We start from the raw sequence: 72,089 nt of genomic DNA on the forward strand, positions 1-72,089 counted from the left end.
TTAATTTGTCGTAAACACATTCTTATCTCCTTTCAAATTTAGTCAGTAATACTTAAGAATAATTCATGCTTGGCGATAATCTTATAAATATTTTATTATAATGGATGTGCCAGTTGAAATTGGGCGGCCTAACAAATTGGAGAGACTTCATTGACGATTCTTCAACGTGTGAACTGTGAGTTTATCTTATAATATAATAACTACATGTACATACTATAATAACTAACTGTATGTATAACACTATCTTATAAGATTTATATCCCTTATAATGGCCCGAAACATCATGCTAAAAGAATGGAGGAGAGGATATAATGCTCCAAGCCAACTAAAAATCCCCCCCCCCCCACAATCAGCTTAACCCCATCGGGAATCTCTGGGAAGAAATGAAGAGAAGCAACTTCAACTGGCTGAAGTTGTCAAAAAAGTATAGGAAAATCTTGGTTCGTTGAAACTATAGTACAATTATTTAATCTTAAATTGTCCTGTAATAGCAGTATAAAAATGATGCATGTACTTATGATTGATGCAGTGTGTTATAATTGATCACTACCTATCACCATCTTCATATGTAGGGTTATGCTGAAAGGTGTCGTTATAACAAAAATAACATTTGTCAGAAATTGAGCATAAGAATATCATACTCGGATGAACTATGCATGTATATCAAGAATAGACAGACAAGAATGACAAAATGGCTGAAATTCATTGAAAAGTAATACATACTACCCAATTATCGGTAATTAATATTTTAAAAATCTGCAGAAATCTTCACAAAACAATTCAAGAAAGTTTTGGTGATAAGATGTTCTTTAGAAGTCATTTGGAGCAAAAAACAACTTTTTGGGCTGTGCCAAGGTTTGGTGGTTTATTCCATCATCAGGCCTTGTTTATTAAAAAACCAAATTAACCCAATTATAGAGTAACTTAGTATTTGTGTTAATTTGGTTTTTTATTTGGCCCTGATGATGGTGGAATGAACCACCGAAAGCTCGGCATAGCCCAAAAAGTTGTTTTTGCTTCATATGACTTCTAAAGAACATCTTATCACGCAAAATTAACTTGCTGCAGGTCGATAAACATCCAAAACAATTCAAGAAAGTTGAAATTTGAGCCACTTCTTTGAACAAGCAATGTTTATAACAAAGTTTTTTCTTTACTTCTGAATAACATTGCCCTAGTTAATATGAGTTTGAGTTGAGGTGTAAGTTGTATTCAAATTTTTTTAAAACTTGTTTTTAGAAACAATTTTGTAACAATATTTGTAAAATCACAATTTTAGCACATTGAACAAAACTTCTTACAATAATTTTTGTTTAAAAGAATTAAACTTCTCACTCTTCCACTTCTATAACGTAATTTATAGGCTTTTGTAAAACTGCATGAAGTTAAAAATAAAGGTACAAACATCAAAGAACAAAATCGGTAATACTTTGTGTGTTTGTAATCAGAAAAATGAATTCCTATTGTGGATTAATGAATTAAAAGTTCTTTTGGGATACAGCAGTGGCCAAGTAGTTAGGGTGTTGTTCGACTTGTATTTGTCATGTTAATTATGGTGTATTAATGTTTTTGGGTTCGATTCCTGGTTTACATTCACTCATCTAAAACATAATTATTCATGGTTTAACGGTTAAATAGACAAATTGATAGTTAAGTGTTTCTGGTTATTAGCCTATCATACATAAAGATAAGGTTCATCTTCCCACCTATAAATCCACTGACGGTAAAGAAATGGTCTTCCAGGTCAGACATGCGTCTAAGAAATTAGTTCGGTGATAAAGTGTTTCAGTAAGGGGTGTCGCAGTCCTCAACGGTTTAGACATTGGCACGGCGATCCCACTGTAAGATAAAGGTCTAAGATTCGAATCCAGTGGCCCTGCATTCAAACCCAACATACTTACCAATTCCCCCCCTCAAAAACCGGCACACCGAGGATTGATGACCTCTGCTGGGGGAAAAAGAATCAACTTACTATGACATGTTAAGTTTAATTCTTAAATTATCTTTATAGTTTAAAACTTTGCATAATTAAAATACACACCACAAAAGAATTGAATAATAGTAAAGTATTCCTACTGCTGGGGGACCTTGGTAGCCAAGAGGTTAGGGACTGATTTATATTTCCAAGCTAGTGGTTCTGGATTTGATCCCATGATTTTGTAATTGATTGTAATATAAAATATGTATTGTAAAGTAGTTTGACCCCTCGTCCGCAACACCCAACAGATAGTTGAACATTAAGCCCACCTGTCAGACAGGAATTACTTTACTTACTTATTTAGTTAAAAGATTGGAACCTAAAAAATTGCTGTTTTACGAAGGATTGTATGGTTTTCTCAAGTAATAGGCACACATAAATATATACCACAAAATATATAGTTCTTGAGCAATTTATGATTTTTAGAACTAAAAGGGGTCAATATTTTCTTGTTTTGATCATTGTTAATTGCTTTATTAATTGTTTCTTAATGTTTATGATTCTTTATTCTGAGGTGCCTTCTACAACATAAAACACACAACTTGAACTCCTACATAGAGGATTAATATTTACTTTATGTATATTATAGCACATATCTCTTTCGTAACTCTGTGGCAAGAGATATTGCCCTCAAAGAGGTAGAGCAGCCTTAATTAAACTAGTTTAAGGGGTGGTGTCCCTGGATTACAGTCTGCTTTATTTCTCAGCAATCAATCTTCTCTTCATACAGGGGAGGATCGTTGGCACACTGGTTTGTTGGTCTTGCAGGTCCCTGCAAGCTCTCCTTTTGGTGATAAAACTCCTTCGACTTGTTGCCTGATCTCATAGTGAACTGTCTAATTAATTGTAAGTTTAAACAGTTAACTTCTTGACTAACTATTCACAGATTTGCTCTTACTTCTATCCAGCTTCTCTACTGACTCTCAACTACCTTTCCCAGTGCAGGCCACAACCTTATGTTGAAAACCTTGGATGGTGTGGCCTTATTAAAGGCTATGAACCCTGGGTGGGGGGGATGTCGGTGGCCGCAACGGTTTAGGCATTGACACGGCGCTCATCACTGTAAGGTAAAGGTCCCAGGTTCAAATCCAGTGGCCGTGCATTCGAACCCGATATTCTTCAAAAACACCAGCACCCCGAGGGTTGATATAACCCCTGCTGTTGTGAACCCTCGTTAAAAAAAACCTGTGCGCTTGCTGACGAGGCTGTAATGACCTCAGATGACAAGGCCTCTGAGAGATGTGACAATATACAAATTCAAACAATGTTTGTAGGCCCTAACAGCATATTAGGTTCAAGCAACTCCTTTAAAATAACATTTCAAAGCATTTCATCTGATAGGCTTTGGCTTAGAGTCATCTTCAGTAAGGTAAAATGCATTTAACAGACCATACAGCAAGTATAGGATTTTATTGGAAATTAACCCAACTACAAGTTATCACCCCCACAAACAATCTAAAGGGAAAGCTCAGTTTTCTTGTGAAAAGTTTATTATTATTATTTCATTTATTTTTTTTCTTTTGTTTCTGTTCACATAATAGATAATAAAAACAGGATTAAGTTTTATAAATTGAACCATTGTAATTAAGCTTTGCCTTTCTTCTGGCACTCGGTAAGAGGTATCATCACTGATGTGGTCAGAATTCAACAGAAATAATAAATAAAACCAAAATTTATTCATAATAACTTTATTTTCCTTTTTGTTGATTAATAAAGCATGGAGTTTATTAAAAATACATTCATAAAAAGCTCATTATACCTAGTGATAATATACAATTGGGAATAAGGCAATATTTTCAAAGGCAGTAAAGCGTAAATTCTGAATGAAATCACTAATGACCATCTAATAAAGCTAACAAACAATAACAATGTACAAAAAGTAAGACAAATTTGCTACAACAAGTGTTACATTTCAGATTAAGGCAGCGAAAGCAGACATCTTTTGCATCATCACATTTGTGTGTCTCCATGAAATTAATGAGCAATTGTGGTGGACTAAAATTATGTACATTGTAAAAAATATAATTGAACATAGAATAGTGTTTAAAACGATTTGTAACTAGGAACGACCAAAGATCTTATTTTTATACACCTTACACTAAACATTTTTTTTTTTTTAATTTCAAGGTGTAAAATCAACATTAAAATAATATTCTAACTCATTTTTAAAAAATAATAAGTAAACATATTATTAAAAAGCAAATAGTTATGATCAAATGAAAATAAAACTTCTAGTTGAATAGTAGGTTAATTTAATTTAATTTTTTAATTTTTTTTTATTTGCCCCCCTAGGTGAGATCATATATTTTCCAACTTTATTATTTATCTCTAGGCAGTGACCATAATTTTCTTTATTCAAAGTTTGTATTACAAATGTCCAAGTGCGATGAAAGCAGCTAATTTTTATTACATTAAACTAAAAAATTTATTATCATCAGTCACAATTTTTAGCTTGAATTACAAAAAGCCAGACTAATTTTGGTTTATAAATTTGGTGAAAACTAGTTTACAGGAATAAACAGAGAAAAAACTTGTGAGAAAAAATAACAAGAAATAATAATTTAGTAGATTTAAAACACCACTTAAAAATTGAGTATTGCGGGGAAAAAAGTACTTTTTCACACTGAAAAAATTAGGTTTTAATAATTACCCTACAATCATTTGGTTTTAATAATTATGCACTGCACAATGAAAAAAAAAACAAATATATATTTACTGAAAAAATCAAAAGGTAGTACGCATGGGAGGAGGGGGCTCTGAACACATCCTGTGTTCTATTATTTTACAGCTGCTGAAATTAACAATAAACTGCAAGAGTATTATACAGTAACATAAATCGAAGATATAAATAAATTTGATTTTTAAGCAGATGATGAGATTTCTTGATCACATTGGGATATGCGTTCTTTGTTCTGACGAACCATCTCAGCTCGCTTCTCCTGCAACATGGTAACACAGAAGTTAGGCACGAGAATTTTTCTTAGTGGAATATGACTTGGCTATATTTCATACATAGGGAAACAAAATACACTAAATCTCATAAAACAAAATATTTTTTAACAGTAAATCCTCCTGACAAACTGGTTTTAGAAAGTATGGGGTCATAAAATAAGTTTGTAGGATTTTTTAATGGTAAATTCAATGAATATTGCAGGTACTCGTAAACAAATTGAATCAACAATATGAACTAATATGTTCCTAACTTCTATGTAATTTTGAAAGTCTGTCCTCCCAAAACTTCTGTTTGTTTAATGATGAGCTCGTTTTTTCAATCATCAAGTGAATAATTTTTTTCCATTATTAGAATTTTTCAGAGCCCAGAATAAGTGAAAATCAGAAGGAGCAGTGTGAATTCACTGGGTAGGGTTAGTTGCTCATCCCAGCCAAGCCCCAACCTCCTGATGTGACTGCAAGGGGCTAGTAGTATCCTGATGGCAATTATCTCCTTATAACTATCCAATGCTGGTCTTTTTAGCCAATCACTGACTTTAATCAATCCGAATGTACAGTTTATACGAGAATTAACTGTTTGGTTGGGCAGAAGAAGCAGCCCCTTCCAATTCCACCTAGTTAACAATCGCTGTTTTCTCCAGGATTTTCCTCTATGGATAACATAGTAAAGGACCCACGTTTTTAAGACTAGGCATGCACATGCAATTTTTAGATAACGAATCTAACAGTTTCACAACTAAAAGTTGTATGTGTGCACCTAAATCCATTGCCTCTAAAAACAGGGGGTGTAATACAACTATTGAAAAATGCTACAGACTTACATTTCACTCAACACATAAACAAATGTAATAATTGCTTTATTACCAACAATGCTCACTTTACAGCATAGCTTAGCAAATTATAACAAAATGAATGAAGTTGGTTAATTCATTAGTGAAATTTGCTGTACGTAAAAGCAATTTATGAATAGCACCATGCATAATAATCACTATGATACTCACTCATTGAAGGTAGTGTCAACTTGTATTTATACTCAATACAAAATAATAATAATAATAATATAGGAATAAAATAATAAAATAAAAGTCAAAGGACAAAAATTGAATGGAAAATTATAGAGAAATTGATAACTTAAGAAATGTTTAAGCTAATTAAGATATTTTACTAAATGAAGTTATTAAATCAATAAAAAATCCTGATAATTGAAAAAGAAAACAAATAGGATGTACATACATTTTTCCTCACAACTTCCAACTTTTTCTCAATTTCTTTCTCCCTTTTGCTCTCTGCAGATTCAAGTTTGCATTGCAACTCTTTAATCCTTTCGCCATTCTGTTTTTCGATTGATTCGAGGGTGCTCTTGATTTCATTGAGTTTCAAATCATTCTGACAATAAAAACAAAATAAAAAAGTGCGCAAGCTGGCCAAAATAAAATTGAACTACAAAGATGCTTTGATTACGAGCAAGTTAATTGTCGTGTTTATGGAAAAATGTATCGTGTGTACATACATATTTTATCATGTGTGTACTGAGTTTTGTAATAGTTTAGAAATGAATACAACATAACTTAAAAAATGGTAAATATTAAAAAATGGTAAATATTTTTTCTCAGATTGTCTTGAGAAAAAATATATAAGCATTGATTAATTTAATTTTTCATTTTATTTCACTATTTATTACATTTAATTATGTAAATACCGTATACATTAAATTATTACTTAAATTATTAAATTGAATTATTACACTACACCGAAAAATGGTGTGCCAAAGTGGATTTAATCTTTTTCCTGTACAGTGTTGATTTTATGTAAAAAAATAACATAAAATATTAAGTGATAGTGTGCTCCTGACACTAATTTCGTGGAACTAAAGCTGTTGTGTTTTGTAGTTCATGATAAAATAATAATTCATTTAAGAAAAATCAGCAAGAATATTTCTATAAATTCTACTCACGAGTTGGCGAAGTTTTTCTCTTTGTTCAATTTCCAGCCTTACTTTCCTTTCATTTGCCGATTCCATTTTGTTTTGAAGTTGAGCTTCCAGAGCTGTGATTTTTTCTTGCCAGGACGTACGAACTTTTTTAACTTGTTCTTCCTATTTTAAGCAATAAAAAAAATATATCTACATAGTTTTTATTTTGGTGTCCATAGCAGATGGTATCCAAAGCTCTATTTATAGAAATTCCTTTTGCTTTTTGTTTGAACTTACATGCTCTTTCAATCGATGTAGCATTTTCTTGAGGTTCTCATCACGTTGAGTTGCAGCCGTCTTTAACTTCTGCTCTACAGCAGTTCGGACTTCCTGAGTCTGTTGCTCCAAAAGTTGCCTACTCTTCTCAACTCCTTCCAACTATTTACAAACACGCAGTGCATATTCAACAAGTGTGAATTTAGTCATTTAAAAAATATAACTAACAAAAGGAAAGGCTAAATAACAATTATACATACAAAGATAATGTACATATTAATGTATTTTACAAGAAACTTTTTTAAATATGTAAACATAACTTGTGATCAATTTCTAACATTTACTTCTGTATACAAACCATATACATTTATATAATTTGTTCTATTACTTACATGGTCCTTGAGTTTAGCTTTGATGTCGGTCAAATACGCCTCACGCTTTTCCGTGTGGAGTTCCATCTTCTGCTCTAGAGCTTCTTTGGTCTGATTAATGAAGACAGAATTTTGTTCGTCTTTCTTTTTGGAAGCCTCTTCTATCTTGGAAAGTTTGGCAGCAAATTTGGCCATTTTATTTGCCTCCAGTGACTGTAATTCAGATTTGGCTGTATCAACGCACTCTTCATTATCCATGAATTACAAGAATTAGCAAAATAAATATGAATACTAAGAATTAAAAATATATAAACATTCAAATTAAAGAACTAATTTTTTATGTAGATATATAAACAAATATTGATATGAAAAAAAAGTGGGGAAAAACATAAGGTAATTTAATCAGATGTTACTGTTTGAAAACTTACCATCCTCCTTTCTTCTGCAGCCTTCAGTTTTTCTTCAATTTCTTCTGCAGATGTTGCTGCACTTTTAGGGGAAGAAGGCCGCTTGGGTGGCGTGCCAGCTGGGTCGGCAATAATTACATCGAACTTCAAACCACCCTTGGACTCTTCCTTACATCTAATTTCAGTTGCTGTAATGATTTCAGTAGTATTATAGAAATACAAAAACCATCATAAAAGTATTCTAGTATTATCGTATTTTTGGAATAAAAAGAAAAGTTGCTAAATAAGTAGTGGGCATGCACATAAAATTATTATAAACATAAATGTATAACTAATGTTAACATTTAAAAATATTTAAATAGTTTGGACGGATTTAGGTCTGGAAACTCTTTAAAAAAGCAAATAAAACAACATTGTGCAGATAATGTCACAATAATAATAATATAACTTCCGCTAGATGTGAAGCTAATTAAGCTTAAACCACAATGCAAATTATATGAGCATGATGATGAGCTATGGTGAGGGAAAATTTTTTCAAAATTTTTGGTAGCATTTATTTTGAAAATATATTAAGTGTATTATACAAAAAGAAAATTAGTAAAAAGAAATTTGTTGGACACACATAAAATATTCAACAACAAAATGAAATATCAAAAGCTTTTATTTTTGTACTGATTAACTGACAGGACATCATAAATTTAGGATATCTCATTTTACTGATATAATATTGGTTTTAACCATGAATTATAAATTATCTTTTAAAGAATATTTTAGCAAAACACTGTTTGAAGAATCGTAATATAATATAATGAACAACAAATTTATTTATTGTGAGATTTCTAAAGGGGGGTAGTCAAAACATGTGTAACAGATCAAAACAGCGAGGATAGGTACACCAATATAATCGGAAACCATAAAACTTAAAATATACACTCTCAACACGACACGCAAGGATGGCACAATTACACAGAAGACAAACACTTTGAGCCCTGAAGATGATCTCAATAAAAGATCGAAACGTTGGCACGATAAAGAAAATGTTTTTCTGAAACCTACATCACACCCGACCGCATCTCACGATATCTGAATAACTTAAAATATACATATACTGAAATTTGGAGGAAAAAAAGCTGTTCTGCAAATCACAAAACTATGAAAGTTGGCTACTTCCATGAAAGATATCTTGGCAATACGTATATATTATATACGTAATGTGTGTTTAACTAATTAGTGTAATTATATCAAAAAGTATGACTGTACACAATCTGATTTTTAGCTATGACCTAAGAAAATCACCTTGATTATGTTTCTGCTTCATAGGTTAAATTACAAATTGTGTTATGTCCATTTATTTTCCTTTGTGCACACATAATTTTTAATTTTCAAGTTTTAATTGTTTATGATTTTATTATTCTGATTGGTGGATATAAATAAATTATAAAAAGTTTGTTTTTACTATCTTCTTATTATAAAGTTACAAAACAAGACAGCAGACATCCTTGGTGAAACAAGAGCCTCGGAACAAGCCATAGGCCTAAATCCATTTTGTGGCAAAGTTATACCCACATTACAAAATATCTGCAATCTTGTGTTACACTAAATAACACATGAGGCAAGCAAAAAGACAATGCAACAACAAAAACCTAATGGAAGAAGAAAATCCTACTAAACAAAAAGTAACTAAAAACTCTAACAGCCATATTTATGGGACATGCTCTAGTAAAATACCACTTAAAAATGAGACTATTAACTATTGATCAATGTTGATTATATCTAGAAGAGACAAAACAACTGAACATACCTGTCCTCTAATAGACCTAGGAAAAAACATTCTTGAGCAGTGTAGACCTTCGTGAGAAGATTTCTATACGTCATTAAAGGAATGAAAATCTTACAGGAAAACCATTAGCAAAACTTGGGCCCAATAGACAAAAAGAATCATATGTTGTGCAAAAGAGGTCAATCTTTAGGATTCCAAAAGGGAAAAAGAAACTTTTTTTAGTTTAATCCAATCAATCAAATGAACCAAATTCTGCTTAAACAAACTTTTGACATTTTTTTAAGCTACAACACAATGCAAAAAAAAAACATTATTTTAGAAGATGCAATCATGTTTAAAAATTGTGCAATAATTCCTTAAAGTTAAAAATAAATTTACATCAAATTAACAAATAAAGAGGCTGTAAATTGGGTGGTGTACAAGCCAATGAGTAGAACGCATTTTTTTTTTTTTTAATTCATGCCATTCATATCCAAATCATCACTTGTCAACAGCATTTTGATTTTTTCAGTTCCCCCCCCCCAATAAAAAATTCACGTCAATTATGTAATATATTTTAGTTAAATTATGACTAGCCTGAAGTCCCCTTAAAGCCAGTGTTAAAATTTATATTTTAAAAAAGTTTATATTTATTTAACGATATTTAATTTTTTAAATCACAACAGCGGTGTTGATCTTTCTCTTTTAATCACTCAACCAAATTCATTGGCTACAGTCTTTAAAAAATTTGAGATAAATGACTTTTTCATAGAAAAAATACGACAAATAATTGAAAATGGCAGCATTTTTGAGGCCCTCATAAAAATACAATTATAAATAAATGTAATATTGCACGGATTATATCAATAAGCCGATGTTACGACCAAATATTTTCCCCCTAGAGATACTGGTTGAACAAGGGTGACCAACGTTAGATTTAGCGATGTTCGCGAGCGTCTGCATGAAAAAAAAAATTCAGGATATTTTAGGCAGTGTAGGGGAGCGTACAAAGGTTTAGTGCAGGCAGGAAACCAAGATTTAAATGTGATTAAGATTTGTTTCTAACTAAGATTTGTTTCTAACTTCAAAAATATTCAAAAACGTGCATTAAACGCCTAGAGGTACGAATCTAGAACGCGTTATTCTTAAGGTAAAAATCAAACGATTGAAAATAGTACGACATTAGTAATTGAACAGGCAGCCTGTATGAAGCAAAAGGTTAATCCAAATATAGCCGGGGAAAAGAGATTTCCACAAATTTAAGGGGGCGAATCAAAGGGTGGATTGATTGAAGAAAAGGGGTGAGTCAGAGAGCGGCGCGGCGCCAGTTCGACTAGACTTCGCCAATACGACCCCACGAGTACACTTCGGTTTCGGAAATTTCCTATGCTCAGTAGAAATTTACTTTTTCATACAATTTTTAGCCTTTCCAATCACTCGATATTCGATTTTAACTGATTTAAATGTTCAAAATTTAAGAAACGAAAGAATTCAGGTGCTTCACAAAACACGATAGTTCAAATTTGAAATTACTACAAAACGTCTTGCTGTATGTCACAGTGCAAATTAAAAAATTTGCGGCAAAACTAATTGTTAAGTACAATTAGAATAATTTACTTTTGGAAAACCCATTAGAAAAATATATTAAACAGTACCTTCTCTAAGCAAATTTACTCTCATAACTCTTGAGATATCTCAACAACAAACAAATTTTTTCAGACAGTATCTTTATGTATAATTTCAATTGTTCTTTTTCGCTAGGGTCTTGGTTGAGAAGAAAAGAAATAATGACTATTGTCAATTATGGCCGCTAAACATGTATGGTTTATGTATAATGCGAACGTCCGAAACGCCGATCAAAATTACGGCCGAACCGCTTCTACGGATTTTCATTCTTGATGGCTTAAACGAAGCTTAAAAGCCCTGACTTCAAATTTATTCGGAAAATTGTCAAAAGTATAAACTATTAATCCTTAGAACGAGAAATAAGTAAAACGTTAAGTATATAAGGTGGGGACTAGCGCCGCAATGAAAACTTAATTCATCCGTTGAGTGTCCCACCTAACAGTCACTGTTGCAGTATGTGTCAGTTGCTGACACAAGGAAAGAAATTTTAGGAGTTGGACCTTACTAAAATACAAACAGATTCACAGATTCATATCCGATTTGTTGCCACATGAGGGTGAGGTTCCGTCATACGGTCATTTCTATTTTATAGACTCCTCTAAAGCGTTGTACACGGTGCTCATTCCTGTAATGTAATTATTCGGGAATGTAAATCGGGAAAAAATAAAAGAAAAAGTGATTATCTCGCCCAGGTATTGACATTTTGTTGATAACTATGAAGTATGAGATATCACCATACAAAATTCCCTTGTAAACAAATAACTAGTTGAGTTTTTAAACTTTTAATTTGAAGAAAAAAGTTTCAAAATTAAGGCGATTTGTGAAAAAATAGATAACGATTGGAAAAAATAATTTTTCTATAGCCATTTAAATAAATTTATTAAAAACTGCTCCACGGCATTTTCTTAATAAATATCGCACTGTATTTGTCATGTGATGAAGAACGACTAATCAATTGTTTTAAATAAGTGAATTTTCTATTCTTACCTGTTACTTCAATAAAATTTTAAAAAAATCCTCTTAAAAAAATCCGCCTCATTTTTCCTTGAAACGATTGTACTTGGTCATATTATTAAACTATAATCGTCAATCGGCCTCCGATACATTGATTAGTTTTACTGCCTTGACCGCGGATTCCGTGCTAGCCTTCGGTGCATTTTTGTGTCGACTGTGAATATTTTATTGCTCCATCTTGAATGATTTACAAATCGATAAAGTTTTCAACGAAATTCAGCCAAATGTGCAGTCAAAAAAGTTTAGGACGAAATCGATTAGCCGTCCCCGACTCTAAGCCGTAGTGCAAAAGCGGGTCAGCGAACTCTATATGTATTGAGGCTTAATCCCGAAAGAAAATATTATTTGTGAAGCAACTGTCATAAAATGTCCATCAAAAACATCTTTCCGATTAAACTGATGCTGAAAGAACTTAAGCGTGAAGGAGATTAATCTATTAAGGAGATTAATTTAAATGCAATTTCACATGTTGAAAAAAATTCAACTTTTCTATTATTAATCATTAACAAATTTGCTAAAATAAGAAATATTAGTAACAATAGTCACTGGTGTAATGTTCATGACTGAAAGTAAGTAAACTTCAATGCAAGCTCTACGTCTCCTAAGAGACACCTATGTTAACTTGTATAAATCCTGAGGACCACTCTATATTTTTCGCTTCTTATATTTTTTTAACTTCGTTTGATGACGTCACGTTTGACATTCGAGATTTAGTGATAAAGCCGAAAAAATTGTATTTTCACATGGAAGTTATGGTACCGTCTTCCAGAATCCACAGCATCTGAGTCAGCAAACTTCACTTCCATATAAATAGGGCTCAGGCGCTAGGGCCGACAGTCTTCCGTTAGTCTTCTATTAAGTCTTACTCTTAGTCTTATCCTAGACGCAGTGTTATGCTAGTTGTTGGCCGGTATACTTGTTGTATAAAATTGTATTCGTTATTATAAATAAAGTTTTTTTTTTTTGACTTTTATTATAACGGATTACATAACTTGGATAAACCAATAATTCAACACGTAACTTTTAAAAACGTATTAAACACTTCATTTTTTTTAATTAAATTAAATTTTAAAGAAAAATACACTTTAAACAATACAAACAGTTTTGTCTTTTTCAACATATATTTTTACATTAAATAAATCTAATTATTAATAATTAGAATTACATATTTTACAGTCGGCTCTTGTTAATTCGAAACTTGATAATTCGAATTTCTTGATAACAGGAACCCCTCAGCAAGTCACTTCGATAAATCGAAAAAATTCGGTGCATTTTGGTACACTCGGTAATAGGAATTATTTTCGTAACTGGGGGAGAAAAACATGCTATTAATGGTAATGGAGCCACTTCCCATCTTTATAATTTGCACTTTTTCGTTGTTCTATTCCTCTCAATTGTATTGTTTACTTCCTTACGGCCTAAAGTTTCTTCGAATTTTCTCTGTTTATGTTCTGCGGTCAGTTTCTTGTTAACGTGTTGTCAGCACTGAGCACTTTGAACAATGAAACAAGCTATTTCACGATTTTTTTAAATTATGCGTAACAACGTTCAATTTTATAGTTGATCTTTTTCCGCTTTTTCATAATTTTTCCTATGTTTTATATGTGTACAATTTATGTTATAACTGATTATTAAGAAATCGTGAGATGTAGGTTTCAGAAAAACATTTTCCTTATCGTGCCAACGACCTTTATTGAGATCATCTTAAGGGCTCAAAGGGGTTTGTTTTCTGTGCAATTGTGCCATTCTTGCGTGTCGTGTTGAGAGTGCCCATTAAGTTATAAAAAAATGCACATCAACTCTTGACAATTTCTTTTCTTTCCTCTTCCAATACCTTGATAATTCAAATTATTTTTGTAGTCTCTTGGATTTCGAATTATCAAGAGTCGACTTCGACTGTATTTAGTTTAAACTGAACGACCAAAGGCGGACCTTCCACGAAAACACCGTTTGACTCTCTGAGCTTTCGGGCGATCAAACGTTCAAAGATTTAAAGTTATAATAACAGGTTATTATGTAAATTCTTACTTTCTACTTAAGCCCTTTTAATAAATATCCATAACAAATTCTTAGTCGCATGGGCAATCACCATTTCGGGGATGAAATTCCGCTACTAAATCCAACTAAATGAATTATTATCAAAATTAGTCTTAAACATTAATTAACTTTGCCTATTAAAATAAAGTTACTGGGACTAAATCGTTAAAAAAATAAACATGCGTTTTACTATCAGCATAAATTTTTAAATCTTGGTTTAACCTAACGTGGTTTTGTTGTCAAATTGTGAACAATACAAACAAAATGTATAACAAAAATTATAATATCCAGGTATGTCTTGTGAAGGGGTTATAGGCAAAACGCATTAATGGAAAAATAGGAAATTAACAAATATCTTTAACCTTGTGGTGCAACTTTCATGAGCTTGAGTATCTAAGAATTGCCATTCTGGATAATGAAAAAATCGCAACTGTTTGTTCAACCTTAAAATTCTAGATTTCTATGCCATAAAAAATTTAAAGCTTGTTTTCTCTAAACCTTTTTTATTATTAAAGATTTGCTTTAAAAAAGTTACATATCAAAAATTAAACAACAAACAATTTAAAACCGGCATATGCGATAGCCAAAAAATTACATGAGGCTATCAATATCGAGTTAATGTGCGTTTGAATTTTGAAAGATCTTTCAGGGAGGTTTTATTACAGTCGAACGTGCTTTTATCTGAAAAAAGTCTGCAAGCAAGAGAATTGCAATTTCCCTGATGGTATCCGAGTAAAAATTACCCCCTGGAAATATCGCTGTGGGAAATTTTATTGACTGTTAGACGCTAAATATTTTATGAAAAAAGAAAACAAAATGAATAAATTCGTGAGGGCTTTTAGTTAAAAAATAAATGTTAAATAAAATGCCTCCGAAACTTACGGTAGTAACATTAATAAACAATAGCTCAACATTTAATGAAAGTATATGGACGTGAAGAGTACAAATTTTTATTTTTCGCTTTAAGCATTATTTATCGTTTGGGCTAATTTAGATTAGGTAGTTTCAAAATTATAAACAAATAAATGATGAAAATTCACGAGAACAAATGTTGAGCCTTTTTTGTTTTTTGTATCTTTCTGAGAGGATTTAGTAACAGTACAAATAGATTTTTTGTATGAAAAGTTATTTAAGATCTAGAATTTTCTATTCATATTTCTATTCTATCTAGATATATTTTTCTTAAAAACTGTTAAATAAATCTCTTCCTAACATGATATGCAAACTAAATTTTAATAGCATAAATGAGCAAATAATAAAAAAAAAATATCCGACAATTTATTTTGACAATATTTCCATCGAGATAATTAAAATTTAAAAACATAATGAAAAGGGAACAAATATATTAGCATTCTCAAGCGGAAGACTATCTTGAGAAACTTTTTTTAATTTACAGAACAAAAAGTATATAATGCTTTTGTCGACTTACGTATAAATTCAGGTGGGGGGGGGGAGAAAAAACTTCAAAACAAAGTTCAAGACGCTCTTTGAGCTCGAAGCCTAAAAAGAGAACTGAATTTTTATTCCCTCAAGGAAAAATAATAACCTAAATCACTTTGATCTTTTTAAAAAGATTGAACAACACACTCGCTCCAACCATTTATCATTTATAATAATTTGCTAATCAAAGCAGTAATGGATTATAACGCAATTAATAATACTACCTCCACGTACTTAAAATCAGCCAGTAAACAAGAACTCTTAAATATTTATTATAAATTACGACTTTCATGCTCAAAAATCAACAAATCATTCTGGTTCAATTTCCACTGTTTGAAATTAAACCTAACACCTAAATTCGTTCTTGCTAAATTAAATATTAAGAACTGTTCAACTCGCTTACAACGTAAGTGACAAAAAACCATATTAAATAATTAATTACATAAATTGTACATCTCAAAGGATACAAAACCTTTCTATCAATATCTTGTACACATTAGGCTTGCCTCATTTTTGTCTCCAGTGGAATGGGACGAATTCGATTATAATACGCGATCAAAAGTTAAATTTATCATTAATAAAAAACGAAGTATAATAGATAAAAACAATTAAAAACATGAAGTATGATACACTTAAAAATAAATACTCATAAAGACCAAAAACCTCCAATTAAATTTTACCCAAGGGTTATAAACTTAACAAACATGGAACAAAATAAAGAAGAAAACAATTTATTAAACAAAGGCTTAAAATTTGTCCCCAAAACAGAATTAAATTAAAATCATTTTTTCATCGGTAGATTGTTGTAACGTAAATACAAATATAAAATATAAATGTGCTGAAATAATTAACCAAAACTTGGTAAATCTAAACGTCAAAAAATTAAATATTCCACGTACAATCAGGTCTATTGGTAAAAAGTTAAAAAGGAAATATTATAGTTATCATAGAACATCAAAATTACGTTTCTAAAGTTGAAGAATTTATAAATAATAAAAGATTCCACCTGAAAATTAAAAACCAGAGTTCAAAGAGCCATATAAAATAGTGATTTTTTTTATTCTCAGATGACCAATATGCAGTTAAAAAACTAAACACCAATGAACCCAAAACCCTCAATGTTGTAACGTACAGTCAAAATTCACAATGAAAACAAAACTATACACACTTACTGTGAGTAGGAACTATTTTTTTTAAAAATAATGAACTACACACTCACTCAACAATTTATGGATTTCTATAAATCACTTTGTATAAAAGAATGTGTAAGTCAAAAACTAGTAAAAATGAAAAACAAAACAAAAAAACATTAAAGTGTAAACTACCATCAGGATCGAAGTTTCATAGGTCATTCAAAAGAAAAATGTATATTTCAGTAATTTGTTCGATACTATAGTTTGGTCTGCCTGTCCTCGCTGTATTGGTCTGTCAGATTCGTTTGGGCCTTCGTCTTCTTCAGTGTTGAGACTACATGATTTCTGTGAAGGTACGGTCTGTCTTTTTAAGGCGTAGCGCTCACACGCAATTTTTAGTTGCAGTTGCACGATTCTGCTCCCATTTAATGCAGTAAACTATGCTGTTGCAAGTTGTGCGCTAACAATGTTCACGGGTTCTTTCTCAACCAGTTCTTCGATTAATTAGTTTTGTGCTCCAGTGATTAGGAGGAAGAAGAAAAAAAAACATTTGGCTTCATCCGATGACGGCAAAGCGCAGGGAAAAGGACATTTCAAAAAAATTTTTGTTTTTTATGTAAAAATAGTAATATTACACAAATGTGTTCTACAATTTGGCGGAGGATTCCTAGGAGAGGAACCCCTTTAGTACACTTAGTTCACCCACTACCTAGCTCCATTTTGGGAACTACGCTAAAAAAAACCCGGTTGCAGACGAATTCATACCCCGGACCTTCCACTAATGGGTGTCGTGTAAACTTTTTATCATTGCGATCACCGCTCCTCTTGTAGGCCAGAAAACCAAAAGCGACGGTTGAAATCGAATCCATGTCCGCGGGATCTACAGTGTGTATTATGATATATCTATAACCAATAGGTTACAGCGGTCCTACTTATCTCGGCATTTCGCTAACATCCTTCAGTGATGGGCCTGGGTGATTTTTCTGCAGCCCTGTCTCTTTTATAAGATGGGGGATTGCGTTATTGTATCGGCGTTATCTTTGATTGTCGGCAGATTTGCCGGATTAAGTCTGGGGTTTGTTTTATTGTTCCAATCTGTCTTGGTCATAAGTTTTTGTACGTCATGCTTCTCTGTTTATTGAAGGTTCGTGATGGTTTTTTGTGAGGCAAGTCGTGTAGTTGGATTTGCTGTTTTTGTCCCTCAGGGATCTTATATGAACTTTGTATCTATCTCATTTACTTTAAGCCCTGTCTGTACGACTGCTATGGCGAATACGCCAATTTTTTTCAAGTCGTTTGGTTTTGTATGTTAGTAATTTTCTGAATGTTTTTGTGGTCGTCAGTGCTATTTAAATGCCTAATTTGTTAGATTCGTTAGTTTGTACGTTTCTTGACCTGTGTATGTGGTGGTCCATTTAATACTTATGTGGTATCCTTTTATTATTTTGTTGTGTTGTATCCGTTGTATTCCATAGTTTTTAGTTCGCTTTCGTATCTGTCTATTTTAGAGCTGCCATTTTCTTACTTGTATGATATCAGTTACTGTTGGTTGTCTATATCTGTTGAATTGCAGTTTATTGGCAGTTTTAGTGATTGGTTCAGAAAGTTTATACTGTTATTGTTTTCTAGTTCGGAATATGTTCGAAGAAAAAAGGCTCAAACATAATAAAATCAAGATACAATTGGCTAAACAACGATGCATATGAGTAACCAAATTATTATTAAACTTTAATGATGAGGATAAATTACTTGCAGAAAAACAAATAATGAATATTCATTAATTTATATAGAATATTCATTGCTGTCTATTAACAAACTACGGAGATAACTGACCCTTCACAATGCTCGCAGTACGTAATAGATTTACTTTGGCTAACAAAAGAAAAATATTCATTTCTTCAAAGATAGTCAATGTATAATAATTATTAATGCCAGCCAATAATAGCTAACTTTCAAATATAATATATTTAAGTAAAAGGAAAAAAACATAAAACTAGAGAGAAAAAGGTCAAAAATTAAGTATCCTCTCGAGTGCGTAACAAAACGACGAAGTTCTTAATTAAACAATAAGAAGGGCACTTTAAGATGGTCAAAAGGAAATATCCGATGAAGAAAGGCATACCCCCAGGGGATGGGAAGGTAGCAGCAAGGTGGTTGGGGTGAACAAGGTGCATATCGACCGATGAAGGGCGCCTGATTGTCTCATGCCTTCAGAAATGCCGTAGTCGTTTACGAGAGTACTTACCGACAAATTTGACTTTCTTCGGCTGTTTCGTTCTTGGCTTATTCTTTCCCTTCTTCACCGGCGCAAGAGGCCATCGCTTCCCTGTAAAAATTGGATGAGAGTAAATCTCATCAATTCGCCGGGTGACGCCCTCAGCCGGATGGGAGGCTACTGACTCTGTTACCATCCCTCATCAGAAGCCGGTATTCCGACTGTCTTTATTTTGAAATATTGAAAATTTTGTAATAAAACGGGTGGGATTTAAAAATCGAAACATGTACTGATCATTCATTAAGAACTAAAGGATTGGAACAAGTTATTAACAGTGTCTTGACCATCATCAGGACCCTTTATGCCGGTATCTTTTTTTCCCATATAATCCTTTTAAAAGACGTTAACTTGAAGTTTTTTACTATTCATAAAAAATGTATTAATCAAAAAATCAAATTTCAGGTTTGATAAATCCGGTACTGACAAGGGATGGTATTTCTCTCAGAGTTTAATTTTATTCAGAAATAAAATCTATTCCAAGGGCCAATTATTAGTCATTACCTGGGTGATAGGGGGCCTTGCATGACCGGCAGAAGCAAGTGAGGATTGAATCGGTGACAAGTCCTACCAGCATAGCGATCCGTCGAGAACTGCCGCTCCCAGTTCGGGGGTGGCATTCGAGCAATCGATACTCCCACCCCCTGGTAGGCCGACACCTCGGAGTTCTCACTCATAGGGGTGCCCCTTGTACCTGTTACCTCATTGGCCATCGGCCACGCGTGCATCCCTCTTCACCGAGCAGTTTACTTCTGAAGCATCATAAAAAGGACGGACAGGGACGGTCAACTTCGGAACAAATTCAGGATCGCTCAGGTCCGATCCCGCCCCACACTTGGAATTGATGAGTGTCGGTTCAATTTTTATTGTGACCACCTCTCCGCAATCGTCAGAAAAAAGTACTGAGACGACGGTGGGAATCGAACCCATGACCGCAGGATGTACTAGCAGAATCTGACAACTTAACTACTTGGTTAACGCGACCCCCTTGTTAGCAAACAAGTGCATCTATTATTATTACTTGAATAATTAAGGCACTAAATATATTGTTAGCTACAAATCTTTTAACGTTGTATCGCCAGTTTTCACATTAGTATTACGCTACACAACCCTGGTGGCTCCAGAAATGCGGGATTCGCCGAATGCCGAGCAAAGGTTCGTCAAATCCCGGCTAGTGGGGATGGATGCTCGGATATTCTCCAAGCAAAATTTGTCGGTGCTCGCCATGCTCGGCCAATTGTTGGTTTCCTTGTCCGTTTCAAAGTGCACAAATATTCGTGAAGTAGCTCAAAACTCAAAACATTCACACATTCGAGAATCAACTGTACTGTACGGATATCAACACTGCTGTTTATTTTTCATTAATAAACGATTCCTAACTGGTATAGATGTAATAATGAAAAAACATTCGGTTAGCTATGGATTTCCCCAGCATAACAGACTTGTGGTTCCTCGATCTGTATCAAGCTGAACCAATAATTTGGAACGCTTCTCTTCTTTATCATAAAAATTGGAACGATGAGATGAAACGGATCGAAAGAAAGATGGGGCAACTCCGTGGCTTTGCGTTTAGTACTACCCAAAACAGTAACCGCAGCAGCTGCAATGACAGTTTCACTGTTGTCCATCACGATTGGTAGTACGTTGAGGATTCGCACGGCACTTTTCGCTGTTTCCGCACAAACTGGCTGGTTGTAAGAACCCCGCATGTGTGGATAACGTAATTACGCTATTTGGCAAATGCCAAGTCGAGCATCTCGAGACTAGGCAAATGTTCGGCAGCAATCGGCATTCGGCAAATACCGCATGTCTGGAGCCACCTTAATACTATCACAGAATTATATGCTTCAGTAATCGGTTGTGTTTGTAGTTGCTATACTGGATGTCATTTTTTGTTAATTAAATGTATTATTAATGCACACACTATTGAGAAGCGATGTTCAAACTTCTTAGTTAAATTGTGTGCAAGTATAAATACTTGATATACGTAATTCAATATGCAAGTAGTTAATCCTTTCCACCTTGAAAAGTCTACAGATTTTTTTTTTAAATTTTTAAAACTTCAATTTGTACAACTTTAAGCTTATTACGACTAGATGTAGAAGTATTTAACCATACAGAAGATACATAGGAAACTACAGGCCTAATATACAATTCACAAATGAGTTTTTTGTATTTTGTACTTAAGTGGGATCTTTTATCGAGGGTAGTAAAAAGGTTGATTGCTGCTAAAGCGGCTGTACACTTTTTCTCGCCATTGGAGCCAAAAATGTAGTTTATTGTACTATATATACCCTGGTCGACATCAGGGTGAGCAACACCACCCTTACATTATGATATAGTGGTCTAAGCCTAAAAAACAAAATAGCTGTTATTTCGCCAAATTCTCGACTTAATGAAGTGTTTGAAACATTTTTCACGTTTCTACGATAGCGTTAGTTCTTTAGATCTGGTAACAATTTGATAAGAGGTATGTACAAACGCAGTGTCATCTGCAAACCATGCTAATACCCCGAATAGGATTAGTGACGTTAATAATGTTAAAAAGTGTAGGGCACAGCACGGAGCCCTTCTTAAAGAGCATTTCGAAACATCCGCTCCAATTCTCCTTAAGAGTGACTGAACTAGTACTTGGACATAAAATGTTCTCTTTATAAAGTTGATATACCTAGTAAAACCCAATAGGTCAAGTTTATATATTTTCTTTGGTGTTTGATCAGCCATCTCAGTTTAAATATACTTTCCTAAAGGTAGATTGGGGATGAGGCCATGAAGACAGAAACAACATTTATTTTCTTGTCGAGCTTTCGGCAGAATATATCGCCTTCATCAGGACTCTATATTAACAAATTAACATAAGTAAATTTACAATTATACAATTTTTAAATTTTCCTTAATTACTAACTCGAAAAAAATCGTTATATTATATGAACAGGTACATGTGTGTAGATAACGGATAGCCGGTAGAGCCCACCTTCGATAAACGAAGGTAATAAATATTCCTAAAGCGACAATATTGCCAACTGGCTCAATCTTCAATCTATAAAAAATTCCGTAACATTTTGGTTTCAAATATCACAAATTATACAATTAAAAGAAACTATAAATTAATTTGAAACAATTCTAAAATAAATTAATTATCACATATAACATTCAGGTACATATTATACTATTAAAGCTATTGGTTAAGGATAGAACTATACATTACACTTAGGTTTGAAATATCTGTTCTAAGGTTACACGAATTACCATCTTTATGAATGTATAGCATCTCTTTAATCAATCTTCTACCTAAAAATTTTTCTTTATCCATAATAGAAACATTGTTAAAATCAAACGTGTGATTATATTTTTGACTGTGTTGGGAAAGGGCAGTCCCTTGTTTATTTTAATTATACCGAGGACTTTCTTGGGGCTCGTTGTGGACCAGTTTAATGCTTACCATCCAAATTTGGTCTTCACATGTGAAACAGAATGTGATGGAAAATTACCATACCTTGATGTTTTGTTGCTCAGGGATAATAACACTATACTTACAAATTGTAACTTATTGTTAACAGGTACTACAATTTCATTACTTACATTCTTATATGTTAAAATGCGATCATTAATTAATTTATTTACAAGAGAGGTAGGATATTGATTTTTACCTAAAATATCTTTAACTAATGCTTTACATTCATAGTGGAATTGAGGGGAGCTAAGTTTAAAAATTCTATCTGTTAGGTTGTATATTACGTTTATTTTTAATTTAAAAGAGTGGAGGGAGTTATAATTTAGGATCCTGTCTGATGATGATTGTTTTTTATACCATTTTGTAAGTATAGTGTTATTATCCCTGAGCAACAAAACATCAAGGTATGGTAATTTTCCATCACATTCTGTTTCACATGTGAAGACCAAATTTGGATGGTAAGCATTAAACTGGTCCACAACGAGCCCCAAGAAAGTCCTCGGTATAATTAAAATAAACAAGGGACTGCCCTTTCCCAACACAGTCAAAAATATAATCACACGTTTGATTTTAACAATGTTTCTATTATGGATAAAGAAAAATTTTTAGGTAGAAGATTGATTAAAGAGATGCTATACATTCATAAAGATGGTATTTCGTGTAACCTTAGAACAGATATTTCAAACCTAAGTGTAATATATAGTTCTATCCTTAACCAATAGCTTTGAGAAACTGCAATCATATTTCCCCCATCCCCAAATTCTTTACAACAACATATCTCCTTTTAAAATGGAAAAGGAAACCGTTCTGAGGTGTCGGAAGAGTTATTGAAAGGGAGTTGCCGTGGTAACAAGCCCCTTGCCAAACAAGTGTACTGTAAGTTAGAATACCACGATCTTTGCCTTGAACAATGGGAAATGCGTTATTTACAATCTAGAAAATCTATAATGGTGTTAGATTTGTTTTTTAAGTGTAACATCGTTTCTAAGGAGAAAACTACTATGTAGTCTTAGAGAAACTAGTAGATCAGTTTCTACATTTGGATCATTGTTTCTTATCTTTTCTTCTACAAATTAGGATCGTTAAATATCAGAGAAAATGGAGGCCACTCATTTCCTCAAGTAGCAACGTAAAAAGAAACTCGACGGATCTTTAATATCAATGACTTATTAGTTTTTTCAACAACTGTATTGGGACTTTAACTGTGCAAAAGTTGTACCGGGGAAAAATAGAGAGCTTAATCTGGTCTATTTAAAATCTTGATCGTCCTGGAATTTCGTGTTTACGTGATATTTCGATTGAAATAGCAAAGCGTTATTTGCCTCTTGAGCCTTCGTTGCCACTGCTGGAACAATACAATCTTAAAGAACACATCTGAATCTAGAACTTTACATTTATTTGATTTTATCGCCGAGTCCACAATTAATATAATGTAAGATACATATACACAATGGACAAGCTTCGCGTACATTAATAATGTACCTACTACATTTGCATTGTACGTGCGAGTGATTGAGCAATAGATATACAGACAGATTTGGCCACTCTATAGATGAAGACAGGAGAGATTGGGCGATCGTGTGAACGAGAGCTTGAGTACGTGAGTGTGTGCTAGAACGGAGGATTAATGAAAGTGGGTGAGTGTTTGAGGGAGTGGAAAAGTTAGAGGGTGTGAGTGAGGTGTGCGTTGTAAAAGCATTTCAGGACGCCTCTTAAAAATCCATAAACACAATCCGGATTCTTTATTACCGAAGAACAAAATCTGTCGAGAAAGTGTGAGTTTTGTGATAGAATGGATAAGTAGGTGAGATAGTGGGTGAGTGTGTGAGATAGTGGATGAGTGTGAGATAGTGGGAAGTGCGTATGCGAGTAGGGAAGTGAGAGCAGTTGTGTGTGTAATGTTGAAAATATTTCAGTATGCCTCCACCGTGACAAATCCATAAACAGCGTCCGGATTCTTCATTAGCCAACTAAAAAATTGGAGATGTGCCGATGAAATGAGATTCATAAATCCTGCCGAATTACAAAAAATCCGAACGGTTAATGAGATAATTTAAAAACATGTTTGAACAGCCTACCATTTTTTATATACAGGGTGACTTGCTACTCGTGCTACAAACTTCACCAGTAGATTCTTGACCCTAAAATGAACAAAAAAGTTCATATTGACCATGGTCCGATTCTCAACCATTTCAGAGTAATTTCGCTTTTTATCGATTTTGAAAGATATCACGTCCTGGCGTCGGAAAATCGTGATATCTTTTAATCTAAACATTTCTCTTAAAATCTATAAGCACCGTTGAAATCCCCGTTAATTTTTCAATAAGAAGATGAAGGTGGCAAAACGTTTGGGTCTTTCTTCCTTGACCTTCTAGCTGTTTGTAAACTTCTTAAGCATTACATACTAAATGGGCATTAAATTAAATTAAAAAATTTCAATGGAATTATGATTTTGATTCTCTCTAAAAATTAACGGGGATTTCAACGGTGCTTATAGATTTTAAGAGAAATGTTTAGATTAAAAGATATCACGATTTTCCGACGCCAGGACGTGATATCTTTCAAAATCGATAAAAAGCGAAATTACTCTGAAATGGTTGAGAATCGGACCATGGACAATATGAACTTTTTTGTTCATTTTAGGGTGAAGAATCTACTGGAGAAGTTTGTAGCACGAGTAGCAATTCACCCTGTATATATTAGTCGTTTGGAGGTGGTTTCCCAACGCCTTTGTTGAACCTATAAATGAAAGTATAAAATTTCCCTAATTTTCGTAAAATTTTATAATACTCTGTTGTTCATACAACGATGATGGATCTAATACTTCCCGGTATGCCTAATCCCATCCCTCTCTATTATTCATCCTTATTCATCGTATTTCAAGATATTCTGAAAAGCACTACTTAAAATTCTACATTGAACGTCACTTCATTCATTTAAATAGACCGTCACATTTGGCAAAAAGTTGAAAGAAAACTTCGATTTTACGATATCTAGATTTTGACATTTAAAAAAAGATCCTGAGAAAGATTTAAATTCGAGATTAAATAAAATTGATTTATTTTTTATCACATTGTTTGCACAAAAAAATAGTATGTACAAATGTATTTTATTGAGGGAAAGTGGCGTGGCCTATACGTACTCTTTAGCATATCTCATTATTGTTATATCTCTCTATTGTGCCATACCGAAATACGCGATCTTTTCTTGCTCCAACTTGTTCAAATATTGAGATCCTTGATTGATAATCGATCTATGTGCTTTGAATTCGTGATTTATACTGGAAATATAATCGCTAACGTGTAAATTTACGTTTTGTGTTCGCCGCCACCAATTTGTATTGACAATGTTTGTAATTAGCGTTGCCAATTGTATAAATTGTGGAAAATTACAGGGTTTATTGTTCAGTTCTAAGTGGTATCAACAACAAGACTATTTTGTATGACGGTCAACGCCTCTGGAAATCTGTATAGCATCGTCTTTGTTTGAATAGTTTTTAATGAACAATTGTATACAGGACTTGTCGGACTTATTGACATATTCAATGCATGCCATATGCTCACAGTCTTTCACATCTTATTAAACCAGCAGACCAACATTCTTAAACTTTAGCTTTGAACCGCCGGGTAACTTTAAATTCAGTAAGCGTTATTGGATCATTTCGCCTCGGCCCTCCTAAGTAGATGATCTTTGGGAAACCTGCCTTCATAATTGAGCTTGTTCTTTTGGATTTTCCGATGTGCAAGCGCTGTCGCAATTCCTCCTATTCTAAAATCTCAAAGACGAATTTTTCTTCTGAAAACAACAACATTGTGCTTCTTATCAATCCCTTTTTGAATAAAGGAGATATTTTATTTGTCCTGTGTTAAGGCTTTATATTCTACGTAAGATTTTAAAATAATTATTATATAAGATAACAAATTAGGCGAAAACATTTTTTTAAATTATTATTAGTCCTTTGTTCGATGGAATTTCAGATTGAAACCGCCTGGTTCACATGTGTATAATATTTCTTTCGATGCAGAGAAAAGTGGGAAAAGTCAAAAATTGTGAAAGTGAGTTAATTGCGTGAAAAAATAAACAAACCTTGTATGGATAACCTTATAAATGTTGATAACACAATCTTTGATTACAATAACATTTGTCAGAAAAAATATTTGAAGTTTTTTATTGACGTACAAAAAGATTTGATAATATTCAACATGATCTATGGATAAAACTAACACTTAGTTGGATTTGGCGGCAAAATAACCAGAAATGTAAAAAATGTATATAGTAATTTTAGCTTAGATTAATTATGCCACATAATATCATATTGACCTGTTTTCCCTTGGTACAATATTATTTTTTTTTTTTTAAGAACTCAGTATTGCGGGGTCAGGCTGGACAACCTAATGAACTTATTTGCTTGTTATTTGCTGACGATATTGTCCTATTTGCAGATTGATGAAAATCATTACAAAAATCGACTCGTAGATATGCCACCATTTTCAACTATCTTGGAGTTCCTTTTGGGTGTCTGGGAAAACTTAGGATTGCCAAAAACGCTTTTAGTAGAGTACATGCGCTATGGAAAAAACATCATTATGGGAGTTCCACAGCAAGAACGGTGCCACACTTAACATCTTAAGGACATTCTATTACATACATGGAAAGTGCAATTCCACGCAAACAAAAGTGAAAAAAAGATGTTTTATTCAATTATAGCTATTATTAATGCCGAAATCTGGGCATTGGACCATATGAGGGAACTTGACAAATTGCAAAAAACTCTTCTTTAAGCAGTTGTTTCTCTTGCCTCACAACACACCAGACCACTTCATTCGAGCGGTTTGACTTTTCGTTGATTTAAGAATTGCAGTTGAGGCCTTAGGCAAACTTCATATTTGTCCAATGACATTCTTCGAAGTGATAGGAGTATCCACGAAAAATGGAAAATCATGTTCATTCCCAAGATACAGAAAGATAAACCAATTCATCATATAACCATTTTTAGGATTTCCTCCTTGGCATCTTGTGAGGAGTATTTGATTTACAAAAAAAAAAAAAAAAACGTTGCTTGCCAAACTTTGACTTTCCTGTATGGAAATAAAACTTTCTATTGATGGCAATCCCTACAAAATCTATACCCTCAGATTGGTGCGGGGTTTACGAAGAAAATGTCTTTGAAAATTTGGTCTACATTTTTTGGTTGGTGAAAAAATACACTAGACAGATTTTATTCAAATACGATCTTATTTTCCACAAACTGAACTGATGTTTATTTAATTTTCAAAGGCAATAAACTTTCCTGAATGGGTTTTTAAGATCTTAGATCATAAACCCAACTACAATGTACAGAAAATATCAATTGATAGTAAACAAAAATTGATCCTCAGAAATCATGTAAACCCTTAAAACTTAGAAATTGCCTATTTTACGAAAACGTTCAACCTGTGATATGTTTACAATTTTTAGAATTGCACAATATTGTATCAATTTGTGTGACTAAGACCTTCTCTTCTATTTGTGTATTGAATATGCTTTATATCTACCAATATGTAGTATTGAAAAAATCCATTAATGATAGATTTCTTTCTAAACAGATTTACTTCAACGTTGTTTTCTTTTCATAGCATGTATAAGCAGGAGACTAGACGCGACCACGAGCTCGTTTGGGACACAACTTCTAACCCCTTCCCAAATACTCATTACGGATAATTAAATTATTTATACAGTTTTTATGCAGAGGGAATGAACTGTGACGTTTCGGCTCGATGTATTGACAATTCTTGTATTCGGAGAGGGGGTTTATTCCCCGACAGTGAGGCGACCACTATGAATCACCCAGGTTGTTGGTTTCCATTTTGGGATTATCTGGAACTTTCTCGTTTTAATTTCTTCCTTGGCAAGTCAGATCATAGAACCTTGGAGGTTCCTAAGCAGGAACTAGAGATTTCTTCTGTTTAGAAAATTATTTGGTAACTGTAACGACTTTCAGTATTCGATTAGTACAAGTTGGACTTATTAAAATACTGCAGCAAATATATCTTCCAACGTCTCCTACAGACGGGTTATTTTTCGGAACACAAGTCAGCCCAAAAATAAAATTCTTTTACTATTTAAAAAACCTTTGCTCAACAGAATAGAAAATTTTCAGAGTAGGAGTTGGACTTCTCCGTTTTCTCCAGGATTTCTCCTAAACACTTTTATTGCGAGGCAAAATTTGAATTTTGCAAAGATTAACAATAAAACAAAAAGCAAACCTACATTAATTGCCATTATTGTAATGAGTTTCAATATATTTATCAACTATTGCTGATAATAACCAGCCAGATAATAGGACTAGAGAAAAGTCCGGCAAAGTTAACCCACCCGTACAATTCAATAATTCAGCGTGAGTCATACTCTTCCATGTATTATCACATAATTTGCACAGATTTTAGGGAGCAAAACTTAATCATCCTGGTATTAAAAAATCAACATGGTAAAAATTTAAAATATCTGACGTTACACACTTTACCAAAATATGGTAAAATTCAATCAAAAGCATGTATGAAAATCCTGTAAGTCCAAAAGGTGACAAATAGACACGCGTCAAGGCACGAAAAAATAACGACGACAGGCGGACCGGTTGATGATAAAACGGATCAAAATTTCATGTTCTGGTTATTCATTTAAGAGTGAAAGGAACGATTCATTCAAAACCATATAATATTATGATTTCATATTTATTAACTGCAGTAAAAATTACGTGGCTGACCATAATATAATGGAGAGGCAGACCAAAATAATCGGAAATGATCTAAATAATGCAGGTTCATCGCCCCAAGAAGAAATCTCATAAAAATCAGTTATTTTTCCCGACTTAACTCAATGAGATATTTCAACGTTTTTGGTTTTCAATACATAAAATTGCACCATTACATTCACTAAATAAGGATGTACCGATATAAAATACATAGGATATTATTAAATATTTAGTACCAATAGGTAGACGTCATTCCATTTTTACAATTCTTTATAGTCTTTTGGGAAAAATTCAAATTATTATTATGCATTATCTAAAGACTTACACGCGCAAAACATTCAGGTAACTGAATAGGAGGATTAACTGAGAAAACATGGGCAGGATTAGAGTAAGCAAAGATTTTTACGACAAAGAAAAATAAATAAAAATGAAACAGAACATCGCTCAGTTTGTTATTTGAATTATAAATGAGTAATTATTTGAAATTTGAATAATAGGTATATTTAATTTTGATTTATAAATATTCTACCAAGTTAAGATTATTATCATCCTAGATAAATTCAAAAAATTGTTGACCATCTTCATATAAAAGTTGTGGAATAAGAATTCTCTGCGCGTAATTTCCTAACATCTAAATCGCTTTCGAACAGTTCTTTTAACGTCGTCCTCCGACAAAAGCAAAACGATTTTTGACCTTCAGACAGCGATCGAACCGGCTTATATCGTTGACATAAAAGTTCCAACAATAACAATAAGCTAACTTACACGATTTGTACTGGATTTTTATCTTCAAATCTTAAATAGAAACAGATCAGGGCGATATTTATGTAAAAAGAATTATACTATGGCAAATAATAAAGATGAAAACTAGAAAGTACTGCCTATCTTTTTTTGGAGAAAAAATATGTAGTAGCCTTCCAACGAGATACATAAAATGTTAAATAAACATAGGCAAATTCTAAATTAGTAAACGAAATTGTAAATTTCAGAGGGCTGATCGGTTAAAAGCTTCAAAGACCCTTCAGGTAAAATTTATTAAAATTTAACAAGAAATAATCTATACGCCTGGTTGATTTGGATTACACCATAATCGGTATTTAGTGTATTCTACCTGTTACTGACTGGTTGGAGAGCCGAAAAACTAATTTAAAGTTACAAGCTACGGTTTTTGACAAGACATCCTGACTTGTCAATATTAAAAACCTCATAGTTACATTTCAATAGCAACGTAGCCCCAAATAATTTCAGTCCTTACCGGAGAATGGTGTAAAAAGTGGCGTACTAGGCTGAAATTTACGTAACGAAAAAGAAGATCCAACCCCAATATTAACCTTACTGAACTTATTCCTCGCAGGGGAAATGTCCGTTGCCTGGGCTTAGCCTTGAAACAAAGCTAACATTGCCATTCATGTTCAAACTCTGATGATAAAAGTAAGACACAGAACCAGTTACATCAAATGTTGATTAAAAATACATATATGTATGAGTATATTAGAGAGGGGCAGCGAATGGATTGGTATCCTAACACAAATACCATTTTAATTATGTCATTATTAGATAAAAGAACTCAAGATTCAAGTTGAAGACCCCCCCCCTTTTGAAGCTTTTTAATCTAATAGATTTCTTTCGAGCAAAAGAGAGTTGTGACTTCGATAAACAAAAACCGTCTGATAACGTTTCAAATCCTCTTATTCAATAAACCCAATGTAAATCCATATTGCATGTAATGTTCCTTCGTTGGCTTATTACAAAATTTAAAAACGAATATTCACTACAAACTAAGCTTTATACATATTAAATAACAGTGGTTTTATACATTTTTAATAACTGAATGTTGAAAAGCGAAAAGGATGAGCAGGTTTTGTCTCATCGCAAACCGGCCTGGAAGGATGAAGCAACCGGTGAGAGCTTGAATCTCAGATTTATAAGTTTAGAGAGTTGCTAAGATTTATTGGAAGGGCGAGGGGCAGAAGATTAGACTAGGAACCCACCCCGACCAGCCCTTTACTAAAAAGTGTAATGCAATTCAGGGTAGGACGCCAATATTTTACTTTCCCTCGCCTTTAGGCTTCTAGCGGAAAATTTTCCTAATTTTTCAATTTGGGCAAGGTCAACACGTTTATTATAAAAATAAATCGTTTTCTTTTCAATCCTAATATTTTGGGTGTATATCCTAATTTTGTGGAACTCCATAACAAGTTGATGGGTAGGAAATACATTGTCTTTTCCACAATAGCCGGTTATTTCGTCTGACGCGTTTCGGTCTAATATAGACCATCTTAAGTGTTTAAGTTTAAATATAGATACCTACGGATAAGACTATGGACGTTGCGAGTAGTCCAATATATTCGTTCTTTGACTTCTTGACTAGCCAAGTCCATAGTCGTCCAGAACTTAGAGCTAGGTAACAAACCATTTGATTATAAAAATAAATAAAAAATATCACTTAAGATGGTCTATATTAGACCGAAACGCGTCTGACAATATAAACGCCTATTGTGAAAAAGCCAATTTATTTCGTACCCATCAACCTTTCAATTCTCATTTCCGATCGGATGTTATTTATTTGGTAAAATTAATTGTTGTTTTTATTGTTATTTAAATAAGTCTTCACTTAGATATATTCAAGAGGGAGGTGTAAGGAGAAAGGGCATGGAGGACATGTCCATTCCACCATTTCATTTATGTATTTTGCTTATGTTTTCTTTATGCTATTTATATTCTATCAACGCATATATTTCCTTTGTAATTTAACAGTGGTGTGTGGTCAAATTATCCAGTAAACATAACTTTTTTTTCCCTTCCAAATTACCCATTTGACATAATAACGGGTAATAAAGTAGACCTTTAGATTTATTTTAAGGGCGATGATAAAACCACCTGCTTTATATGGTTTGTCAGTAATAACGCCATTTTAAAAGAAAAAAAATGATGATTGAATATTAGTTTACAAGTTTCGTGATTTCAGTATATTGAAAAGTTTACTTTTATATTTTTAACGTGCATTAATTACCGGTAGCGATGAACCTTGTTAAGGACCTTCGGTTATTGATCTCCTGTAATGCCAGGGATGAATATTAAAACAAAAAACTACATCGTCTGGTTTAAAATATATGATTAGAATAAGCCAAATTTTTTATGTTCTTTCACAAATATAAGTCGTAGTTGATAGGGGCGTTGACCCTAAAATGCCCTCTTCGCTTTCAGTTCAGCCTCCACCCCCACCCACCATTTTCCCTTGCTTCATTCTGACCGTTTATTGCATCTCGGAGCCAAGCCACTCGCCCTTTTCGGTCCTCCCGAGAGAAAACAACATAAACATGTCCGCTTTCAACAATTTAAAAAATTAAGAAAATTTGGCATTACCACAGGAAACGGAACATACTTAGAGCTGTGACCTTGGCACAAATTTGTAGAGCCGAGAAAACCACCCTAGAATTTCATTAAAGGGATAAACTACTGGAATTGTCTAAATGAAGAAAAAAGTAATCAATAGACAAGATAAAACCAATTTTCCTTTATTTATGCCCGCTCTTTGCCTTGAGATGAAATCGGAAAACCACATCAGAACAGAGGGCAGGTGGGAAAATATTCTAACATGGTCCTAGGTTTGGTTCTTTTAAAACATTAAGATTTCAAATTTTGGCATTTAATTTTAAAAAATGCGAAACACCAAAGAAACCTTAAATGAATCATATCAAATTCCCCTCCTAACTTTAAGAATTAGAACGCCTAACTTTTTTAACCACTAAAGATCAAATTACATAAACTTTCAAAATTGTGAATAGATCTTTATATTTGTTAACCTTTTAAATTATTAATTAATGTTTCAAAGATGTATGAAGAGGATGTATTCCTCAAAAGCTCGATGAAGAAACCAATAGCTTATAACAGTCTTATCACCCAGCAAACCAAACGATCTTCTTGTTTGGATTTTTCCTTACTTTTTAAATCTTATCTTAATTAAAACTGACGTTAATAAAAATAATGGTGTTTTTAATTTACATCATTGGATGAAGCCCAACGATGGCGGTATAAATCACCGAAAGCTTGGTGAACCCAAAAAATCTACTTCATCACAAAGACCTTATGAAGCTACCTCAAAAAATTCTAATGGGATTACCATCACTCGATAAAAACTCCAACTTTAAAATCAATTCTTTCTAATTAGCCTCATATCTTATGTTTGTTTAAATAAATAATAATTTAAGTCTGACCTCTAATTATATCCATCTAATTATATAAAATTAAAACTAAATGCAAATTCACAAGTATGAAAATCTTAAGAATGTCTCAATCTAACTCTCCCACCACTGTTTAATTATACCGTAGCCTCATATCTTATGGGTTTTTTTAAAATAAATAATAATTTAAGTCTGACCTCTAATTATATCCATCTAATTATATAAAATTAAAACTAATTGCAAATTCACTAGTACGAAAATCGTAAGAATGTGTCAACCTAACTCTCCCACCACTGTTTCATTATCATATTATTGATAAGCATTTACAGTTACAGAGAACTATTCAACAAAAAATAATCAATTTAAAGCACCGATTAGCTATTTGTCATTTTTTATAGTATTCAACTATTTTCCATCTACAAACTTGCACATTGTTTGGTCAAACTGTTGTCAACTGTAAACAATACAACGTATTATGCAAGGCAATAAAATTGTATTTATTTTTAATGTAAATAAAATATAAATTCCAAATTTTTTTATTTGTGTAAAACATGTACATGTGCAATGTGTTAATGTCCGTTTGGAAATTACAAGAAAACTGTAAAACTGCAGCACTCTTGTGGTTTGTAAAGGAACTACATTTTTTCAGAACATTTTCTGCATGTCTACAGCAATAAGATTGTATTGAAAAGTATATAAAATTGTAGACAATATTATCTTAAGTGATAATATTGTTAATATTATTCTTTACAATTAATTAATTGGTCAAGTGGACCACGAAATTAGTGAATTTAATTATTCTTTCCTTCACTGAAAACGGGGAGCAGTCAACACCCAAAACTCGACAAATTTTTAATGAAAATTGTGTTACTTTTGTTTGCCTTCATCTATCAATGTAATAAATAACACATTAAAAAATATAAGCCGTTAAATTTCTACATATATTAAATCGTCCAAACTTTTATATATTTAACTTAGAATAAATGTTAGTTATTTTTTAAAAAGATAGTTCTTACTCACATTAAGTTGTTTTGCAATCAACAATTTGTTGCAAAACAACTTATTGTGAGAAGGAACTATCTTTATAAAAAGGATTGAACACCGCACTCACTCCATCATTCATCATTTCTATAAATGTTAGTTTTAATAGCGAGCAACTTACGGTCAGAAAATACTGCAGTCGACATCGTAACGTAGAAACTCAATATCAATCTTCCAAAAAAAGCTTATCTAAAACAGAATGTAAAAATATGTTAAATCATTTACAATGATTTTTATAATAATAAATAATATGTGTTTGGTGAGGCCTGAAAAAGGTTGAACCTGTATCTTGGTCATCTCTGATGTGAATAACCAGGACAATCAGATACAATCAAACTACACATTAAACGTATGTAAATATGATTAATGGTCTAATCTTTTACAATCTAACTATATAAAGCCAAGTTGTTTTAAGATGGCTTTTGCTTGTAAATGAATACATTTGAAAAAAATAATTAACTAAAAAAATTTGGTTTATGAAGAAAGTATAATGATTGATGTGTTTGTTACCTTAAAGATACTTCAGCTATGCAGGAGTAGTATCCAAGATACAATACTTACTAATAGACTACAGAAATATATTTCATTGAATTAAATACTTAGGATTTTAAAACATAACGTAACGATGAGATAAGTGCATATTTCAATTTCCAAGTTTTTAGACCTGACAATGTATAAATGATTAAGACCAGAAGGAAAGAATTTCATTTTATAGGAATGTGCCTTTTTAGAGATCTCAAAAAGTTATGTCAACATTTTGATAATTCTAGTTATCCATTTATAAACTCAAATAACTCTAGAATAAATATCTATTATTACTTAGTTGTATATATTTTTTACCTACTTTTATGACCCCTTGTTTTGTTGGTAACAGGAGAATTAGAGCAGTTAGCTCACCCATTTTTGTGGTTCTTAATACAATTTAACATCCCATTTTACCCACCTAGCAAATCAATGGTACATGCAAATAACTGCAGATGTAGTATGATAATCTCTAAGTATCGGAAATTCATGCTAAAAACTAGATAAGAGTCAGCGCAAAATGTGATAAGTACCAAAAAAGTCGACAATTAAATAAATTAAAAAACTTATTTATCGTGACTACAGTGAATTTGATGAAATGTAAGAGCACAATAAAAAAGTTACTACAAAAATTTAACTTGTACAAAAGATTTAAACTTTAAAATAGCAATCCAGAAAAATGTTTTTGGACTTATCAAATTTTACCTGGAGGGTGAAGAATTAGGACTTGCCAGTGTGCTACAAGAGCAGAACAGCAAAGACTATCTGCTGAAAGGCACTGAACAAAACCCCCTCAACTTCTGTTAACTGGTGCCAGGCATTTCTTATCTGACAGTACCAAGATGATAAAACTGCAGTTTGCACAATAGTTTTCAATGGACAAAACAAATTCACACAATCGATAAACCCATTTTCTGAAGATAGTGTGAACCGTTGATGATAAATGGCTCGCTATCAATTTTGTCGGCCGTCATCAAAAGCATTTCGTCATCCCCCATCCTGATGACGGATTTGTCAATGAGGCTGAAAAGTCTGTCTCAACATTAACTGGAAAAGATCAATACACAGGTGACACAGTGATTATTCATTCATGGAACTTCCTGTCCTTATCAGTCATGCAATTTGAAATTGTTCTGTTTATTAAAATGTGAAAAAGAAATTAGTTTTTCACTAAAGCTTTTCAACAGGTGTTTATATTCCAAAATTGCCATTTTCTTAATATTTTGTTTGTGCAAGCAATGGCTTAAATAAATTACCACAGTCGTGTTCAAATAACAGGTTTTTTATAAATAAAATGAACAATTAATATCTAAAGGAAATAACGTTTCAATCACCACAAAAAATAAAATAAATTAGCAGTGAAAATATAATTAAAACAATTCTCTTTCGATACAATGTTGAGTTTAAAAAAATTATTCCAGCTGTGATCCGGGATAGAATTAAATTAACAAGTTACTATTTAATCAAAACAATGTTTAAATCCCCTTAAACATTAATTTATTATTAATGAAAATATATAAAAAATTATCTCCATCTTTGACAAGACAATTTATAATAAAACAGGTTGAGGGAATTTTCATTTATACAAATTGACAATCTTACAGAGCATTACAATTTCATGCCTGCCTTGATTACACACAAAAACCGCTTTTAAAAAATCTTATTTTAAACAAATATGTACAAAGAAAGTTCAAAAATGATTGAAGCATTAATACATTTTTATCTTTATTTTTTAACTCAGTTAACGCTAAACAGAAAACAAGGTTTAAAATATATCAACATTTTAGCTTGCTGTTAATACTATTGATGGTATTACCAAGACGGTTGGTTCTTAAATAGTGTCAAACATCAACAAATTAAAAATAAATGTGAATACAAACAAAATCCATCTTGCAAAACGAAAAAAGGTACTTTGAGGTACTTGGTACTTAGTCATGACTGTTAACATAAATATTTAACTTCAACTAACAAAAATGGTTGATACATTATAATTAAAAGACTAAAAATTTTTTTAATTCCACTTCCTTTCTTACTACAGTAGTCGTAATACTAACTACAACTGTTACAAATATGTATTAATGTATAGTAATAGTAGTACATACAACAAATACATTATTAATTTAATGTATAGTATATTTAACAAATATGTATTAAAAATTTACTGAAAACGTAAATACGTTTTAACATAAATTGGTTAACTGTGTCCTGGCGATCTACGTAAGTATTTAACTTAAACTCTCAGAAACGGACGAGTGGTTTAAAATTTACTATTAATTGAAACTAACAATATTTTTTACAAATTCCACTTGCATTTGCATCTTCAACAAACGTATTAAAAGTTTACTGAAAACGTAAATACGTTTTAACTAAAATTCGTTAACCGAGTCCTGGCGATCTACGTAATTAACTGAAACTATCATACATAGACAATGGTGGCATTAAAATTGCTATTAAAAAGGAAATATTTTACTAATTCCACTCTAACATAAACGTATTAAAAATTTACAGATAACGTAAATTCGTTAACAGTCTACGTAAATATTTAACTGAAACTTTACGAAAAGGACAAGCGCGGTTTGAAAAGTAAAAAAAAATTACTATACTACAAAAACAAATATTTTAAAAAAGTACTATAAAGGATATATACTATACTTGGGAATACTTTTTTATACGTACTCTTGTTTACATTTAAAGTTAATGCATTGTAAAATGTAAAACTTAAAAAAAATTATTAACCTAAAGTCCCTAATACAGACAAGGTTCAATGAACGTTACTTCGTTTTACAAGTAGGCCCCTTGTATTATTTATTTTTTTTATTTATGTACGATTTAAAATTAAAATGACTTTTTTAGTCGAAATGGATTGTGATTTCAGGGGGAGTTGGTACGCAGGAATAAACGGTCGAAAGGGAAAAGGACACCTGCTCGTCCTACGGCGCATTTCAACGCTCATCAGTATAGAATAAATATATTTAACGAAATAAATAAAAATCACAGCCTGTTTTAACAAAGGAAATTTGTCGTATGTATTTCAATTAAATATTACTTTGAACGAAACTTTAACATGTGTTTTTTCTGGGTATTTTCTGTTTGTTAAAATTGGTAATTATTGTTTATTGTAGCGGAGTAGTGAACGCTAAGGTCGTAAAATACGAAATTGACTCGAAGTCGGTTACTTACAGTTCCAGGAAGCAGGAAAGCTCAAGTTTCAACAGGACTGAAGTAGCCAGATCGGGGTCTGATGCGGTTCTAAACAAACGGAGGGAGGTGGAGACGGCTTTTAAGCGGGCAACAGTCGTTCGACTCCCGCCTCTTAGATATCCAAATGCCTATTGGCTGGTTTGAACATCTGGCGGCATGGATTCAAAATCCATTGGATATCTGCATCGTCTTCAATCCCGGTTGCTGCACTCATCCCCTCTCGGTGACGATTGAGCGATGGACCGGCGATGTTGCACGTAGCGTGAAAGGCTGAAGACGAATCTTGACCCCTGAGGTACAGGGGCCCTTTTTTCCTCCCTGTATGGCAGATGTGGGCCACACAAATCCCCATAAATCGTTTATGCTCTGTACCAACTATACTTCCGACTCATTTCATCCCGGTTGTTGGTCATGGCGAAAAATTATAAGCTTACTGAAGCGTTCGTTGTTTTTTGACATCCCGCAAACTTTCAGTTGTTCGACAGTCACCATGACAAATCATATGGTAGACCTAGTTCATAAATTCAATTTTACATGCCAACCGATTTTTCCGTCAAATTAAACCTTTTCTCTGTCAAATGAATCCTTTTTCCCGTCAAAATTAACTCTTTTTCGCATCAATTAACCCCCTTTTTTACCGTCAAATGAACTAAGTTGCCACAAAATTTTAACTACCAAGGGAAAATAAGTCAATATTATATGTGGCTTATACATACCTTTTTCCTGTCAAATTAACCCTTTTTCGCATCAAATTTTTTACTTCAAATTATCTAATTTGCTACAAAATTTTACCAAAAGGGAAAACAATTAATATGATATTCTGAGTCTTATATATATATATCTTCAGAAGATGATCTCAATAAAGATCGAAACATTGGCACGATAAAGAAAATGTTTTTCTGAAACCTACATCACACCAGACCGCATCTCACGATTTCTAAATAAACTTACATAAAATGGTTAATTAATTGAAAGAAATTATTTGATCAATCGGACCAGGAAATATAATGGATTTAAAATTTAACTAGTTTTGTGTTCATAACAATCAATCTAAAATTAATGGTTTAGCCCAGTTTTAATAAATAAATCGATTGATAAAAAAGCATTACCCAATGATGATGTGAATAAAAAACTGGAGCGGTCGTTAGTTCGTTTACCTAAAATCGCTATCGTCTCAATTAAAAACAAGTTTATACTAACCACGATTTTAATCGCGAATCATAGCTCAGTTCGTGGTTTTTTGACGAATTTATTATGACTAAATAAATGCACATACACATAAGCGCACACTTCTTTCGAGCCTTGCCACCGTCGTTCTTAACTTGCTGTAATATCATATACTTCTGAATAACTTGTAAATAATTTAAAATTTATAGATCTATCTTCTTTTTTTTTTCTAAAGAAAATAAACAAATAATATCCAGCTGAAGGATGCAATAAAACCGAGGAAAGCCCTCGTGTAGGCGTCGAGGGGGCAGTTTTGAATATCGAAACGGTCCAACGGTATTCTGCAGTTAAAGATATTACTTTGTAGGAAATTACAAACATACCAACTCAACTCTTTCAATTAGTAAAACGCAAAATAATATAATGATCATTCTTTATGGACTTGAGAAATATTCGTAAAATAAAAACTAATACTATTAACACCATTATTCATCACTCATCATATCATTCCTTAGTGTACAGGACCTTTTTGATTACAGAATTTAAAAAATGGAAAGGATTGAGTTAAAATCGCTGTAATAGAACGAGGTTTTAAGCTAATTAAGAAAAATAGACCGTAATTCTAAAGATACCCTCATTAAAAATACTGATATGCAGATGTTAAATTTGGTTGACGTATTGATCCGCGAACTGATCTCAGGTTTTATCTTTTTATCTTCTCCTGAGTGCTAGCCAGTGTAACTGCATCTCGAATATTATCTGAATCTCGAAACGGGTTATATGACAACCGGTGGGTGATTAAAGCGCGAAACCAGACATGTCAGACAGCGAAAGCATCGACGTGAACGGTCATGAAAAGAAGCTAAGAAAATTTCGATCTTTAGTTTAAAACAATGGATTAAATTGGTCATAAAATCTTTAAAAAGAATCATTTTCGTTATGTAATTAAGAGATAAATGGTAGTAAATACTTTAAATTTCGGTTCAAGGCGATCTTTTCGATATTATAGTTTACTTTGTGAAAAATATTTTCTGACTTACTATAATGACTTTTTATGCGACTATTCACTTATTAACGAGTTGTAATTACATATGGAATGAAAATGTGGATATATGAACCCCTACCGAGAAAACTTCATTAAGAATTTAACTCAATGTTTTCGACGGTTTTTAACAAGCGATTATTTTATCCTAAGGGCAAATCCCTGGATAATCAACTTCACACTTCACAGATGCGAAACCGTTGAACTGTTAAATGAAATCCCACGCGAATCAACGAACAAATTCCAGTGACAGAGACACAGTGTTGGGTCCGATCGAATTTTTTCGAAGTCAAGCTCTTGAGAATCATTGTACCGAAGCGCTTCAGTAATCTCATTATAAAAAGCTCATAGAATTCTATGATTTTTTAACCTAATTTTTATAAGTTTAAGTGATAAAGTTGAAGAAAGGCCCAAAGGAGTGCCTACCAGCTTTTTTTAAATAAAAATCTCTTGTGGTCTCTTGTAAAAACTTGTATAAAACGTCCCCTAAAACCAAAATATTACTGACATTAAGATTGAATTTCCGAACAATCGTTGGCACAAACATTATCTTTGTACGAATCAAAGGCATTTCCCATATCTATAAAACATAACAAACAAGGCGAACCCAGACAATGTTAGTGAAGCTAACAATAACGATAAGACGGTGAAATATTAATAAGGGCTCCCTGGCTTTTTTTTCATTTCATCAAGGTCAGTAGCTGCACTTGCTAGAGGCCAATCTACGATTACCAAACGGTTGATATTAATTATTAAAAAAAACATTGTATTCCATGGCATTTATAATATCCGAATTCAATGGCTGATATCAATAAATGCTGATATTTTTATTAGGCGCGCGTGTACACACACACACACACACACACACACACACACACACACACACACACACACACACACACACACACACACACACGGGCGCGCGCGCACGCGCGCGTTACCGATCTATTTGGTTTGCACTGTGTTAGTCTGTACTTTGTAGACTCGTTTCGGCCATCTTCAGAGTAGGGTCTGTGCGATTTCTTTGAAGTCTCTTTAATAAGGAAGTGATGGGGTTGGTGCTTGTGAGCGTTATGTTTGTCGGTGTGTTTGGTACAATCTTTTTCCGGTCGGTTTTTGTTCGTCGGTTTTTTCTTTTCAATTGGTGTTTTGAATGGTGTAAATGTGTATTTATTAGTTTTATATATGTTGCAATAAATAATATACAATATAAATAATATGCAACCTTTTTAGTAATTGAAATTTTGCATATCTACCTCCAAGTCGTCAGTTCATTGTTTGTTTCACTTTTTTTTCACGTTTTTCTATATTTTTCTCCTCTCTCTCTTTCTCTCTTCTTATTCGTTCTCCCCCTTCTCTCTCCTGGCATTGTATGTCCTTTCACTCTCTCTCTCTCTCTCTCTCTCTCTCTTTCTCTCTCTCCCTCTCTCTCACTCCCTTTCCCTCTCTCCTCTCTCTCTCTCTTTCCCCTTTATCTTTATCCTTTTCTTTCACTGTCACACTGTCTCTTTCTTCTCTTACTCTGTCTCCTCTTCCTTTTTTCTCTCTGTCCTCTCACTCGCCCTCTCTCTACTCTCTCACTTTCTCTTTCACTCTATCTCTCGCTCTCTCTCACATCTCTCCTTCTTTCTCTCCCTTTCTTTCTCCGGCTCACCTCTCACTCACTCTCTGAAACACCCAAAAACGTATCAATATATGTATACATTTGTATTATTATGTTTTAATAGGTTGTAAATTTATAATTTAAGCACATAATAATCGTCCATGCAATGAAAGTTTGATATATTAAGTGCGCCTTACTTCCAGAACAAACGTAGGAATATAATTTGTTTTGAATATATGAAAACAAAGTATAATATGGTAAATGTCAAGTTCATTTCAGATTTTATCGTAATGAGAAATAAATTATGTTTATAGGAAGAACATTTAGAATTGGTGGACTCGCTGGACGGATCTAAATTTTCGCCTGTCACATTGCCGCTTCGAGATCTTTGAAATGAAATTCCCGATATATTTATACTTTATAGTGATAAATTACGGATAAAGGATCAATCCTCTTAATCCATATATGAATGCACTTTCTTTCGTTAAGTAAATTGACAAAACTTTCTAGTCATTATGGGGCGGCATAAGAAAAAGTGAATGCACATTACAAAATTCTGTTGTGTTTGTGAGATTTCTTCTGACAGATTGAAGATGGCGAAAAGCCGAAACTTGTCTGAATCACAAAAACAATGAGGACATACAGACAGAAATGATTGAAAATGGCCAAGCTTCAATTAAATAATTTTATTTTCAATGTGAAAACATCACATGTGCAATGTGTGCTAATTGTTAACCCTTTTCCATATGTACAGTTAACTAGCTAAATGCTAATAGGACAACTAAATAGGACGGTCATTTAAGATATGAATTATGAAGACTCCAAATCGTCCCGTCACAAAGATCGTTAAACAGTAACGATTTTTTTGCCAAAGGATTTTATTCGGAAGGCCCCTCTCCAAGATTTTACGGCTTTTGCCGCGCGGCGTCTCGCTTTTCCGTTACAAGGCGTAGGCGACTTTAACGAAGAAAGAAGTCGAGAGGGTCGAGAGAGTTGGACCGCCTCTGCATCTCCTTATGCGGAGACTTTGACCCGCTCGCTCTCACGACACGTTCATATCTTTCCATAGTCGGCTATATTATTTTCCAAGGTTGAAAACAATATTTTAAAATGGAAACACACGCGGAACGTCAATGAGGCGGAAGAGAAACAAGGAACTGACGCTAAACGTTGACTTTCAAAGGACAATCTTGATCCTTAGGCAACAATTTACTGATTGAGACACAATTTATTTACATTATTATGTACAATATATTATGCAGAAACAATGTATTCTTCGTTATGCTGAAGTATGAAATGTACAATGGTTTCAGCTTATCACCACAAGGAACTGGTTTAAAACTGGTAAAAGTTTTGAGGAACTGCTGTCTACATTTCCCTGCCCAAGAATAACTCTCAAAGCTCTCTTTTGAAGTAAGAATACCTTGTAAATTCAATGCTATATTTTACAAGTGACGTAATACGATGTTAACAGTTGAGACTGGTGAACAACTGGTTTCAGTCTCTTAAGTCCAAAACGCGCAGTAGCCAGTGACAATCAAAACAAAGGCATGATGAAGTCCAATATACAAAAACTTCGTGTTATTCACAATAACCAATATTGCCAACTTGAAACATTAAGCGAAGAGGGATTTTCAATGCTACGTTCTTGACTGAAGATTAAACATGCTGATTTAGAATTATTCAGGACAAGCGTGTTAGTAGCGAACCACCTGTTTGCCCTATCAAATATTTCAGCATATCCACATAAAGCAGCATGTAGAGAATGAGCTCAAACCACGAAATTAAAGTAATCAGTATTTGAAGCAATCGCGGGTACTAAGGTAGGAGAGCAGGTTTACAGGGGCAACATTGAGCAGAAACAGTGGACCAAGAACGCTCCCTTGAGACACTCCCACATTATCACCAAATGCCCCATCGTCTCTACGGTTAACTTACAAAAATTAAAAACTGATTAATACAAACGTAGTTAAGAGGTTTAGCTAATTCAACAGTAACTGAACTACAGTCGTGAGGACTTAGGACATTCTACAAAAATCAACCCTATATCAAAATAGAAATTAAATCTTTACTGAAATGATTTCTACTGTTTTTTTTTCTAGGATAAATAAAAAAAATGTAAGCCAAGTGAAAAGAACTTATAAAAAAAAAATTATATATATTCTGTTAATGCGACATATGGACATGAGAGACCATGCAATTCATACAAATGATGCTGTACCGTCATAAACCGCCAAATTTAAAATTATACATTCTAAACAATAACAACACATTTTTTGATAATTGTAGACTCTATTGACGTAATAGAATTAAATATTCTAAGACCAAGTGGGGAATATCCACAGGTTGGACTGTATGAAGAGGTTTGCTTTCTTTCTAACTTTGTACTATTCGTTTCCATGATAGAGATAGAAAACATAGATTTTGCAATACTTAATTTTTTTTTAAAAACAATGGATAACAGGAACTGGAAGAGTTCCCCCCCGAGCCCTGCAACTGTTCAGCTTATTGTAGCTTTATCCCTGACTCTATTTTTGGGGGCTCGCCACACGAGGGTGAATTTGAGCCCCCGGTGTGCCGGTGTTCTTCCATCGAAGAAACTCATGTTTGAAGTGAGTTGGGACCAAATTCAGGGTCACTGAGATCTGATCCCGCCCTTTCAATTGATGAGTGCCGTGTCAATTTCTTTCAATTCCGGCTTCCGGTCCCCTTAGGTGACAGAAAAAAGTCCAGAGGCGACGGTCGGGATCGAACCCACGACCGCGGGATGTACTATCCGAGAGTCTGACGCCTTTAACGCGCGCGCCCAAAACTTAATAACCCACTATATTCTGTAGGATTTGAAAATAGGCGAAATTTTGTTATTGCTTAAAGTTACATATAGTTCATAGAAATTTGTTTGGTGGATTAGAAACAGTCAATGAACTGACTTTCTCTCAGAAAACAGGTCAATCCAGCAAATACTATAAAGTTTGTATATGGTGTTACCAACTTTTTAAAACAGTGTAGGCTGTTATTATTGAATTATTTCGTTTATACGTGGTATTCGATTATCTCTTTTCTTTTTGCTTGACGTAAGGTAGTCTTCGTGATTTGATCCCTCAAGAATGTTATAAATAGTACAAACAATTACTCCTTTTTTTTATACACATTAATTAATTAATCATTATTTTGATAATGTTAATTTTATTCAATATTTTCTGAAGTTTTTTGGGATTTCATCGATAACATCTCCAGATTTTACTTTTCCAATGGGAACAGACGCTTTCTTGTTAATTAAATATCTCACAATTAGCAAGAACAGATGGTTAGTCTTTCAACCGGCGAATACGTTGAACGAGTTTACCCTTGGAACAACTTTTGCCGGGTCACCAACCAAATATGAAAGCTTGCTTTGGCAAAAACGGCTATTTTTATCTACATGTTGTACAACTTTTAACATATAAGTATGGTATTTTACACAAACTTGAAATTAACATTATTTTTTATTATCAAGAAATTATTCACAAATACACAAGCCTATATCATTCGATGTTTAATTTTAATTACGGCTAGCTGCTCCCTGGTAGTATTAATTTTTTGGATTCGACAAAAAAAAAAATCACCTTCCATGTATAAAGTTTTTTATTATATTGATATTTTAAAGAAGTGGGTCGTCACTTGGTGGAAATGGTAGTTTGGGGGAGCAAGAGAACTACTGGATGGTTGAGTAAGCGGTAGGCTGATCCAATCCATTTCTGACATTTTCCCTACAGTTTTTTCTTTTTTATGTCAGAAAGTATCAGCCTAGGGTTTTCTTGCTGAAACAACTTACTGCCAAAGCCGGGTATTGCCCCTCCAAACATTGTATGTACATAAGTTTCCTAATAAAATGAAGAATAAGAAAAAGGAAGAGAAGTCTTGTAACACATCCAGCACAACTCGAGTTGAACAGCATGAAATGCAAAACTTCGTTAGTGTTCTTTGTCTTCCAGAGAGAAAAACTCTTCTTAGCACATCGCAACCTCATCTTTACTAGACAGGGTGTCATATTGTCAAACCTCATATACATTAACTATGTAACTAAATAATAGGTTAAATTTTCTTTTTGCTCTAGTTTTATGTATTCCAGTTCAAAGCAAACTTGAAGAGAAACTATTAAATTCTAGTTGAAAAAGAGTAGTTGAAAAAAAATTTAATTTCTAAAAATGATCATTGAACCAATCTGGATAGCCGAAAGAGGTCTGTGCTGTACGAAAGTTACTCGTTACACAAATAGGTGGGATCGTTAAAAGTGGAAGTGAAAACTTTTAAAACATATATTTCTCATAATGTGTGGTGTTTAGTGACCGTCAGTTAATGATTATTTGTGGACGTCGTTTTACAAAAATATTTTCTTTATTGTGCCAACGTTTCGATCTTTATTGAGATCATCTTCAGGGCCTGGGATTTATAAACATTGTTTAAATTTTACAAATACATGTAGGATGTACAGGATACATGTATGAGTGGACATATCTGGCGAATAAACCACGCCGATAATATATTTGTACTTTTTTTACTATTATAATATATTAGTATATTTGCCAAATTATCAGACAATTTCTACTACGACTTATCAACGAAAAACTACCAACACAACTATTATTTTCTCAATTGTAAACGCTATTATATCAGATTTTTGACTGTATTTTGGTACGAATTAATTAAAATGTGAATTTTGAGTGAAATACTATATTATAAGAAATGATTATTTGGAGATCGTGAGATGCGGTCTGATGTGATGTAGGTTTTAGAAAAACATTTTCTTTATCGTGCTACGTTTCGATTTTTACTGAGATCATCTTCAGGGTGTCATTTTGTGTCATAAAGTGTTTGTTTTCTGTGTAGAACAAATACTGTGTGTGAGTACAAATACTTTGAGTGAATCTTAAATGTCTAGCATTGTATAAATTCATTTTTCACATCCTACATGTATTTGTAAAATTTAAACAATGTTTATAAATCCCAGGCCCTGAAGATGATCTCAATAAAGATCGAAACGTTGGCACGATAAAGAAAATGTTTTTCTAAAACCTACGTCACACCAGACCGTATCTCACGATCTTCAAATAATCATTTCTTATAATATTGTATTTCCCTCAAAATTCATATTTTAATTAATTCGTACCAAAATACAGTCAAAAATCTGATAATAGCGTTTACAATTGAGAAAATAATAGTTGTGTTGGTAGTTTTTAGTTAGTAAGTCGTAGTAGAAATTGTCTGATCATTATCGAAAATATAATATATAATAATATATTATAATAGTAAAAAAAGTACAAATATTTATCGGTGTGGTTTATTTACCAGATATTTCCACTCATAATATTAAATAAGTGAGTATTTGGTCTCAAAGCGCTGATTTTATTCAATTTTTGATGATGCTTTTCCGTTAAACTGAACAGTATTAATCAGAGACTCATATGTTTAGCTTTTTTATTACCAATCGTAGAGGTAACTAGTAAAATACATATATAGTAAAATGGAACGTGTTTACAGTTATGTTTACCACAAACAAATAGATCTCCAAGTCGGATGAGTAAAAGGATTTTTTCATGAGGGCATTAATCTCTATAAATCCACACATGTGAAACTAACACTGATTTTTCATTCTAGACTAGACATGAAGAAATCAGATTCTTGCCTCTGGAAGAAATCTAGTAGAATAATTTCACCCTGTCCTGGCAGAGAATAAAACAAATCATTCCCTCGTTCCAGAAGCTCGATCGCTTTCTTTCTTGGGCTTTTAAAAAGGCCAGCCTATGCTGAGAACCGGTTTGTACCACATCTACCGCAGAGAACTTGTAGGAAGATAGTTTTAAGGATCTATATTTAGATAGATTAAATACGATCGCACACGAGTCTTTTACCTCCGATTGGAAGGTTTGGAGAATAGTTGCTAGGGACGCATAATTTATCATCTATCCAAACTTAAAACGAAAATGTGACTGTTTTTTGCAGGCCTTATTTGCAGAACTTCGCTAGAGGCTCTGAACGAATTCTAATTATTGTAAACTGCAGAAGTAAAAAATTTCTATAGTAGTTAAAACATTTATGATTAAACCAGTTGACAAATTTGTTCACATAATACATTTTAAAAGTTTACATATCAATAAACGTTTTTATACACATAAAATCTGGACAGACATCATCGGGCCTCACCCTGTTTATGACCTCAGTGTTACGTCATTTTTAAGGCATTTTTGTAAGGATCGATCAAAATTGAGAAGGATGTAAAATTACCATGCCAGATGAATTTTCTTGCCTCGAAACCGCTATATTCCCTCTTACTCACTTTCTCTTTTTCTCCTTTTCTCTCTCTCTCTCTCTCTCTGTTCCTCTCTTTCTTTGTCTCTATCTCTTCTAACTCCTCCTCTCTTTCAACCTCTCTCACTATTTCTTTCTTTCTCTTTCTCTATCTGTCAATCTATCCACTTTCTACCTATCTATTTCTCACTCACTTTCTGCCTCTTTCCTCTCTCTCTCTCACTCTCTATCTCCTTCCCTCTCCCTCTCTCTCTATCTCTCTCCTTCACTCTACCCATCCCTCCCTCTCTCCATCTCTTTCTCCCCCTCTCTCTTTCTCCTACCCTCTCTCTTTCAAAAAGTCGTTAGAATAGATTATTGCCTAATCAAATTTGACCAAATCACTGCGACTCTAAACAAAGCATTAATCAATAATTCGAACAATCACTCTTTCCTTCTCCTCTAACTCATTCTCTCTCTTTCTTCCCTCCCTCGCTCCTCTCTCTCTCTCTCTCTCTCTCTCTCTCTCTCTCTCTCTCTCACCTAATAAAAATGTAAAACTTGTATCAATTTTTATACAAACAAATAAGTCTGCTGTCACACAAAACTGGTTTGTGAAAATATATGTCCTTTAAATATTTAATACAATGATACTCTTCAATTATTTTGGTTTTGCTTAATAGATAATACAACTCCCTTGACTTTACAAATAATCTCTGGGATACGCAGATTAAAATGATTATTAAAACATCTAGCTACTTTTTTTATTTCTTAGTAAATCTGTTTATATTAATAATAAATTAAGTAGGTCTTTATTCATTTTTTGCGTTTACAAAAAATAATGCAAATAAAATCTTTCTGTGCACTGTTCGTCTCTTCCTCACTCTTTCCGCGTATTGATTGATTGCGAGAGCGTGAGAATGGATTGATTACCTAAAGGGGAATGATCTTATCACCTTCGTATGGTATTGAAAGAGTGAAAAAATATTTATCATGAAGTTCGCCGAACTCAGGAAAATATCAATTACCCGGAAGTGTTGTGCGGAGTGCTAATTGTACTAATGCTAATAATAATTTTCCACTTCAAAGTCTATTCTTAATTGATGTTAATGTTGATTTTATTAAAAAATACTACAATTTCAATATAAGTGCGTATAATTTTTAGAGCTGATAGCAGGTTGATTTAGTTCGCGGCGAAGTAACCGTGAAAAGGCCAGATAAGATCGATATCCGCCTTTTCTTTTGGCTTTTACATGCTTTTATATTTCCTGCGTATTGTCATATCCCAAGAACCCGTTCAATTGATACCCAATGCTATCAATTAGGAATTAAGCAACAAAGCAATTCCTAGATATGTCTGTGCCTACAAAGTTTTGAGCATAAATTAATTTTAAAATTGTTGTTCGAACTCCTATAAACTTTCTCCTATTTCTGAACATGCTTTCTCAAGTTAGACAAAAACTGATTGAAAAGAATCCAAACAGGATTATCTTACTAACAAAGTAATACCTCCCCTCGAGCTTAAGAATCTGTTGAGATAGAAAGTGGTATTTATAAAACAGTTCCTGCTGATTCAGAACATGTGGTAAAATGGTAAAAGACAGACGAGCCGATTTTAAGATATGACAGACCCTGCCATGTTATAAACATATCTGCAATGCAAGGGCAAAAACGATTAATTTTTTTATTACCTACCCCTAAACCAAACAAATCTTCAAATTTACTGAAATGCTTCTTTCATGGTTTAGAAATCCAACCGCTTTTGATATGGGAGTTCAAATGTAAAAATAGTTTGCAAAAATATGTTCTTCTTTCTATAAAAATGTGACTTAATGATGATTTGAATGAAAAAAGTACCATTGGGTGTAGAATTTCAAGCAGATGTATCTTATGACGTTTTCGAAGTCATTTGCTCCCGATAAGTGAAAGCCGCTTCAAAACATCTTGTTAACATTACAAAATAAATTTACTTCTCGTGTATTATCGAAAATTTTTACTATATTCTGTTAGCCAAATTTTGCCAGAAAAATGAGGAGTCTGTTTCTGGAGCCTAAACGCGTAATTATTAAATCATTATGATATTTTCATTAATATCACTCTAAAAATTATAGAACTTCGGGAAATCAGTCGAAATTTAAAATTTTGACAATATTGGTTGTAATGCTTGAAGAGATGTATCTCAAATATTTTTTTAATATTTGCTAACCAACTAACCAATCTAATGAATTTTACGAAATTTGGGATTATAATTATATTTAGGCTGTAATTATCGACTATTATTGTATGAATATTTGCTGCCCTAGTTAAATTTCTATTTTACAATCTCGCTAATTGACAAATTATATTCGGGTACTTCAAAATCTAAGCTAACAATATTTACCTACACGTTTTGTTTTGTCAAAATGTATTGAACAATGAAATATCTGATTCTCATGGGTACATGGCACTGGGGACGCAATGACATCTCTGATGAAGGGTGTAATTTTAATTTTTTTCTTCAACCTCTGGTAGAATCTTCTTTCGTTTTCATACCTTGTGCAGTCGGATATTAAGAGCTGTGGAAATTTTTACGACTCAAACGGGTCACGTTAGATGTTATTTTACCTATTTTGGAATATATGCTTCACATATTCCGTAGTTTGATTGTACCCTTTCATTATGAACGTATTTCTTTTGGCTTCTTTTGTGCCTGCTGGAATCATGGTGGGCCAGCTTCCTGTGGAAAAAATACTTATATCTCATACTCTTATTATTCATGAAATATAGGTACTACAACGCGTGTTAAGCCGGGAATACACTTACCCGAAGCAACGCCATGCGACGCTTCCCGATGCTACCCGACGCCTTGTCACGTTTTGATAGGGTGTGCACATCTATGCGACGTGAAGCGCACGCCACGTACAGTCACACAGCGCTTATCACAAATCAGTATCCCAATCGCAACGCCTCTTTTGTTCTTAATGCATTATTTTGAGCAAAACCATGTAATAAATTGTTAGTTAAATTTTACGAACACAACTATGTAATAAATTGTTATATTATTTAAATTCATTATATCAAAAAATGGTATTCTGGTATTTTGATATATTTTCTACTAAACCATTAAAATTAATTTAAAAAAAAGTAATGAATTGTTGATCTCGGTTAATTTGGTTTATATTAAAATAAGTATGTTGTAATTAATATAACGGGGTTCAAAGACCAACCCCACTTTCAAGTAGTGAACCCCGGGAAACGTTCGTCGCCGTCCTGACGGGGGGATTCACATTGATCCCCACGGCATGTACGTTGCGAAAAGGCTAAAGGGGCTCTGGTGTCCTATCCCCAAGTGAGGTACTCACTTTCCTAACCACTCCTCACTAAATAGATTCCTATCACCAACCCCTCTCCCTCTATCCTATCCCCCCCCCTAAAAAGAGTCTTGGGCTTGACAGAAAACAGCATCCGCCCCAATCAAAGGTGTTATGCGTTCCGTGCCGAGTGATTCACTGGCAGCCGGGGTTAATGTGGCTGTCTTGAACGGAGCCTCTCTGACATCGGGCGACATCAGAGAGTATTTAGCCTTACTCCATCATGCGGGGCTCTGATAGAGCGGACCTTATAGTTCCCTAGCTACTCGTGGGATTTAAATGAGCAAAGTAAATGAAAAACAAAATCTAGAGCAGGATTCCACCGCTCCAAACACAATCAGTAATCTGGGGATCAACCCCCAGATGGACACTCAGTCCTCAGAAGCAAAGGAGAGACCACCTCTCCCTTCTAAAGATAAATTTCAGTCGCTACGTGGGAAACTCAACACCACACAAACGAAAGGTTCTCTACCTTCAAGTAGCGACACTAGAAGATATAGACCTCCTCTTGGGAAACCAAAAGGTAAGAAAAAAGCCTCCGCCGAACTACCAAAGCTGGGAGAACCAGGCGGAAAAGACGACCCTCTCTGGAAAGGTCTTAGCGGTGCTATGACCAAATGGTACCTGAGGGCTATAAAATCGCGGAAAACACCCGAAGTAGCAAGGAGATTAGCGGACGAAAGGAAGGCTAAAATCCAACAAGAAAAACTGGAGGCACAATCATCCAGTAAGAGGGCAAGAGAGCAATCTCTTACCCCTAAGAAACTGAGAAGAGACAAAAAAGTAAAGCACTCCACTCCTCAGGCACAGTTTAAAGCCAGAGAGGCTGCTCCTAGCGTAAGTTACGCTGGAGCAGCAAAGATCATAATAGTGGATTTGCTACCGGAGGAATACCCTCTGGTAACTTTAACAACGGAAGAGTTGACCCATCTAGAGGAAACCCTCATAGAAGAAATTCTAAAAGGATGGGACGCCAAAATACAGTTTGGAGGTATACACTTCAGGCCAGGAATGATGGTCCTAGACTGTCAGGATGGCAAAACTGTACAATGGCTACAGGAGATAGCTCCCAAACTGGACCTAAACAAACACAAAAACTAACAGTGAGGGTTGGGAAGGATGTTCCCAAACCTCACTCGATAGCAGTGTTCTTCCCTAGGACAAAACTAGGAGAAGAACAGAGAACCTTAGAGATGGTCAAAGCGCAGAATGATGGAATCTGCGCTGAGGAATGGAAAGTCCACTCAGTGAAAGCGGAGGGGCCTGGGATCGCAATGATCCTAAGCATCGACGACATCTCAGCAGAAACGATAATTTCAAGAGGACACACCCTTAATTTTCGTTTTGGAAGGATCCGTGTTAGGGGCCTGAAAAAGGGAGGGGGGAGGAGGCTACAAAAAGAGAGAAATCTCACACCTCCACCCCAATCACACCCCCATCCATTCAAACGGAGCAGGCCCCCAAAGCGACACCTCCACCCACGGAGATTACCTCCGAAAATACTGCTGAGATGGAGGTTGACCAGATCATCGCAGAGACCCGGACCCCTCCTCCTCTACAGACGGAGCCAAGAGTGCTCACTTTAGGAGGAGCTATTGGGAGAGGAGACACACATTTTTGGGTACAAAAATGAAGGAAATGAGAATAGCCCAGGTGAACATCCACCACGCTAAAGCTGCCTCGGCAGTAATAGCTAGGATGTTTACTGCACAACATCTATGGGTAGTTCTCATCCAGGAACCCTGGCAGTGGAAAGGACAAATTAGAGGTTTGTCCTGTAAAGAGGGTAAGACTGTATGGGATTCCAGATAGGAAAATCCCCGTGCATGTATATTGATTAGGAAAAACACTAATTATCTCTGTCTTTCAGAATTCATGACTGGAGATTTAGTTCCCATCAAGGTAGAAATACCAATCGATGGGAAGAGACAATAAGCAGTAGTAGCATCGGCATACTTCCCAGGAGAAGAGGAACACCCTTCCCCTGATGAGCTACGGAGGCTAGCCAGCTACTGCAGCGAGAAGAATCTCCCCTTGCTGGTGGGGTGTGATGCCAACGCACATCATCAAATTTGGGGAAGCACCAACAACAACAAAAGAGGTGAGGCACTCATAGAATTTTTGGTGACGGAAAAATTAGATATACTTAATATAGGATCTACCCCTACCTTTGTCACCAAAGCGAGACAAGAAGTACTGGACATCACCACTTGCAGCCAAGCCCTATATAAAGTGATAAAAAACTGGAGGGTTTCAGGTGAAGAGTCGATGTCGGACCACAGAATAATAAGGTTCGGCATCGAATCAGATAGGATAGACCTACACCGTTCAGAAACCCCCGGAACACAAACTGGGCAAGGTTCACTGAGATGGTAACACACAGTTTTAACCATGCAACAGTGAAAAGAGTACGAAAAACCTGCAATGAATTAGAACTTGCAGTTAGAGAACTTACAGGAAATATAATTGATGCATATGAAACAAGTTGCTCTGTAAAGGTCCCAAAAAGTAGACAAGAACCACCTTGGTGGAATGCAGAACTGGGCATATTAAGAAAAGAAACCAGGAAAGCGTTTAACAAGGCTAGATTAGGAAGTAACTGGGGAGAATATAAAAGGTTACTTACTTCATATAACCATGCCATCCGCAAAGCGAAAAGAGAGAATTTTCGCAAATTCTGCGGAGAAATCTCCACAGTACCCACAGCAGCTAGACTGCACAAAATACTAGCAAAGGACAGATCAGATATAAACACTGCCCTAAGAAATACAGAAGGCAAATACACAGAAGACATGCAACAAAAAGCAATGCTCCTTCTAAGTACACATTTTCCAGGCAGTACCTACAACATCGCCCCAGAAAATGTGAGAGTAAACAATCCCAAGAAAGAAAATTGGAAGAAAGCAGCCGAAATAATCACAGAGAAGAAAATCCTCTGGGCGATTAACACTTTCAGCCCGTACAAAGCACCAGGAACGGATGGAATCTTTCCCATCTTGTTACAAAAAGGAATGGATATAATTACTCCAACATTACTACGAGTATATAGAAGCAGTTTAGCACTAGGTTATATACCACAAACATGGCATAGGGCAAGGGTGGTGTTTATACCAAAAGTGGGGAAAAAAGACCCCACATCCCCCAAATCCTACAGACCAATCAGCTTAACATCTTTCTTATTAAAGACGCTTGAAAAGCTGATAGACAACTATATAAGAAAGACAGCATTGGTGAACAAGCCTCTCCATTACTGTCAGTATGCATACAGAGCAGGAAGATCAACAGAAACTGCACTGTACCAACTAACCAGTGACCTAAAAGAAACACTGGAAACAAAAGAAATAGCAATCTGCGGGTTCCTCGATATTGAGGGAGCTTTCGACAATGCATCTCATGTATCAATGGAAGCCTCCCTGGGGAAAAAACACGTAGACCAAACCACATCTAGATGGATTGGAGAACTTCTAAGAACTAGAATAGCTGAAACAAATATAGGAATAAACACTATAGAAGTTACAACAACAAAAGGATGTCCTCAAGGAGGGATATTATCACCTCTTTTGTGGAGCCTAATAGTTGATGAACTGCTCGAAACCCTGAACCGTTCAGGAATAAAATGTCAGGGATATGCAGATGACATAGTCCTGACACCCAGGGGAAAATTCGAGGTTTTTCTGCGATATAATCCAGGAGGGACTGAAAATCACAGAAGAATGGTGCAAAAGTGCAGGCTTGGGGATTAATCGAAACAAAACAACCATAGTCACTTTTACGCGGAAAAGGAAGCTAGATCACATGAAAGAAATCAAACTCAACAACATTGTGATAGAAATCAAAAATGAAGTCAAATATCTGGGCATCACACTAGATAAAACACTAACATTCAAGAAACACATCAGCTCCATTATCACAAAGGCGATACGAGCTTTAATGGTGTGCAGAAGAATAGCAGGGAGAAACTGGGGATGTAGGCCAGAAACCCTGTTATGGATGTACACCATAATAGTAAGACTTACATACGGAGCTATAGCCTGGGCTGATAAAGCGGAACAAATAACCAAAAGGAAAGAACTCACAAAAATACAGAGACTTGCATGCATCTGCATAACGGGAGCAATGAGAACATGTCCTACAATTAGCATGGAAAAGATATTGGGACTAATCCCCCTACATCACATGGTAGAAAGGACAGCTCAGAAAACCATAATCAACTTTATTAGAGAGAAACCTCCAACAGGAATAAAACTGAAATGGAGAGACAGAAACAAACTGTGGAAAAACCATTCATTACTCATGGCTCCAAGAGATGACATGAACAGGAGGTTTGAATTTAACCAAAAATTCCGAATACATCTGGGCACCAAAAAGGAATGGGAAAGAAAGGGAAATAACTCCCTCAAAAATGGCACCATCCTTTGGTACACAGATGGATCTAGAACACAAGAAGGTACGGGGGCAGGAGTATTTATTTGGACCCGGAACCAAATACTCAGAACCCATGGGAAAACACACCAGTATCTTCCAAGCTGAGATTCACGCAATTGAAAGATGTATCCAATTCAATCTAAATAGAGGATACAAAAACAAGAATATAGCTATCATGTCAGATAGCCAAGCAGCCATCAAAGCACTAAGCTCAAATACCATTAGTTCAAGGATGGTGCTGAACTGCAAAACCAAACTAAACATATTAGGTATGCAGAATAAAGTAAGCCTCTGCTGGGTCCCAGGACACATGGGAGTAGAAGGCAACGAGGAAGCAGACACCCTTGCAAGGAATGGGGCTGCCACACCGCTGATAGGACCCGAACCCTTCTGTGGCATAGGAATCCACACTATTAACGAATATCTCAGACAGAAGGACAAAAAGAAAATGAGTGAACTTTGGAATTCACTTATTGGACATAGACAATCCAAGAATCTTCTAACCAATTTTGGCAAGGAAGAAATCACAGAATGTGTCAAAGGAAGCAGGAATAGACTGCGAATCCTAACAGGACACTGTAGATTAAATAGACATCTAAAGAAAATTGGAATAATCCAAGATGGCAAATGTAGATTCTGCAAGGAAGCAGAAGACACCAACACACTTACTAACAAACTGCGGAGCTACCACTGAAACCGGTCCTATTAATCATGTTTCTTGATGAAATAGGACTCACCGATGTGCTTTAGGCAGAGCACGGGGGATACAATAGCTCTTAAAGGGCGCAGTATACTATACCCTGAAATTACATCTACATCTACATCTAATTAATATAACGACAGCAATACATGTAGTTTGAATAAAAATATGAGTGTCCGGTTCTTTTGTCTTCGACTGTACTCGATGCTACCCGACGAAAATCTGGACAGTCGGGATCGCAGAGCGTAGTGTAGGTTAGCGTTACATAGCATCGGGCAGATGTGCACGGGGGTAATACAACCTTAAGGTGTCCATTCACGATCACTCCAAATGGCACCGCGCCAAGCCGTACAGCTCCATTTGGAGTGCCTGAAATCTGGGGGCATTCACGACCGCTCCACAGCCAGTCGCTCGAACGTCAACCTTCTCAAAATGGATACGACCTCTTGTGCTACGCTTCTGTTTATTTATATATTAAAAGCAAAAAATCGAAAAGGAAATGGTGTAAGAAGTGGCTCCTGAACAGAAGCCGTAATACCCACATCAATTTGATGAAAGATTTTTCCCTTGAACCCGCTGATTGGAGGAACTATTTAAGGATGGATGAAACGTCTTATTTATTTGTTGTAAATCACAGTGACGTAACCTCAAGATTATCAGTTGATATCACCTACGATTCTCCCTGGCGGACAGTAACGGAAAGAGAGGACCTAAGGTATGATACCATGCGAATGCGAAGGGACAGGCAGTCTCGCAGTTACGGGCAGACGCAGAACAGAAACAAGTCAGGAAGCCGGGGAGTTTCGTCATCTTGAGACAACATCAGAAGTGGGATGGATTCAGCCCAAAGCAGTTCGTCGCCTTTAGACGAAAGGTATGAAGATTTTATTAACCACGAACAACGCCAGAATGATAACGATTCTTGGAAAGCAATTGCCCAAGAACAATTGCGCACTATTCACAGACTTTTGGAATTTACGGGAAATGCCCCCGCACTCTCCACCTTTCAACCTGCTGTTGCCGTTTTAAAATTACCTGAATTGGACCCTTTGTCTTCGATCAGTGCAATCAAACCATTTCCGTTCTTGCATCAAAATTTCAAGGGATGATTGGCCAAGAAATCGCACTTAACTTAACTTTGGCTCCCATGGCGAAATTACATCCTCAGATAAGAAGAATGGCCTACACCGTAGATGTAAACAACAAAGACAAATGATAAAAGAACTGAGGGCAATTTCAACAGGCAAAAGACCACCCAGCAACACTTCAGAAGACACTGCAGCAAAAAGACCGAATTTCTCGTCTTATTTTACCAACTTACGTCCACTCGAAGCCGGAAAGAGATCAAGCCAAGCTTATCACCGGCAAATCAACCAATCATCGGGAAGACAGACGCAACGTCACCGTCCGGAAGACAAACGCTGCTAAATAGTTCGTCCAGGAAGCCGAGCGAAAAAAGCAGACCTGACATCACCTGTTACAGATGTAAGCGACCGGGCCATTTTTCTTCTTGATGCCCTGTGAGGAGGGAGAAGAAAAATGAGTTGTCGGAAATTTCAGAAGGTCGTGTTGGCTTTTGTAGTGTAAACCCGATAGGACAGTTAAAGCACAGCGGTGAGTGTTTTGATTTTCAATTTGATAGTGATTCAGAATTTCTGTGTACGCACAATGACATTTTCTCCAGTGTATGCTCAGTACGAGTTGACTTCGAGCAGTTGCTCAGCTGGGGTCTGTCTCGAGCAGTATATACACTAAACACTAAGTGGGATGGGTTCACATCCTCAGTAAGTTCAGCATAAGACAGCATACCTCATTCACAGTTCCCGTTGCCACCTAATCACTGAATGAATATGTCTCAATTTGACAAGATTACCTATTAATTATGGGCTGAGTCGCCCGGTGGCCTTGACATTTCAACAAGTGAGTGCATAAGCATGGTATAACCAATACCATTACATGGTCAGTGTGACTAGACTTGAGTGGTTAGGGAGTCATACCTTGAATTCTTATCCATACAAGACAACTCCCTTTGGCTAGCTACTAGAAAGGTTACCAAACACTACCAAGTGCCTTCTCCAATTAGAAGTCCCAACGGTACCTGTGCCAGGTCAAACGCAGAAAAGTGTCAGCTACTTTCCGATCACTTTTCCACAGTTTTTATTCCCCATCCCGATATGAATGTCACTTCACACTCAGATCATATCAATGAATTCCTTCACTCTCCTCTCCCTCTCGCTCTACCTCCTAAGCCCATCCACCTCGCAGATTTCATATATCAGATTCTCCGCCTTTCCGAAAGAAAATCCCCAGGCCATGATCTAATTACCCCTAAAATCCTCCGAAATCTACCCAAAAAAGCAATACTACTGTACATTACATCTATTTACAATGCAATATTTCGCACAACCTATTTCCCTATCCAGTGGAAACTATCTTTAATAACTCCAATACCAAAACCACACAAATCCCCCAGTGCCCCATCCTTTTATAGACCAAAAAGCCTCCTTCCTATTTTATCCAAAATCTTTGAACGTATCCTCTTTAAAAGACTAATTCCTAAATTGGACTCTGAAAACGTAATTCCTAATCATCAATTTGGGTTTCGAACTCTCCATTCCACTGTTCAGAGTGCTTCAGAGTAGACGACACGATATCTTCGGCTCTAGAAAACAAACAATACTGCTCAGCGTATTTCTGGATGTTATGGAAGCATTTGACCGAGTATGGCAACCCGGCCTCCTCTATAAGTTAAAATGTATCCTCCCTCATTCCTACTAACTTATCGTGAAATCCTTCCTCTCAGATCGATGGTTTAAAGTAAGAATCGGCACCGATTTTTCATCTATCACATCAATCAAAGCTGGCGTTCCACAAGTAAGTATCCTAGGCCCATCCTCTACACCATCTACACTGCTGACATACCCACACATCCAAACACACAAATCACAACCTACGCGGACGATACCGCAATCTTATCAACACATTACAATCCTAGCAACAGAAGCACTCCAACAACACCTGAACCTTATTACCAACTGGTGCAATCTGTGGCGGATGAGGTTAAACGAACAAAAAAGCCAACGAGTTACATTTACGCTCAAACGACAAACCTGTCCACCAGTGCACATTTACAACAAAATAATACCACCATCGAACCAAGTACTTAGTAGACTTACTTGGAACCCACATACACGATTAAAACGGCAATAACTTAACAAAAGATATGAACTACTCCGACACCTTCTTGGACCAAAATCAAAACTAAGCATACATAACAAACTAACCGCCTACAAAACACTCATCAGACCTATTTGGACCTACGGAGTCGAGCTGTGGGGCTCGGCCAAATCATCCAATATCCAACGAATTCAGTTTTTTCAATCTAAATCTCTGCCGTATCCTCAATGCTCCCTTCTATGTCACAAATCAAACGATCCATAAAGATCTTAAAATCCCTTTCGTCAAAGATCTTATCCAAGCACGCTTCTTCACTTTTCACTCTAAACTCTCCCTCCTCCCTAACTCACTAGCCCTAACTCTTTCCTCAACATCTCACCCTTATAATCCTCACGCCGTTTAAAAGACGATGGCCTCGTGACCTTCTATCTAACCCAACGAATTAACTTTAACTCCCCCCCAATTAAATAAATTTATATTTACTCCAGATTGTTATCCCCTTGATTAGAAAACAAAAGACAGTCTTGAGAGAAATCATCAATACATGAAAGGTTGGCAACCACATTACGACTTCTCGCTACAGGGATGAACTACAGAGAACTTAAGTTCTCTACTACGATTTCTGATCAGCGTTAGGGGTTATCAATACCGCATCTCCCGTTGCATTTGTATCATTTGTTTTGAAAACAACGACCAACTTGTTGAGGACCGAATTTCTTTTATTTCTATCGTGCTAATCATTGTCCACCACTTTCCATAAACAACAATTCAATCACCTCAACAATAAAATCTCAATTGGATGTCATTACCAATAAAGAATAAACGTTTTTGACTTTTTGAGAATGTACAACGGAGATGTTTGCTCAGTGACAGAAAGACGGAGACTGCGCCAAAAAAACGCGGGTTTTCCCATTCACGACCAAGCCAGCGCGCCAATATTCCACCTTTCACGCCAGGTTTTCCCATTCACGAACGCGCCATACCGTCGTCGCGACGTAGATATTTGGAGTGGATGGAGTTTGGACCGGTCGAATATTCGGCACAGCCGGGCACGCCAGTTCAGTTTTGCCATTGACGTGGTTTTTGGAACGGCGTCGCTCCATTTGGACTGCTACGACGATCGTGAATGGCCACCTTTATGGAAAAATGGACTTTGGATTTGTGTCGGGTAGCGTCGCATCGGGTGTGTTCTCGGCTTTAGTCGTTGAGGACTGCAGAGACCCAGCTCTATGGGCTTTTCACTATGGAAGTTCCATTTTATTGAGGAGAATCCGCTTAGGGCTAGCAAATGTTTAGCACTCCGGAGACAACATGGAAGAATCTCACATTTCTAAATAGCTTAATATTTACGATTTTGCTTATAAAATAAGTCCGTACCTTTTTTCAATAATCCGATTTTATTCCATATTTATTTTGAAACAATGTTTATTTAGATATTATTATTTTCTTTTTTATCTCAACTAAAAACCTTAATTAATTGAAAGATATTAATTGGTCAAGCGGACCACGAAAACTAGTGAATACATATTATTGTTTATGAATTATCGTGACTCTGAAACAGATTATTAATTAAGCATTTTTGTTTATGAATTATCGTGTTTTTACAAGGTGTTTAGCAAAACACCTTAAACTGGATGAAATTATAGGAATTTTTGATATTTGTATTACAGCAAAGGGAAAACCCCAGCACAGACTGCTAATTTGGGATATGTATGGTAACGAGTAATGACATTTGAGGAGAAAGTCCGCAAGTAGTTTGCTCGGTTCGGAGCTGAAATTTTAATTTGTAAAACGGAAAGCTCTATGGTCGTCGCTAAACGTTTGACTATGACCAAATTCATGATTTTGTCACAAACAGCCGACACACGAAACGAGACACTTAACACATCTCATACTAAGAAAAATAATGTATCAACTCACCTCAGATCAGCTATATATGTCACAGCGATGTACGTGTCCTCACATGTAGACTGAAAATAATTTATGTCCAATAATTTGCATTTCAACCTGCGATTTCCTCCCAAAACGCAATGTAAACGACCTGGCCCGGGATGTGGCCTTCCATTCTCCCTATTCGTGTGACATTGCCCCTATGGATTTTCACTTATTCCGGGCAAAGCGAAACTCTATTAATATGAAAAACTTTACTGCACACGGAGGACTGCAGAAATGCACATCGAAGAGTTCCAGCTAAAAAACCCTGATAAGTAGTGGGAAGGCAAAATTACATGTTAGATGGCAATAGGCAGTGGAACAAAATGGCTCATATATTGTTAATAAAATTTGTTTACAAGTTCCTGAAATTTTCATTGAATTTGACATTAAAAAAATCAACGCTAACTTATTTTACAACCCGATAGTATCACTACTGAAACTATTACATCGATAATTTTTATAAAACCCTGTATTTTTATTATCGATATACCAGATATCTTTATATTCATAATAAACGAGGTAAAACTTTTTACATTTTAGCTTTTCCCTAATCAACAAGTAACATAGAACCAACTTTTTGTGAATATACCAATGTTTGTTTTGAAATCATTCTAATTATTTATTAATTATGTACTGAATATTTTTATAAATATCGATATACTTCATCGGATAAAATCTAGAAATATATTTTTTAACCTTTATATTTGTTTATAGGATTCAATATATGTTTATATCGATGCATCTGAAATACCATTATCTTAAAATATATTATCAAAAAATGTCATTCTACTTATTTTCATACATACCTGTTCATAATTTAAAGGTGAATAATAGCTAAAACTCGCCCACTGATCAACATAATTTTATAATGCTCGGCCATGTATAATACAGTATATACTATTACAATTAATTAAGGTTTTTAGTTGAGATAAAATTGAATGGAATGAAGTATATACTATGTTTGAAGTGGTCCGAGGATAGACCTATACCATAAAACTCGTCCATAACGCTAAAAAATAATTTAACTATGTATTCATAGGTAAAGCCGATAACCCGATAACATAAGTGGACATGGAAAAGTTTTACTTGCAGAAAATTTTTAAGAAGAAGAAATAAATAAATGAATAAATTTACAAAAACTGACTTTATTTATATACATATATGANACAAGTGTCTGATACACTGGTTATTTAAATTAATACAAAATTTTTACTTATATGGGCGAATTTTCAAATCCTCTTGAAGCATAATAAGACCCCAAGCTGCGGTACAGCGGACCTTTATCTTTTCTTTCCTTCGGTGGAGGGGAAGGTTCTACAACTTCATCTATGTCAACTGTTGGGCAACTGGTATATACGTTTGAGTCAGATTTATCGCTTTCTGTGTTATCGGCTTTATTGACAAGAACTTGTTCAAGGTAAATAAAATTTTCCGGGATGGTCTCTTGATCTTTTTCATCGCTCGAATTTTCTAGGATAGTCGCTTGGTATTTTTCATCGCCGGGTTCCTTCGCGTTAGATTCCTCGGTTAGCTGTTCGTTTTCACTCGATAAGGGTTTTACAGATAGTTCATAGACCGCCTTTTCGCACGATATTTTTGATAACTCGTATGATTCTTCTTGGGAAGGGTCGTATTTAACTTTGTTGTAGCACGTCTCACCGGGTAAGCACGTAGGCCTGTTCGTGAGGACTCTGAATCCCCCTTTTCTAGTCCAATCGTTTTGGTTGTACTTGAAGTAATAAGTCGTGGCGTAAATGGAACCAATTAACATCAGACTTTTACCGATAATGTTCCTCACAATTAAAGCGGAAAACGGATTCATTCTATTTTTCAACCTGTCGTACACCAGGACGTCAAGCGGTTTCCTGTAGATTCTTTTGAATATGTTTGTCTTAGCTTGAATCAACTCCGGTACCTCGACGGGTTCACATTCGGACAGAACTTGATCAGCGACCCACTGTTTTCTTAAAAGGCGTTCCTCTTCGGTCATACCTCCGAAGGATAAACGTTCCCGTTCCCTGTAGAGTCTACCCTGAATCGAAAAAGCAGCAACACCTCCAGTATCCGAAGACATAGCTGATTTTGCACGTGAAACTTGACAAAGAGACAAATTTCTTAAGTGATATCAGAAAATTAAAAACAAATTGACTGATTTTACAAGTTTTCTAATGAAAAATAGCAACGCGACATTCACTTGGCTGAAAATGGCGGACTAGTGGCCATTTTCTTTGTCACATGGGTTATTTATCAGTTTAACAATATATTGATGACGTATTATCCCTAACCAGAAGAAAAATGATTTTAAATTTAAAATTCCACCTGTCTTCTAATTTACATTAAAACACTTAATTCTTTTAAAAGCGGTGTATAAAGTAAAATTAAATAATTATCAACCTTTCGGGCTTTTTACGTCGGCAACGTTTCCAATGAATTGAAGCTGAAATTATTTATAAGCTATACACTGTTATTTGCTTCTATGTTCTTGAAACCCTCAACGAACGCCAATAATTTAATTTTTTTCCAAATGTATAAATATATATAGACGTAGATAAATACACTAAGACAAAAAAAAAAAAAAAAGTCACCCTTAATATTTTTAATCATCTCTTAGTCAATCCTTTATTGACTTTCTTATAAAAATGTTGGTTTAGTTTTAAAGGATTAGAGGTAAATAAAAAACAGTGTTTACAATTGGATTTTTAGATTGGAGTAAAGCTTCTTCTGGGGTTTGGTTTGTTAAGTTGTGCCATTTTTAGATTTCAAAGTATGGATTTGGCTAGAATTATAGCATTGATGGAAAATGACAGAAGTATGTGGCCAGGGTGCTTAATATTCCCAGAACAGCTTACATCGCTACAAACATAGTGGAGGTTAGTCAAGAAAGCATGGACCAGGTTGCCATAGTGTCACATCTCACATAGTTGATCATTTTATTGTTTCGGATTTACTCCGTAATCAATATTCTACTGCCGTGGAGATCAAGCAACGACTTCAACAAGTTAGAATTTTTTTTCTTTGTCATCGGCCTGAAGCCATGGCCATGTCTTTATTTCCCAAGTTAGAACTGTTAATGTCAGTTTACTCACTGTAAGGCGAAGAATTTTAGAAGCTGGAGGTGTTGGAAGGCCTGCCACTGGTTCAGAACTTCTGTCAAGGCACAGAAACATTCGCCAATGATTGCGATATTAAATATACAGGACAAAGCAGCTAAATCGAACAAATTTTCTGAATTTAAGGATCATTTAAATGAAACAAAACACAGAACTAGATTTCAGGGTACTTCATATTCTGCTGAAGGTCTGCCTCATTCACGTTAATAAATACATACTGAGTATAATATTTCATACATATAAACAGCTAAAAATTGGGGAGCCACTAATATTATGCCCACGGCTCTCCCCTTTCTCTTTAAAAACACCTAACCTAAAGCTAACCTAGTTTACTGGGTCCGTGGGGTAATCATATTCCGCCACGACCCCCCCACCCCCCCACACACTCAACACTCATGGCTGATAAGTACATTCATTCAAGACACAAAACACTCACAAAAAAATCTTAACCTAGTTTAGTAGGTCTGTGGAGTACTCAATATTCCTCCATGCCCCACTCACACATACTCATTGCTCAATTTAATTTTATATTATTATATTTATGTACAGCTATTAATCTATTGAATTATTAATTTTTAGTAAATAATTAATAAAAAAGACATACAAATTAATTCATAATTTAATATTATTTTCTACAGTATTTATTAAGATAATATTTAGTTCACGTTTTTTCCAAGTTCAAAATTGAGCATCAATAAAAAAAAACCCTCTTTCTCATTGGAACATCATGTTGTAAAAATTTTATTTTAATTGCAATGTAAATGTACATAATATATTATTATTAATTTATTGCCTTAGGTAAGTTGTTAAAGCTGTAAATTGCAAGTTTGTTTCTTGTCCTTGATGTATAGTACAATTGGAATTGGTGCTTGATGAATGTGTCTATTGTACTTGATAATTTCATATCCATTTTTTAAAAAGATTTAAAATTGTTTTCATTGAGTTTAGATTTGAGTTTTCTGTATGTGACCAGTTTCCTACAGCTTTTAGATTAATTTACCCTATCACCCTGGTCAGATGAGTTTTGTAATTTAAGATTGTTAATTAAATTGACCATTTTTTTATTAATAAATAATTTGTTTAACTGAGTAAAATAATAAAATTATTGACAATTTTACGTTTTTGTTTTTAATTCTTGTATGGCAGTTCACATTTTCACTTTTTATCAAATCGTTTTCAGTAGAACCTTTAACTCAATACTTCCCAGTTGCAGAAATTTCGAAGGAAATAGATCAAAATTGCACAAGCAAAAAGTATGTTGGAGGTAATCATCTAAAATAAAAACAAATTAAATTTTTAATGTTTATAAAATCGTATTTTAAGCCATTATGAGATGGAAAATGTCAAAAGTTTTTTAATGGAAAGAATAAGCGTAATATGAAGTTTAAAGTAGAATTTAACATTAAGCAGCTTATAACATAATTTTGGTTTTATTTATGTTATTATAATTATTAATGTTTGAATAAAGATTCAATGAACTAACATCTTAACAGATAAAGACATATAATGAAATACATATGAAAACTTGCCTTAATTTTCTCAAAATCCCAATTATTTTGGATGACTTTATTCAGCGTAAAAACATCATGTGTGGGCGGTGTTACATCTTCAACTGAAAAAAATGTAGCATTTACATTTTTAATAAATATAGAACTTAATCAAATTCTACCATACTCGAAACTGTAGGCCCTTCTAGAAAATTCTCATTGCTTGAATCGGTTAAATGATCACTTAATTCTTCCACAATTTTTGGCAGGGAAGAATTACTGTTTGTCTTCGTACTTGTTTTCGCACTCGACTTCCTACTTGTTTTTGCACTTGACTTCGTACTCCCATAACTCGGGTCCTGCAGTATCAATTTGATGTTATTCCATTTGGAACAATTGGGCTGATTTTAATTGACAAAACTTGTTTTAAATTTATTAATAACTTTTTTTATTACCTTGGATATCTGATGAAATGAGCTAGAACAAGAACAAAGCATGTCATTTATTTTGCTTGCTTAATGTACATGTTACATTTGTCAACTTACTCGCCCATTGTTGTCATACACTGTACCTAGCTTTCTATAAACAGCAGGTATTGACTGAAACAGTGGACAGAATGGGTAGCTCAATGTCTGAAAACAATAAAACATAAATTAAGTTAAACTGTCATGTTTTTGTTAAACTATAATCTATAAAAGTATCATGATTTGTCATAAAAATTTTGATTTATAAAAGTCATATCTATTGTATAACTCTTTAAAAAAATTAACTTATTAATTGGTTAAATTTTTGTTCATATATTGATGTATCTATTGCCTAGCCACAATTTGATTAAAAACGTTCTTTATTTTAAAAAAAAGTTAGACAATTATCAGGAAACTTTCAACACAAAATATAAATATTGATTAAATTTTTATATTCGAGCAGTTTGTCTTCATTTAAATAATAAATGTTCACTACTGATTTTTTTTTTTTTATCATTGAGTAAATCACATATGAAAACAATTTTTAGTGACTTCAAATACTTTTCCCTTAAATGAGAAGGGATGTTTTGTTTCAATGAGACACTTTCCTCTAATTCACCAACATTTGTTTTTGAAAAAATAAATGAAAAAAGTTTGTTATTTTTTGCTATTTATTTGTTGCCCTGGTTATTTTTTGTAATTAATATATAATAATTTGATGTTATTCAGTTTTTTAATAGTAAATTATAATTTTATCTTTTATTAATGATGTTTTTCTCTCTACTATTTTCTTACTTCACAACTTTCAATTTTTTTAAAGTTTATCTATTGCTTCAAATTTGTGTGTGAAGAATGCTGAAAATCCCTGACTAATTACAAAAGTTATTCCGTTGAATATTCAAACAAAAATTAATATTCTTTTAAAGACGACTTCATACACAACTATCAATCATTAAACTGGCACCATCACCTGTCATTTTTAAGGAAAATTTTCAATAATAACATACATAGGAGATAATAAAAACAAATAATACATCATAATTATAAAAACATTCTTCAATTTTTAATTTAAAAATCATGGCAATTTGCACAACTGCAGTTTCCCAATTAATTTGAATAACAAACATGTTGTATTGTTAACATTCTATATTATTAGCTTTTAAAAAATTAAGCACTGCTTCCTATAACTATATAATTACAATTTGTCCACCATTAAAAATAATAAAAACGAGATAATTATCCATACGTCATAATAATAGGAAACAATGTTTAAATAGCAGTATCATTAAAATGTCTGTGTTCTTTTGTGTGTGTAGACTTTGACCCTTTTGGCTTTAGCTCTCCTTTGTGATATGACCGATGTGACTGGTTGTGATGAGAAGTAGTTTGCGAATTATGCGATGCATCACGATGAGAATCAGGCTGTCTTGAAGGAGGCCTTGTGCTAATTTTTGATTTACTGATTTGCACTATATCTGTTTGGGACGCTGGAAATAGTTTAGATTTGATTAATTTCTGCACTTCCAAACGGAATTCAAGGTTGTCCTTTGGTTTCAACTGCTTTACAAGTGGCAGTACACTCATCAGAAACATTTTATCAGAATCCTCCTTTGATTTGGACTCATCCAATGGGCTCCATTCATCTAAGTACATAGGTTCATCTTCAGCCTCACTATCAATACCGCTTACTTTTTTATGGAATATTTTACTCGATGGTACGATTTTAAAATTCTGAGCATTGAATACTTCCAAGCATTCTGATGATTCAGATTCAGCCTCTTTGTATAGAGAACTTGATGAACATTGTATATCTTCTAGTTTGAAAAATGGAAGAAATGATAGGAGATATGACCATCCCTTCATTTCTTTTTTGTGTTCTTTATGCTTCTTTTCGGCATTATAAGTTGCTAGGTCCAGCTTCTTGTTATACTTCTTTTTTATTTGATCTGTAACCAAAAATGATTATTATTGTTTAGTTACACAAAACAATTTTCTCTAAATTAAGGTATGATTATGTCTTTTTGGTCAACTTTAAAGCCTATTTTCAATAATTTAGAAATCAAAACAAAATGAAATAACTTAAATGTAAAATTAAAACCGCTAGATTAATTGAAAACATTGGAATGATCTTCAACATCAGTTTATTGTTATAACTATTTATTATAGCCAGTTTTACTTTTTCACATTTATCTTAATATGGATGTGTTTTCGGACTGATACAGTTTTTTTGTGTTTACAATTTCATGTTATTGTCTTCACATTATTGGGAAGTGTTCTTGGTTTAGGTAAGTTAATGTTAGGTTATGTTAAGTTCGTGTTAGGTTAGGTCGGGTCCCTAACCCTATGTTACTGGGGGTTTGCATGGTATTTGGTAATTTATTTTGGGATTTGGAGATTAGGCATGGTTAGCTATGAGCTTGTGTTAAGGTTTGAGTTAAGGACTGGTGGTTACATGCCCACAACATAATATTTTTCCATGAAAGAAAGAATATGTGGGAGTGAAGTATTTTCAATTTGATTTTAATGAAAGAAAATCACAAATCATTACCTTTTAATTCACTTTATTTGATCTGTTTTTCTTGAATGCATAAAAATTAAACAGCTTTTTCATTTTACATATTTGTGTTTTATATTATAGGGTACAAGTCATATAAATCAATAGTTTTAGAAAATTTATTATTTGTAATTTGTGTAAATGTGGTATGTTTTAAAATAGAAAATTTAAGGAAAAAACTTTATATAACAATCACAATTTGTGTATGATTTCTGTAAATATTAGTTCAGTAATAATTAGTCTTTTAAATTTAATGGTTTGCATTTTGTAATTCATAAACTAATTGTACATATTACTTACCTAATTCAACACGTACATTTCCTCTCGTTCTCTGCAACAGCAACACAGTTTATTTGCATCTTGAAGGATCAAGTAATTAGCATCATTTTTTCTTTATTTTTTATAATTTAAAAAATATTTTTAATTTTTGTAAAACAAATTATTTCCAATAATGAACTGGAGCCAGCAGATTTTGCAATAATTCCGTAATGCGACATAATTATATTCTACCTCTATGATGCCTTTATTAATAATATGTTTTAGCAGAGAAGGAAATAAGATAAACACAAAACTTTAAATTGTAAATTGAACAACTGAATTGCTTCAACCTAAAACCACATTTATGTTAAAATGTTTCTTGAGCTAAATAGGCTCATAAATTTCCTCTAAGTTTGAAAGAAGAGTTTAATTTAAAAAAATGCAAAACACAATTAAGGATTTTAGCGAGAGGGGGAGGGGTAAAATAATTCCATAATTCCAGGGATGACTGTGGGAATTGTACACACAGCTGCAGAATCAATAAGCAGAGCGTCTGCTACACTCAGCTACCACCAGAATTATGACCCTTCAAGCAACTAAATTCTCCAGTCAAATAATTTTGTTAATTTTTTAACAAGAATAATTAAGCATACTCCACAATTAAACTAAAGATCTATCAGTCTCCCAAGTCTAATGTTTTTTGTTCATCATTTATCAAAATTGAGGCATGTAGCTCTAAAATACTCTTTTCCTTTAGGGTACCTATAGCATCAATTTTAATTGTTAATTTACATTTCTTTTTGTATGAAACATACATGATTTTTATGATATAATCAAATGATGTATATATGATTTCACAACAGCAATAAATTTCGTGAATTAATTAAGATATTTGAAATAAAGCAAATCATATTTCTCATTGTCTAAAGAAGAATAAAGAATATTTCTTTATTTTAAATTAAATTCTACTATTTATGAGCAACCTTTTAGGTTTAAATATGCAGTCTTAAAAAAAATTAGTTTGCCCACGAATTTTCAACTGATAACCTGCTTGATAGAAATAAGGGTTTTAGATTAATTAAAAGTTTAATTACTTTTGTTAAACATTTTTTGCACACCTATTTTCATTTTTCCATTTAAACTTCAATGTGATTTTTCATTAAATGAGACTTCTTTTGACAGCAATAATTAAAACTCAATGTTTTGTTAGTGATACCTTCAATTCATTTCAATGTCGTTTTTTTAAATTTTCAAATGTGAGTGCTAAGAGATGATCAGAGAGTCAATCTGGTGTTTCATACAACCTTAGTTTATTTATTGAAATAAATGTGTGTGATTTGATGATACAAAATGTAATGTACAATAGTTACACGATATCTATAGTTCATTATATTAAAGACATAACTGTCATTGCATAAATCACCACAATTTCCTCAACACCCACACTAAAATTACAACTAATTAAAATTCAGTTTACCCCGTGAACAATTACTGGTAGTTTTGGTTCTTTTTCCAGTTGAAGAGGTCTACTGGTTAATTTCGGTACTGACGGAATGTAGTCGGAGGATGGAGCAGGTGTAATTTCTAAAAAATAAACAATCATTTATTAGAAGAATAATGGACATTAGAAGTTAATTTTATTCAAGCAAAATAATTACATTGAACTAAGCAAAATTTATTTAAACATTTACCTGGAGGTGCAACGATACAGCCAACACTTAACTGAAAAGTAAATGTTAATAAGTCATTGCATTTATAAATTGTATATATTATTTAAGAAATGAAGCGTAAGTGACAATAGCTTATTATATTTGGTCCTTAACAATAATTTTGTTCTGCCTATCTTCCTGCCTTGTGAAATGTTGTGTTTCTGAAATGTGTCAGAAGGACCAACCCAACGATAGGCAGACCAAATGGAGAAATCTCATGGTAACTTATTCAGGATAAAATAATTGAAATTTAAGCAATTGTTAAGTAAATAATGCTATATAAAACAATAATCATGTATTCATTCCTGGAATGTTTTTAATATTACAGCATTCCAGAAAACAAATCAATACAAGATCAAACAAACTTTTACTTTTTTTACAAAATATTATAAATAAATAGCAATAAAATGAACATCAATATGCAATTGATACTTGAATAAAACATTAATCCTTTATTCTATTTACCTCATCGTCGGTTAACAAATGGTCCATGCTATCTCCATCTGTAAAACTAATATTATAGGACAAAAGC

At 34.0% G+C, this 72,089-nt stretch overlaps 2 protein-coding genes across 6 annotated transcripts in view; both read right to left on the reverse strand.

The window, feature by feature from the left end:
• Positions 1 to 4,667: 4,667 nt before the first annotated feature.
• LOC106665856 (myosin heavy chain, cardiac muscle isoform) lies at positions 4,668 to 38,705 on the reverse strand. Of its 3 annotated transcripts, none has more exons than XM_014392653.2 (8): positions 38,289 to 38,705; positions 34,708 to 34,775; positions 7,918 to 8,084; positions 7,511 to 7,702; positions 7,140 to 7,280; positions 6,885 to 7,025; positions 6,164 to 6,316; positions 4,668 to 4,917 (listed from the first exon to the last, which is right to left on the reverse strand). In XM_014392653.2, exons 2-8 carry the CDS (start codon positions 34,730 to 34,732, stop codon positions 4,840 to 4,842), a joined length of 897 nt encoding a protein of 298 aa, XP_014248139.1. In that variant the 5' UTR covers positions 34,733 to 34,775; positions 38,289 to 38,705; the 3' UTR covers positions 4,668 to 4,839. The 3 variants fall into 3 exon arrangements, with proteins under 3 accessions (XP_014248139.1, XP_014248138.1, XP_014248140.1); XM_014392652.2 differs by lacking the exons at positions 34,708 to 34,775; positions 38,289 to 38,705 and adding exons at positions 19,151 to 19,231; positions 19,682 to 19,769; XM_014392654.2 differs by lacking the exons at positions 6,164 to 6,316; positions 34,708 to 34,775; positions 38,289 to 38,705 and adding exons at positions 19,151 to 19,231; positions 19,682 to 19,769.
• A 27,486-nt stretch (positions 38,706 to 66,191) lies between these two features.
• The window catches only part of LOC106665867, an 8,230-nt gene continuing 2,332 nt past the window's right edge, over positions 66,192 to 72,089 (reverse strand). The window contains exons 5-12 of one of the 3 annotated variants that reach the window (XR_001340359.2): positions 72,023 to 72,060; positions 71,540 to 71,570; positions 71,326 to 71,432; positions 67,118 to 67,204; positions 67,028 to 67,049; positions 66,760 to 66,931; positions 66,615 to 66,697; positions 66,192 to 66,357 (exon numbers count right to left, since the gene is read on the reverse strand). Coding sequence is in view for 1 of the 3 variants with exons in the window: in XM_014392666.2 (XP_014248152.1) it covers positions 68,306 to 68,982; positions 69,891 to 69,921; positions 71,326 to 71,432; positions 71,540 to 71,570; positions 72,023 to 72,060 (884 nt within the window). In the remaining 2 variants the exon portion in view is untranslated. Of the gene's footprint in view, positions 66,358 to 66,614; positions 66,698 to 66,759; positions 66,932 to 67,027; positions 67,050 to 67,117; positions 67,205 to 68,214; positions 68,983 to 69,890; positions 69,922 to 71,325; positions 71,433 to 71,539; positions 71,571 to 72,022; positions 72,061 to 72,089 lie in introns of those variants that run through there. The other 2 variants (XR_001340358.1, XM_014392666.2) reach the window with 2 other exon arrangements.

This window comes from Cimex lectularius, unplaced genomic scaffold (assembly GCF_000648675.2).
Source record: "Cimex lectularius strain Harlan isolate CLEC.00 unplaced genomic scaffold, Clec_2.1 scaffold451, whole genome shotgun sequence".
NCBI lineage: Eukaryota > Metazoa > Arthropoda > Insecta > Hemiptera > Cimicidae > Cimex > Cimex lectularius.

Coding starts and splice junctions, on each gene's coding strand:
- LOC106665856 (XM_014392652.2), bottom strand. CDS start 19,754: ATGCTGGTAGGACTTGTCACCGATTCAATCCTCACTTGCTTCTGCCGG. Junction 7,703..7,917: donor CTGCAGAAGAAAGGAGGATG/GTAAGTTTTCAA, acceptor TCTGAATTACAG/TCACTGGAGGCAAATAAAAT. Junction 7,281..7,510: donor AAGCTAAACTCAAGGACCAT/GTAAGTAATAGA, acceptor GTTTGTAAATAG/TTGGAAGGAGTTGAGAAGAG.